The sequence below is a fragment of the Gopherus evgoodei genome, unplaced genomic scaffold (genome assembly GCF_007399415.2).
Source record: "Gopherus evgoodei ecotype Sinaloan lineage unplaced genomic scaffold, rGopEvg1_v1.p scaffold_35_arrow_ctg1, whole genome shotgun sequence".
NCBI lineage: Eukaryota > Metazoa > Chordata > Testudines > Testudinidae > Gopherus > Gopherus evgoodei.
The window spans coordinates 682,669-754,757 of NW_022060027.1; the positions used below are offsets into that span (position 1 = coordinate 682,669).

The 72,089-nt window shown below is 46.1% G+C and overlaps 1 protein-coding gene across 1 annotated transcript; it reads left to right on the forward strand.

Annotated features, from left to right (window-relative positions):
• The first annotated feature begins 33,998 nt into the window (after positions 1-33,998).
• Positions 33,999-55,390, forward strand: LOC115641512 (soluble scavenger receptor cysteine-rich domain-containing protein SSC5D-like). The gene is given in 11 exon segments (XM_030544716.1): positions 33,999-34,309; positions 37,500-37,729; positions 37,732-37,770; positions 39,161-39,433; positions 39,436-39,489; positions 41,700-42,011; positions 44,869-45,198; positions 46,355-46,548; positions 47,524-47,775; positions 49,585-49,653; positions 55,202-55,390. Coding segments are annotated over 8 exon segments (1,671 nt in total). The 3' UTR covers positions 46,477-46,548; positions 47,524-47,775; positions 49,585-49,653; positions 55,202-55,390.
• The last annotated feature ends 16,699 nt before the right edge of the window (positions 55,391-72,089 follow it).

A 72,089-nucleotide genomic window follows, 5' to 3' on the forward strand; every position in this document is an offset into this window, starting at 1 on the left:
TTGCAAAGCAGAGAACACACTGAGGGTGTGTCTAGCTGCAGACAAACACCCAAGGCAGAGCACGAGCCAACAGACTTGGGCTTGCAGGGTTCATGCTATGGTGCTAAAAATAGCCTTGTAAATATTCTGGCTTGGTTTGAAGCTCAGGTTCTGAAGCCCTGGTAGGAGGGTGGGTCTCAGACCTCCAGCCCCAGCCACAAGTTCAAAGAGCTCCCTACACATTTATTTTTAGAGCCATAGCGCAAGCCCCATGAGCCCAAGTCTGGTGACCTGGACTCAGAGACTCGCTGCTTGCAGCGTAGATGTACCCGCAGACACTTTACACAGAATTCTACCATTGCTCTTTTATACTTAAAAGGGAAAGCACATGGGAGTGCAGATCATAGAGAACACAATAAATTTCCTGACCACAATGCCCCTGGCTTGATCACCCTTCCCTGGATGCAATCGGGACTCGGGGAGGCAGACAGCGTCCAAGTTCCCCTGAGGCATTAGCTAATCAGGCTGATGTAGTTACGGCACATGAGTTTCACAGCCAGTGGAACACAAAGGAGTGATGCAGCCAGTATCACATCTGACCATCTTTGATCACCTTAACTCAATGGATCAGGTACCTATTTCACAGCTGGGTGCATTGGTAGGGGGAGATCAAGCAAGTCTCAAATCCCCAAGGGCTGTTGTCAAATACCTTAGCCACTCAGCTTTAGGATCCTGCCCACCAAATGTCTACCTTCTGGGTTGCTTCACCCTCATGGAGCCATCTTAACTAGGTGATCTTCTTCCCCTTTGGCAGTCCATGCCCTTTTTTATAAATTCTGCCCTCTTTGTCAGATGATGACCTGCTCCACTTCTTATATAATCATAGAAATGTGGGGCTGGAAGGGATCTTGGGAAGTCATCAAGTCCAGTCCCTTGTGCTAGACCATCTCTAATGGGGGTTTGTTCTAAAAAACCTCCAATGACTGGGATTCCACAACTTCCACTGCAAGCCCATTCCAGAACTTAACCACCATTATCATTAGAAAGTTTTCCTAATATCTAACCCAAACCTCCTTTGCTGCACATTAAGCTGATTGCTTCTTGCCCTACCTCAAACAGACATGGAGAACAATTGATCACTATTCTCTTTATAAGAGCCCTTACAATATTTGCAGACTGTTATCAGGTCCCCCCTAGTCTTCTTTTCTCAGCACTAAACATGCTCACTTATTTTTAACTTTTTCTCACAGGTCAGGTTTCAGAGACTCTCTTTAGAAACTCTGTTGTGTTAATCATTTGCCACCAGCCTTTGAACCTCAGCCCAACATGGAGGGAAAGGGACCATAGAGAAGGTAATAGGATGCATTGGCAAAATTGAGTTTACAGCTTCATAAAGATATAGACAGAGTGGAGTGTGTTGAATTGCTCCTTGTGAATAAAGAATCACATGGACTATTATTAGCCCTTTGCCCTGCTCATGAGCTGTTACTGCTTGTTCTGAGTCCCTTCACTGTGAGTAAGAATTGGCTGGATAATAACGCTGCCAGGAAATTTCAGCTTCTGAGCTCAGCTTCCCTGACGTAAATCTGGAGTCTAGCACTGATTGCTATGGGGTCAGGGCCAGATTCTGATCTTAGTTCCCAGGTGGTAAATCTACAGTCACCCACTGTCTGCAACGGGGTCAGGGCTAGATTCTGATCTGTTCTCCCAGAGTCTGCCCAGTGAGTGCATTGTCGTGACACCAGATTTACATCTTTGTAAATGATAACTGAATCTGGCTCCGTAGCTTTTGATGTCTCACCTTTCCTACATTCAAAATCTTTCTCCTGTTGCATTCATTTCTGCATCAAAATTTCCAAACCATGGAGATTTCAATGAATTAGAGAGCATAGGAGTAACATGGAGTGGGGTAAGAATCTTCTGGGGACAATGCTGAACTTGGGGACTCAGTATCTGGAAGAAGCAGGATAAATAGCACGCAGAGAGCCCGTGGGTGCTCTGAGGCAGGTGCCACAGGGAGTGTTTACCTGGGAGAATGGAGGGTCACATCCCGTGATTCATTGGTTATCTCAATTTCCACACTCCTCTCGAAGTAAGTCTCAAGGCTGTCTTGCATTCCAGACTGGGTGTTCATGGTGCTGGAGACTGGTACGCTGCTTCTGAGGTGCAGCTGATTCGGACGGTTTGGGCAGGAAGTCTGGAGAAGGAAACTTTGACCATTCGGTGTGTGTAAAGATAAACAAGCTTCCCAGATAGCACATGAGCAAAGTCTATCAACCTGGTATATTTGTGTATACAATTAAGACACTCTATTATGATATGAAAGAGCAAAAATGAAACTGAAAGGGCATCTCTATAGATACAAGAATTTAATTATTGCTGCAGGGAATGTTTTCATTGCAGGCTCATACCTGTTGCAATTTCATGTCACCATTCTGATGTTTATGTCTGAGATGGATGGAATCAATATGGGTCAGAAAATTATTAATCTGACACATGACCTCACCAGGCAAGAAACCTTTCTACTAGTGGCTACTACTTGCCTTCTAGTCATTGCACCTGTCTCTCTCTGAGGAAAATAAAAAGCAAAGAGTGTGCTTGATTGGCTGGTTGTCAAGAATAATATCTTATGAAGAATAATTCAGGACAAGATGCAGGAAGAATGAATAAACAACATTATAAGAACTAAACCTGCGATTGGCCAAACCTGCGGACACTGCAGGTAAACAAACCAGCCCAGCCCACCAGCGGATTTCCCTGGACAGGCCGTGTGCCAAAGGTTGCCAATCCCTGAACTAAACAAAATTTCCCCCCCTATATGGCTGTACAACTGCACTCCATGTCCCCCTATATTGGATGCCTCTCATCTGGCCAAGTGTGAAGTGCATAGGAATGTAGATTCACCCACACTTATATTACAAGAAGAAGGAGGCATTCAGTGAGTCTGAAAGGGGAGAGATTTAAAACCAATCAAAAGTTTCTATACATACACACCAAAGAATTGTCTTGTGGGACTCACTGCCAATAGATATCACTGAGGACACGCTCTGAGGAGGATTTGTAAAATAGGGACTGGAGATTTATCGGCAGAATGAGACCACCCAGAGTGACAGGAGAGATGGTAGAAGGAACATAAAATGTCTTGCTTCAAAGCATGAGTCAGCCACAAAGTGACCAATAGGGTTAGGAACAAACTTCCGCTGGGGGCAGGACTTCCCTCTGCTGCCCACTGATGGGTTTTCTGCATCGTCCTCTGAAGCAGCAGGCGTTGGCCATTGCTGAAGATAAGAGAATAAACTGATACAAGGAGTGACACTCTGTGAGCAGCCAGCAAAGGAGATGGCAGCTGGTGCAGGAATGACACATTCTCACCGCCCACTGGTATTGATTTCCTGGGGGAGATGGGGGTGCCTGACCGGTGAACTGGAGAGGCCTGGTTCTGCCCCCTGGCCTGCAGGGGGACTGGTTCTGACCCAGCCTCAGGCAGAGGGGACTGACTATTATGGGGGCTGGGGGATGTAGTAGGAAGAGGGCCTGAAACATAAGCCCATGTGTCAGAGGTCTGGTGTGAGGCTTGAGGCCTGGGATAAAGTAATCAAAACCTTGCTGATATTAAGCAAAGTTAAGTTGTCAGCAAGAGGCAGGCCCGACTCAAGAATTGGCAAGATTAGGGCTGATACTGCAAAAACACAAATTCCTAAGAGTTGCTAGGCACAAAGCACTCACACAAGCACATTTCAGAAGGACGGTACCATAACACCCCGATAAACACATCCCCCAAAGATAACAGGAACATGCTGACCCATCTTAAGGCTAAGGTCAGGCTGACAGCATGACAAAAAGAGATGTTTTGATCACACCTACAGGTACAAGGCAATGAGTGGCTCCGGAATATGTCACGGATGATAGGTAAGTTGTTTGCAGAGGTGTATAAAGATGTGTCTCAGAGGGAGTGTCTTCGTCTGGCCTAGGGGATAGTGGAAAGTCCCACCACTAACTGAGCTGGTCCATTGTGACCAGCATGCATGCATCAGTGTAGCTGTAAGCGTTGATCCGAGGCATTAGCACTCCGCTTCGTCGGCAATAAACCTGAGCAGGCGCCTTCGCTAGGAGCCAAGTCTGTGGATTTATTGGGTCGCTTCATCGGAGCCTGGGTCTCTGCTCTCCGCACAGGGCTGGGACACACGCTGAAAGAGACACGCAGCCAACACCAGAGGACAGGAGAATGGGACACGAGTCCTTTCCCCTCTAGGGGACCAGACAAGCAATAAGGCCCAACACCTCCTCTAACTGCCACAGCCCCTCTGGCCCACCCCCTCAGGTGAGTGGTACAGCCCAACACCTCCTCTAACTGCCACAGCCCCTCTGGCCCACCCCCTCAGGTGAGTGGTACAGCCCAACACCTCCTGCCACAGCCCCTCTGGACCACTCCCTCAGATGAGTGGTACAGCCCAACAGCCCCTCCAGCTGCTACAGCCCCTCTGGCCCACCCCCTCAGGTGAGTGGTACAGCCCAGCACCTCCTCTAACTGCCACAGCCCCTCTGGCCCACTCCCTCAGGTGAGTGGTACAGCCCTAAAGTCCCTCCAGCTGCTACAGCCCCTCTGGCCCACCCCCTCAGGTGAGTGGTACAGCCCTAAGGTCCCTCCAGCTGCCACAGCCCCTCTGGCCCACTCCCTCAGGTGAGTGGTACAGCCCTAAAGTCCCTCCAGCTGCTACAGCCCCTCTGGCCCACCCCCTCAGGTGAGTGGTACAGCCCTAAGGTCCCTCCAGCTGCTACAGCCCCTCTGGCCCACCCCCTCAGGTGAGTGGTACAGCCCAACAGCCCCTCCAACTGCCACAGCCCCTCTGGCCCACCCCCTCAGGTGAGTGGTACAGCCAACAGCCCCTCCAGCTGCTACAGCCCCTCTGGACCACCCCCTCGGGTGAGTGGTACAGTCCAACGGCCCCTCCAGCTGCCTCAGCCCCCCGGTGAGTGGTACAGTCCAACGGCCCCTCCAGCTGCCTCAGCCCCCCGGTGAGTGGCCCCATGTCGATAATGCTGGGCCCAGCACCGCCTGAGCTCCGGAGACGCTGCCGCAGGCCGGGGCCAGCGAGGGGTGAGAAGGGGATGGGGGCGCAGGGGCAGCGACCCATGTTCAGTTCAGCACGTTGCCATGGAAGCCAGCAGCCAACCAGTCGGGGTCCGGGGCCGTCAGGGCTCAGGGAGCTGGGGGGAATCAGCCATAGTGGGGGGAGCATGATGGGCCCCCTGCTCAGGGCCCCACAAGCCCTAGGGCCTCCAAGCCTCTCAGGGGTCGAGGGCTCCCCCGAGAGGGGCTTTCACCTCTTCACCCCCCCCCACTCCTCTTCTTCCCTGGGGCTCGGACAGCTGGAGCAAAGCCGGCAGGGCCTGCAGCTCCCACATTGCTGGGGGGGGGGTTGCTTCATGATGCCAGGGAAGGGGGAGAGCCACGGGCAGATCTGCTGGTGTAATATGGCCTAGCTTAAGTCACGGGCCATGCGCTGCTGAGATCCATTGTGGCTCTGTGTGTGTGTGTCCGTTCACAGCAGCAACATTAACAGCCACCCCTGGCAATGGTAAGTTAGGGGAGAAGAGAGAGTTGGGGGCACACAGAGCCCATGGCCTGGGGCGGGGAGGAGGAATGAGAGATGCACAGAGTACCTGGCTTGGCAACACCAGCTCTCTGAGCTAAAAGAGGAGCTGTCAGTTCCTCCCAGTGCTGGGTTTAAGGCATGCAGCTGAGACGCTCTGAGTCTCTCCACTGGAGGGAGTGGTGTGCACAGGCTAACTCATGACCCCGTAACAAGGTGACACAGCTGATAAAACTGGCTGTTCCAGGTGTTTCCTAAATTTATTTAAAATAAGTCCTGTTCACAACATGCCCTGCCACTGAACGACAGTCAGGATATTTGCTGCTAGCACAGCCCTCCTGTCATAAACAGATAGCTAAGGGTTAATGTCTCTTTCACCTGAAGCACCTGACCAGAGGACCAATCAGAAAACCGGATTTTTTCAACTTTGGGTGGAGGGAATTTTGTGTCTGAAGTCTCTGTTTTCTGGCTGCCTGCTTTCTCTGAGCTTTGGAGAAGTAGTTTCTACTTTCTAGTCTTCTGTTTCTAAGTGTCAGGACAAAGAGATCAGCTTGTAAGTTATATGGTTTCTTTTCTTTGGTATTTGCATGAATATAAGTGCTGGAGTGCTTTGATTTGTATCCTTTTTGAATAAGGCTGTTTATTCAATATTCTTTTAAGCAATCGACCCTGTGTTGTGTCACCTTAATACAGAGAGAACATTTGTATGTATTTTTTCTTTCTTTTTTATATAAAGCTTTCTTTTAAGACCTGTTGGAGTTTTTCTTTACTTCAGGGAAATTGAGTCTGTACTCACCAGGGAATTGGTGGGAGGAAGAAATCAGGGGAGATCTGTGTGTGTTGAATTGGCTAGCCTGATTTTGCATTCCCTCTGGGGGAATAGGAAAGTTCTTTTGTTTCCAGGATTGGGAACAGAGAGGGGGAGTCACTCTGTGTAGTTTCACAGAGCTTGTGTCTGGGTATCTCTCCAGGAGCACCTGGAGGGGGGAAGGGAAAAAGGATTATTTCCCTTTGTTGTGAGACTCAAGGGATTTGGGTCTTGGGGTCCCCAGGGAAGGTTTTTCAGGGGGACCAGAGTGCCCCAAAACACTCTAATTTTTTGGGTGGTGGCAGCAAGTACCAGGTCCAAGCTGGTAGCTAAGCTTGGAGGTTTTCATGCTAACCCCCATATTTTGGACGCTAAGGTCCAAATCTGGGACTAAGGTTATGATATGGTGGCAGTGGGTGGGATATAGACAGAATCCAAAAGCCAGTAGGAATATTATATTTTTCTTTTCTCTGCTAAGGGCTTTTTAGCAGAGAGAAACAGTTTGGTTTTAAAAGGGAACCAGAGAGAATTTTTTTTTCTGCTCTCTCTGGCAGTTTGTGGCTTGCATGTTAAGCAAGAAGTCGTTAAGGTGCTATCACGAGTCTTTTGTCACACAATAGCACTCCCATTGAGAGTCATTACCAGCACTATATAAATGCAAATAAAGTGGTTTTTCAGGTTTACTTAACATTGAAGATTAGCTAAAGGCACTGTTGCTAGGCAGACTTCAGGAGGCAACAGAGCCTGCAGTTCAGAAGAGAAACACCGGAGGGCACCCCAACACAAGAAAAAAGGAACCATGTCTACCAAGGCAAAAATTGAGGCCGAAGACCAATTCAAAGAAGCTGAACACCGGCGACAACTGGAGCTAAAAGAAAAGGAAGAAAGCATCAAACTGGCAGCCTACCAAAGAGAACAGGCAGCCTTAGAGGCAGCACACAAAAGAAAACTAGAAGAAGAAGAGGTGGCCTACCGAAGGAAACAAGCAGAAGAAGAGTTGGCCCACCGCCGAGACATGGAAAAACAACAAAAAGAAATGGAAAAACAACAAAAAGAAATGGAAAAACAACAAAAAGAGTATGAAGAGAAGGAAAAACAGAGAAAACATGAACTGGACTTGGCAAAAGCTGGGCTGCATGTGCCAGCCAATCCTAACAACCCATTGCCCATTATTGCTCCACAGCACAGGAAATTTCCCACCTACAAGGCAGGTGATGACACCGAGGCCTTCTTGGAAAATTTTGAAAGAGCCTGTCTTGGGTACAGCATCCCCAAAGACCAGTACATGGTAGAATTAAGGCCACAACTCAGTGGACCTTTAGCAGAGGTGGCAGCTGAAATGCCTAAGCAGCAAATGAATGACTATAAACTTTTTCAAACCAAGGCCAGATACAGAATGGGGATAACCCCAGATCATGCCCGTCGGCGCTTCAGAACCCAAAAGTGGAAACCAGAGGTGTCATTTCCCAAACACGCCTACTACATTGCAAAAAACTATGAGGCCTGGATAACAGGAAACAACATTCAAACCTTGGAAGAACTGAACCTCCTCATACAAATGGAGCAGTTCTTGGACGGTGTTCCTGAAGACATCACACGGTACATACAAGATGGAAAACCCAAAGATCTCGCTGAGGCGGGGGAGATTGGAGCCAAATGGATGAAACTGGCAGAAAGCAAGAAAGCTACTGTCAAGGGGAACGATTACCCCAGGGGGCACACAGACCATAAACCCTACAACCGAGGATAGCCAAAGACCCCACATACCACCCAAGTAAAGCCACAGACACCCTACCCTTCCACCTCACCAGTCTCCAGTAACTCACCTCGGCCCAGTGACCCATCAGATGGAAGATGCTTTAAGTGTAATGAACTGGGACATATCAAGGCCAACTGTCCCAAAAACACCATGCGAGTGCAATTCATTACACCACCATCACACCAAAGATCCCCAGGCCCGGATGCCTCTCAAATACCTTTGGAGTGAAGGGAAAATTTGAGAGTGGGCGGAAAGAAGGTTACTGCGTGGAGAGACACGGGGGCACAAGTGTCAGCTATCCACCAATCCTTCGTTGACTCCAAATTCATCAACCCAAAGGCCAAAGTTACAATTTACCCCTTCATGTCAGAAGCTGTAGACTTGCCTACAGCTCAACTGCCTGTCCAGTACAAAGGCTGGTCAGGAATGTGGACTTTTGCAGTCTATGACAATTATCCTATCCCCATGCTACTGGGGGAAGACTTGGCCAACCAGGTGAGGCGGGCCAAGAGAGTGGGAATGGTTACACGTAGCCAAACCAGGCAAGCTTCCAGACCCATTCCTGTTCCTGAGCCGTCCACAGAGGCCCCGTCTGTGTTACCAGAGACCCAGACAGAGGTAGTGGACCCGGATTCCATGCCTACCACTGAAACAGCCACAGCATCTCCAGTCCCAGGCCCGGAACTGGAACAGCAACCAGCACCAGCAAGTGCAACCACATCTTCAAACTCAACGCCAGAGGGCGCCAGCGAGCCAGAACTGGCAGAAGCAAAAGACAGCCATACCCAAAAGGCTCAGCCAGAGCCTGAAATACCCTCAGGTGCACCAGCGAAGAGCGGTTCACCAGCAACGGAAACAACCCCATCACCTACATCGCTTCCAGAGGGACCAAGCCCAAGTCCACAGTCTGAGGAAGAACTGGTGACCCCAGCCTCAAGGGAACAGTTCCAGACTGAGCAGGAAGCAGATGACAGCCTTCAGAAAGCTTGGGCGGCGGCACGGAACACCCCACCGCCTCTCAGCTCTTCTAATCGATCCCGGTTTGTTATAGACCAAGAACTTTTATACAAGGAAATTCTTTCTGGTGGACACCGGGAAGAATGGCAGCCGCAAAAACAGTTGGTGGTTCCAACTAAGTACCGGGGAAAGCTCTTAAGCTTAGCCCATGATCATCCCAGTGGCCATGCTGGGGTGAACAGAACCAAGGACCGGTTGGGGAAGTCCTTCCACTGGGAGGGGATGGGCAAGGATGTTGCCAAGTATGTCCGGTCTTGTGAGGTATGCCAAAGAGTGGGTAAGCCTCAAGACCAGGTCAAGGCCCCTCTCCAGCCACTCCCCATAATTGAGGTCCCATTTCAGCGAGTAGCTGTGGATATTCTGGGCCCTTTCCCAAAAAAGACGCCCAGAGGAAAGCAGTACGTACTGACTTTAGTGGACTTTGCTACCCGATGGCCAGAAGCAGTAGCTCTAGGCAACACCAGGGCTAACACTGTGTGCCTGGCCTTAACAGACATCTTTGCCAGGGTAGGTTGGCCCTCCGACATCCTTACAGATTCAGGGTCTAATTTCCTGGCAGGGACCATGAAAAAACTGTGGGAAACTCATGGGGTGAATCACTTGGTTGCCACCCAGTACCACCATCAAACCAATGGCCTGGTGGAAAGGTTCAATGGAACTTTGGGGGCCATGATACGAAAATTCATCAACGAATTCTCCAATAATTGGGACCTAGTGCTGCAGCAGTTGCTGTTTGCCTACAGGGCTGTACCACATCCCAGTTTAGGGTTTTCACCATTTGAACTTGTGTATGGTCACGAGGTTAAGGGGCCATTACAGTTGGTGAAGCAGCAATGGGAGGGGTTTACGCCTTCTCCAGGAACTAACATTCTGGACTTTGTAAGCAACCTACAAAGCACCCTCCGACACTCTTTAGCCCTTGCTAGAGAAAACCTAAAGAATGCTCAGAAAGAGCAAAAGGCCTGGTATGACAGACATGCCAGAGAACGTTCCTTCAAGGTAGGAGACCAGGTTATGGTCTTGAAGGCGCAACAGGCCCATAAGATGGAAGCATCATGGGAAGGGCCATTCATGGTCCAAGAGCGCCTGGGAACTGTGAATTACCTCATAGCATTTCCCAATTCCTCACTAAAGCCTAAAGTGTACCATGTTAATTCTCTCAAGCCTTTCTATTCCAGAGACTTACAGGTTTGTCAGTTCACAGTCCAGGGAGATGATGCTGAGTGGCCTGACGGTGTCTACTACGACGGGAAAAAAGACGGTGGCGTGGAAGAGGTGAACCTCTCAACCACCTTGGAACGTCTGCAGCGGCAACAAATTAAGGAGCTGTGCACTAGCTTCGCCCCATTGTTCTCAGCCACCCCAGGACGGACTGAACAGGCATACCACTCCATTGATACAGGTAATGCTCACCCAATCAGAACCCCACCCTACCGGGTGTCTCCTCATGCCCAAGCTGCTATAGAACGGGAGATCCAGAACATGCTACAGATGGGTATAATCCACTCATCTACCAGTGCATGGGCATCTCCAGTGGTTCTGGTACCCAAACCAGATGGGGAAATACGCATTTGCGTGGACTACCGTAAGCTAAATGCGGTAACTCGTCCGGACAACTATCCAATGCCACGCACCGATGAGCTATTGGAGAAGTTGGGACGTGCCCAGTTCATCTCTACAATAGACTTAACCAAGGGGTACTGGCAAGTACCGCTAGATGAACCTGCCAAGGAGAGGTCAGCATTCGTCACCCATGCGGGGGTGTATGAATTCAATGTCCTTGCTTTCGGCCTTCGAAATGCACCCGCCACATTCCAGAGGCTGGTAGATGGTCTACTAGCTGGACTGGGAGAATTTGCAGTTGCCTACCTCGATGATGTGGCACCTACTACACCTGGAAAAGGTCTTTGAGCGCATCAGGCAGGCCGGACTAACTGTTAAGGCCAAAAAGTGTCAAATAGGCCAAAACAGAGTGACTTACCTGGGGCACCAGGTGGGTCGAGGAACCATAAACCCCCTACAGGCCAAGGTGGATGCTATCCAAAAGTCGCCTGTCCCACGGTCCAAGAAGCAGGTCCAATCCTTCTTAGGCTTGGCCGGATACTATAGGCGATTTGTACCACACTACAGCCAAATCGCTGCCCCATTGACCGACCTAACCAAAAAGACCCAGCCAAATGCCGTTAAGTGGACTGATGAGTGTCAAAAAGCCTTTACCCAGCTTAAGGCAACGCTCATATCTGACCCTGTACTCAGGGCCCCGGATTTTGACAAACCATTCCTAGTAACCACAGATGCATCTGAGCGTGGTATAGGAGCAGTGCTCATGCAGGAAGCAACAAATCACAACTTCCATTGTGTCATGTTTCTCAGCAAGAAACTGTCTGAGAGGGAAAGTCACTGGTCAGTCAGTGAAAAGGAATGCTATGCCATTGTGTACGCCCTGGAAAAGCTGCGCCCATATGTTTGGGGACGGCGGTTCCAACTACAAACTGACCATGCTGCACTAAAGTGGCTTCATACTGCCAAGGGGAACAACAAGAAACTTCTTCGTTGGAGTTTAGCTCTCCAAGATTTTGATTTTGAAATTCAACACATCACAGGAGCTTCTAACAAAGTTGCTGATGCCCTCTCCCGTGAGAGTTTCCCAGAATCCAGTAGTTAAAAAGTGTTCTTAAACTGTAAAAGTCTGTTAGTTATATACTTAGTAGTATATGTAAAGGTGCATGTGTTGTATTAACCTGTCTATTTTCAAGTTCTAGAAGGAAATTGCCGCCAGTGAGCTTCCCCACTGTCTGCAATTTGGGGGGCGTGTCATAAACAGATAGCTAAGGGTTAATGTCTCTTTCACCTGAAGCACCTGACCAGAGGACCAATCAGAAAACCGGATTTTTTCAACTTTGGGTGGAGGGAATTTTGTGTCTGAAGTCTTTGTTTTCTGGCTGCCTGCTTTCTCTGAGCTTTGGAGAAGTAGTTTCTACTTTCTAGTCTTCTGTTTCTAAGTGTAAGGACAAAGAGATCAGCTAGTAAGTTATATGGTTTCTTTTCTTTGGTATTTGCATGAATATAAGTGCTGGAGTGCTTTGATTTGTATCCTTTTTGAATAAGGCTGTTTATTCAATATTCTTTTAAGCAATCGACCCTGTGTTGTGTCACCTTAATACAGAGAGAACATTTGTATGTATTTTTTCTTTCTTTTTTATATAAAGCTTTCTTTTAAGACCTGTTGGAGTTTTTCTTTACTTCAGGGAAATTGAGTCTGTACTCACCAGGGAATTGGTGGGAGGAAGAAATCAGGGGAGATCTGTGTGTGTTGAATTGGCTAGCCTGATTTTGCATTCCCTCTGGGGGAATAGGAAAGTTCTTTTGTTTCCAGGATTGGGAACAGAGAGGGGGAGTCACTCTGTGTAGTTTCACAGAGCTTGTGTCTGGGTATCTCTCCAGGAGCACCTGGAGGGGGGAAGGGAAAAAGGATTATTTCCCTTTGTTGTGAGACTCAAGGGATTTGGGTCTTGGGGTCCCCAGGGAAGGTTTTTCAGGGGGACCAGAGTGCCCCAAAACACTCTAATTTTTTGGGTGGTGGCAGCAAGTATCAGGTCCAAGCTGGTAGCTAAGCTTGGAGGTTTTCATGCTAACCCCCATATTTTGGACGCTAAGGTCCAAAACTGGGACTAAGGTTATGATACCTCCCCACCCCAAAGGATAGTCACAGCCATCCAACACGTGCCCCTCACAGGCACTAGTGCAAGAGACAGGGAGGGTGGAATGCTTGGACACTAGGAGGTGAAGCTGCCATCTCCCCAATCCAAGCCAGGCTCCCCCGCCTGTCTTGCTGGCATAATCCTAGTCAGTACATCTCTGTCTGAGGTCCGTGAGTGCCCACAAAACTTGAGACATCTGTGAATGAAACAATGTGAAAGGGAGTGATAATGGAGATTGAGAAGCAAATGGAGTTGAACCAAGGACACCATGAAATGAGTTAAATCATTACCGTGATAATCCTCCTGGCAACCCTCCTCCCATCCCCGAGGCACAGAGTCCTGCTCACAGTTTAACCACTTCCTCCGATAATTCCCACAGACATCTCAGCAGCTGCAGAGCACACTCTGCCCTATGGCACAGGGAGGCATCTGGGGAGCAGAGAAATCTCAGCTCTGAAAATACTGGACAAATCCTACAGCTACAGCAGAGACCTTGGAAGCATAATTTCTGATTCCCAGAGGCGGGACGGTTTGACAGTGGCTCTCGGAGAGTGACAGGCCAAAGCCACAAAAGTAGACCCAGGCTCAAACAGGCCAGATTTTAAGCTGTCCGGTCTCTGCTCTGGGCCAGTGGAGATTTAAGATCAGGTTTGAGATTCCAAAACTCCCTCCTCACAGCTGAACCATGCTGCAATCCAGGCATCCTGCTTCCATGTAACTGTACATCTCATGCCCCCATCACATTGCTTTGCCTGGGAAAATCAGTGAGTTCACCCATGATTTAGGTCACAAACAGTATCCTACTCTGAGGATGATTTTGGCCCATCCTTATAGCGCCATATGATTCTGTGATTTCATCATTTAGAGGCCAATTATCAGTCAGAGATAGGATTCCCCTTCTTCCCCCCAATTTCAAGGAAGTGGACCATTTTTCTGGATGCAAATAATGAAAGATGTCCAAGGTTTCTTTGTATCCTTGACTCTGGGGCATAGACTCAGACTTATGTTTTCAGGCTGACCAGAGACATTGCTGCCAGAATTACCCAGTTGAATGTCTAAGCAGAACCACCCATAAATGACAGTTACTCACTGGCGTATACAACCGACTCCTCTCCCATCGCTGGGTCCTCTCCAGGCTGTCCCTTGCTGCCATTGCCAGTTCTCAGGGGCTCAGGGAGGTTGGGGGCTCCTTTCTTCAGGATGCAGGTGATGATCGGGGCAGACACCAGCAGGAGCAGAACCAGGGCAGAGCGGAGAAGCCAGACTTCAAGGGACATAGCAGGCCCTGAGGTGTGGGAGGAAAGGCAGAGGTAGGGCTATGCCATAGGTTATAACACCAGAAGGGACCATTGTGATCACCTTGTCTGCCTTCTTACATAACTCAGGCCACAGGTTGCCCCTGAACTAATTTCTGTTTGAACAGGCAGCTGAGAGGACAGAGAATATTCTTCCCACTGACATAGATTGATGGGGAAACTAGTATTGAGAACATGTGCAATTTGGCTGCATTTGGGCCCTGAAGAGTGTTGAGCGCCCCCTGAGAAACACTGGGAACCCTCCCATCCCACTGACATCTCAACACCTTGTGGGACCTGCCCAGTGACTCTCAGCGTTAGTATTCCCTTAGACATTGGGGACTGAAGCAAAAAGAACTTGGGGCCAGGAAATGAGGAAAATTCTGTGTCCAGCTGAAAGCATGTCAGGATTTAAGGCTGAAAGAAGGCAAAATGGATTCACCCCACCTGGAATTCAGACCCAGCATTAACTCCCAGACTGCTGAGAAAGTGCCAAGAGACAGAGAATGGGCAGGGCCTCAGTTTTAGCTCTCAGCATCAATTACACAGCTCAGGCCAGTCTGGGACATCAGAGTCAGGGCTGATTCAGAGGGAAGAATGATCCCTGTTGAGTAACACATGCTGCTCTACTCCCTGCAGCACAGTACTCACCACACAGTGCCATATGTGTCATGGGTGGGAGTTACCTGAGCACACAACACTGGCATCTCCTCTGTGGTTACAGTCATGCACTCCCCAAGGACCACTCCAGCATTCCATGAGGGCAGCTTCTCTCCCTGTGCAGTTAACCTCAGCCAGCCAGATGGGGTCAGACCCTTCTCCAAACTCAGCCCCCCCAGGGGCAAACAACGCTGTCCCACAACCCAGCTGCCTGCACACAACTCCAGCATCATTTACGTCCCAGTCAACATCACACACGCTTCCCCACTGCTGGTTGTGAAGCACCTCGACTCTCCCAGCACAGTGACTCGAGCCATTCACCAGTCGGAGCTGAGCTTGCTCTGAAATGGTCAAACCTACAAGTGAACCATAGGAATAAAGACAGAGAAGAGGAGATTAGATTTGACCCATGAACATCCTTTCTAGCATCCCTTATGTTCACATGCGTTTACAGTGGGATGTTCCCTGTCTCCTGGGGACCTGGAGCTGACCTGCTCTTTGCCCTGAGCTAGGGCTTAGAATGTGCGTTTCAACAGCTGAAAATCCTAACTGTATAAAGGTAATGAGTTCTCTTCAGCTCAGACTATTTGCAACAAGGGCTTCACAAAAAATATGAAGATTTCCCAGTTGAACATATCCCTTTCAAATTGCTTAAGCTATTTGTAGAAACTCTACCCATAATTCCATCCTTCACAGGTGTGTGAGGCTGTGACCTGCACTATACATGGATTGCACTAGTGCAGTTGAAACTACTTCAGAAACCAATTTATTGAACTTGGCAAACTCCATATAGATGTTCTCATTTTGAATTTGGCAGTTTTGAGGTTAGCTTCCCCCTGCCAGAACAGGAATGAAGCAGAACCAAGAAAAGTCTAGACACGCCAGCTGACATGGTTTTCACTCAGTTTGCAAACAGCACTTTAGTTAACCCAGTGCAAACCGCACCTAAGGAACTGACTGAAGCTAAACCGCAGTGGGAACCCAGGTCAGGACTGGAAGGGAGCATCCCTCATCATATCATCCAAGTTGGAAACACGTCAAGCTCCACCTTCAAACCAGTTAAGGTGTTTGTCCCCCATTCCTCCTATTAGGAGGAAATTCCAGAACCTGCTTCCTCCTCTTTTATTTTCTGTAGCTCTTCACCCTCTCTGGTGCCCTCCCTCCCCTGCACAATGTATTTAGAGAGAGCATTCGGATCCCCTCTCAGCCTGCGTTTCACCATGCTGAACAAGTCAAGCTCTTCCAGTCCCCTCTCATAAGACTGTCCTCCAACCCCTGGTCATCCTAACAACCCTTCTCTAAACTTGGCCCAGCCTGAATTCATATTTCTAGTACATGACTGTCCAGAGTTGTGCACAGTTTTCCAGATGAGGCCTTCCCAGCGCCTTGTTCTATGGCATTAACACTTCCCTCTCTCAACTGGAAATACCTCTGCTTTGACCCCCAGCCCCACTCCTCTTCTGCAGCTGTGAAGCTCTTCACCCCTTCCCAACCCCAGGGAACAGCTTCAAGGAATCTTTACTCCTCCCCCCGCCCTCCCCCACACACAACCAACCTCCTTTCCCAGGCCTAGTTGTGCAGTTTTTTTGGTGGGGGGAGCAGAGTCATTCTGAGCTGCTGGACTACTCCTGCTCCCCCATGCATCCTTGGTCATTTCCTCCATCCCAGAACTGGAAATCAGACCCAGGAGTCCAGGCTTCCAGCCCCCCTGCTCTAATTGGTAGACCCCACTCCCCTACCAGAGCCAGTGCTAGAATCCAGGAGTCGGGCTTCCAGTCTCCCATGCTGTAACCCACTAGACCCCACTTCCCTCCAGCCCCCTCCCCACTCTAACTCACTAGACTCCACTTCCTCCTGAGAGCTGGGGACAGAATCCAGGAGTCATAGAGTCAGAGTAACAGGGTTGGAAGGGACCTCAGGAGGTCATCTAGTCCAATCCCCTGCTTAAAGCAGGACCAATTCCCAACTAAATCATCCCAACCAGGGCTTTGTCAAGCCTGACAGTAAAAACCTCAAAGGAAAGGAATCCTGACTCCCAGCACCCCTTGCTCTAATCACTAGACACCACTCCCCTCCCAACATTAGGAATAAAACCCAGGTGTCTGGATTCCCAGGGAAATCCAACACCTAAGTCTTTAGTAAAAGGTGCCAGGGAAACATTATTTATGAGGCTTTAAAAATCTCAGTGCAGCCGAACACCAGGAGAAAAGGGCACTCACCCCCAAGCCAGCCCAGCAGGGTGAGCAGCGCTGTGTTCCCAGTCCCGTAACCCCTGGTGACCATCTCCAGAGCCCTCACTGTGAGCTGTGTGGCCCCCCCCCAGTGAGGATTTCTCAGTGGGGAAGGGAGAGCCTGGTTCTGGGCTTCTCCAATCTGTGGGTTTCATTTCTCAGGCTGGCCAAAGCTGCAGCTGCTGGTTTCCTGCATGAGACGCATGATGTGCCAGACTTGCGAGTACAGGAAGGGGTGTGAGGAGGCTCCTGGGCAGAGCCCAGGGAGGTATGAAATGAACCTCCTGGCAAGACCCTGCACCCCATGGCAACTGCTATAATTCATTCCCCATGCATCTCACTGTAGGGACAGCCTCAGGCACCATCTGGAGGGGCTTAGCTTGGTAAACCTCACCCACTCCCATCTTCTCCTCTCTGCATCTGCTTTCAGCCCCCCAGCACCTGCTGCATAATCTCTCCCCTGATCTCTGCACCTGCTGGTGCCCCCTAGCCCTTCCCGCTGTCTCTGCACCAACCAAAGGGGCAGATGGTTAGTGTTTCACTCATGCTGTCATGTAAACCCTGTCCTGGCAGGGACTCGAGGAGTGAGGAAGGAGTTCCTGGCTGGCTGCTGGGTGCTGAGGGTGAAACAAGCAGATGTCTGCAGGGACTGGGAGCTGGAGAGTAGCTTCTGTCTGGCTGCCAGGGCTCAACTAAGATGAGCTGTGGGGAAGTGGCCCATGGAAATGTAGAGCAGCAATTAGTTAAGGGGAACAGCATAAGGCTGCTATACTTCAGGGGTCCCTGGTTTTGCACCCAAAGAAGTGGGTGGGACCAGGTCCCCCACTAGGCTCTGGGGGAAGTGGCTATGCCCTAAGGAAGGGAATTAGAATGCTGGCACTGCAGGGAAGGGGGCTGCCCTGGGACTGACTCAGCGGGGAGCTGTGGTCAGTGAACTGAGTCCAGGAGGGGTGGTGAAAGTGGAGGCGAGTCGCAGGGAAGAAGCCCTTGGGGCACTGCTCAATTCCAGAGTAGGAACCTTGCAACTTAGCTGGACCAAGCGAGAGTACTGTGATGGGCCCTGGTAGGTTGCTTAGAGACTGAGCCCAGGGAGGGCTGTAGGAAGATGCACCAGCTGAAAGGGCACTGAGATAGGCCACCATTGGACTAATTGGGGGTGTCAGCCCAGGAAGGGTTAGAAGTTGATACCAAATGGGGAGGTGTCAAAGTTCCTTCCCCACTCTGAACTCTAGGGTACAGATGTGGGGACCTCCATGAGAACCCCCAAGCTTCACTACCAGCTTAGATCTGGTTTTGCTGCCACCGTCCAAATTATTTATGAGTCATTTGGGAAACTCTGCCTACCTCCCCTCCCCTCAGAATATCTCCCTCCCAAGTACTATAACCCTTCCCTGGGTAGCCCTGAGAGACTTTTTCACCAATTTCCTAGTGAACACCGATACAAACCCTTGGACATTAAAATAAGGAGAAATTAACCATTCCCCCTCCTTTCCCCCCACCAGTTCCTGGTGAGTCCAGATCCAACCCCCTTGGATCTTAAAACAAGGAAAAATCAATCAGGTTCTTAAAAATAAGGCTTTTAATTAAAGAAAGAAAGGTAAAATCAGGATGGAAAATAACTTTGCATGGTAATTAGAGTCAAAGAGCCCAGAGGAACCCCCTGTAGCCTTAGGTTCAAAGTCACAGCAAACAGAGGTAAACACTCTAGCAAAAGGAACATTTACAAGTTGAGAAAACAAAGATAAACCTAACACGCCTTGCCTGGCTGTTATTTATAAGTTTGAAATATGAGAGACTTGTTCAGAAAGATTTGGAGAGCGTGGATTGATGTCCGGTTCCTCTTAGTCCCAAGAAAGAACAACCCCCTAAACAAAGAGCACAAACAAAAGCCTTCCTCCCACCAAGATTTGAAAGTATCTTGTCCCCTTATTGGTCCTTTGGGTCAGGTGTCAGCCAGGTTACCTGAGCTTCTTAACTCTTTACAGGTAAAAGGATTTTGGTGTCTCTGGCCAGGAGGGATTCATAATATGTCATAATATAATTCCCAATTCTGAACCTTAGCATCCAAAATATGGGTACTAGCATGAATTCCCCTAAGCTTAATTACCAGTTTAGATCCTGTAGTGCTGCCACCAATCAGGACTTAGAGTAGACTGCCTGATAAACTCTGGTCTCCCCCAAAACCTTCCCTGGGTCTCACAACAAAGGGGAATAAACCATTTTCCTTCCCCCTCCTCCCTTCCTTCCAGCTCCTTTCCATCCTGGGTACACTAGGAGATCACCATGATTCAAACTCCTTGAATCACCACACAGAGAGGAATGATACCTTCCCCCGCCCCCCGCCTTTTCCCCTCACCCAGAGGCAATACAGATTCAAACTCCGTGAATCTAAAACAAAGGGATTCCACCCTTCTCCTTCCCTGTTAAGTACAGACTCAATTCCCTTGAGCCTTAACAAGGGAAAAAATCAGACAGGTCTTAAAAGCAAAACTTTAATAAAAGAAAGAAAAAAAGTAAAAGGTTATCTCTGCAATTTAGATGGTAAAAAGTTACAGGGTCTGTCAGCTTATAGAAATTGGAGAAGCAGCCTCCTCCAGCAGAAATACAATTTATTTGCAAATAAAGGAAAACAAAAAGACTATACCGCCTTTCTACCTTTGTACTTACAAAATTGGAATAGAAGATTAGAGAGCCTGTAGGTACGTGTGGTCACTCTCAGAGCCCAGAGAGAACAAAGCAAAACCCAAAAAACACAAACAAAGGCTTCCCTCCACTGAGATTTGAAAGTATCTTGTTTCCTGATTGGTCCTCTGGTCAGGTGTTTGGTTCCCTGTTTGTTAACCCTTTACAGGTAAAAGAGACATTAACCCTTAACTTTCTGTTTATGACACCTTCCCTTTATTGTTATGACAAGAGGGTATCATGACGGGCCCTACTGGGCTGTTAAAGACTGAGCCCAGGAACAGCTGCAGCCCGTTTTGGACTGTGTACCCCAGAAGAGGTTTGTTTGTTTCGCACACAGACTTGGGCTGAGTCACTGAAGACCTGACTGACAAGTGCAGCAGCCAATGGGGGCACCATGAGCAGAGAAAAACTGCAGGTATGCATGCACTTAACCAGGGGGTGCTTGCAAGAGTTGGGTGCCAGCCTGTTACAGTGGTACCAGAAGTGGGGATCATTACAGAGACATTCAAGAAAGTTTTTTTTTTAAAAGCGCAGAGACAAGAGAAAAGCATTTCACACTACAGATTGTCAACAACTAAACTGCAGCACCCAGGGCCGGCTCTAGGTTTTTTGCTGCCCCAAGCACAACAAATTTTGGCTGCCCCCCACCCCAGCCCTGGGCTCTCACCCCCAACCACCAGTGCCCTCCTCCATCTTCACCCCCTGCTGCCTCAAACCTGGGCTCCCCCCCACCAGTGCTGACTCCACACGCTCCCACGTCGCCTCCAGCAGGTCCGGCACTGGCAGGGTTGGGTAAGCAGCGGGGCTCCCCGGCCATGCCTCAGCCCAGGGTCCCTCCAGCCAGGGGTCCTGCCTCCAGGACCAGCCAGGACCCGGGAGGACAGAGCCAGGGCAGGGGCTTGAGGAGCTGCAGCAGGGTAGCCCCAGAGGGAGTGGAGCCCCAGAGAGCGGGATGTGGGCCCCACACGGCAGCGCCCCGCTCTCTATGGCCCCTCTGCTGCTGCTGCTGCTTCTGACAGTCCTGCCGCAGTCTCTGGGCGGCTCAGGCTGCTTCACCCAGTTCCAGCTGTGGCGCTGGGGGGCAGCTGCCCTGCGGCACCTGCAGGCAGCTCCCTATGTCCCACAGGGTGGCCCTCAGCCCAGATGTACCCTGCTCGGAGCCTGCCTGGCTCAGACACAAGGTATGGGTGCTGCTTCCTCATGGCACGAACTGCAGCGGCCCCAGGGCACCCCCTGCGCACCACGCGCTGCTGCTGCTGCCAGGGCTGGCTCTAGGCTTTTGCCATCCAAAGCAAAAAAAGAAAGACAGCTGGAATGCCGCCCCTGAAAATGTGCCATCCCAAGCATGTGCTTGGTTTGCTGGTGCCTAGAGCCAGCTCTGGTAGCACCCCCTGCTCTGGAATCTTGCAGCAAACCACTCATCACCGGTGAGCCAATCAGAAGGGTTTCTTTAACCACATGACTTTTTGTGGCATCACATGTCACTGAACAGTAAATTGCATCACATTTTCCTAAACCAATTAGAAGGATTTGATGACTCCATGGATTTTGATGGAATTATTCAGCAGAGTATATTAAATTGTAAATTAAAGACAAAATACCAATTCCAGTGAGCATGTATGTAGGTGTCTTTATCAATTTTGTTTTTTACATTACCTACATAAACCTTATTTATTTCTTAATTTGAACCAGGAATAAAATGTCTTCTTTCTCCACAATTCTTTTAGCATTTGTCTTTAAAAACTGGTAGACTGGCCCTAAGGGAATTACATGTCTAAATTTTATTCAAATTTCTTCCTAACCTTTTATATTTTTTGGAAATTAGCACCTATTGGCTTGAGGTGTAGTAGGGGTCTCTTAAGTTTCATAATGTTTTTGACAAAAAGATACATGTAAAAAAAAGTAGGAAAACATGTAACACACACCCATCACTCCTAATCCAAATAAGTATGTTCAAACCAGCTTGTTCACTATTTATAAATAACCCTTTAAACATATAATATACATCTACTTTGAATGTTTTATAGATGTGTCTTTCTCACACACACTTGTTTTTCAGCATTGTTTCATATAAAACACAATACCACACTCAAAGGAAATCTAATTGTGAAAATTCATTAATATGCCCATTCGTGAGAGAAAATGCAGGCCTAGTTTAAGCTACCTTTTCATTCCTCTTTCCTCAAACGATTCCCTTTTTGGTAAGATCTGAAATGTGTATTAATTAAAGTTGTGTGTACTAAATAAAATAAAAACAGCAATGGAGTATTTGGGAAACCTATATTTTAGTATTTGAGAGACAATAGCTACAAACAAAATTTTATTCTTAAGATTTAGCAGTAAATATTTTGCATTAATAACTTATTTGGCACATTTAGCAACATACACAAAAGAGATTAACAATCACTGAACACATATGCACACACACACACAGGGCCGCCCAGAGGATTCAGGAGGCCTGGGGTCTTCAGAGGCGAGGGGTCCTTCCACTCCGGGACCCACCGCTGAATTGCCGCCAAAGATCCGGCACTTCGGCGGCGGGTCCCGCTTTGGCGGTAATTCAGCAGTGGGGGGTCCGTCTGCACCAGAGCAGAAGGACCCCCTGCTGCCGAATTGCTGCCGAAGACCCGGAGAGGAAGATGCTCCAGGGGCCCCAGCCCCGCGAGAGTTTTCTGGGGCCCCCAGAGCGAGTGATGGACCCTACTCCAGGTACCCCAAAAAACTTTGGGGCCTGGGGAAAATGCCCCACTTGCCCCCTCCCGGGTGGCCCTGTACTCACACAGGTACACAGAGTTATCTGATAATCAGAGCTATCTGAAAAAAAGTTAATTGAACCAGCACCAAGGTACTAATTTTCTCTCTCTTTTAAAAAAAAATTATCGTATAGTGTCATGCTGTCTGGAGTGGCTCACGACTGTGAATGCTACCTCAGGGCAGACTGCCAGAAAACAGGGCAGACACCCCAAGCTGGTGGTGTGTTCTATAATTAGATTTCACCAAACCAATAACAAATGTGAACTCCTGGATCACTATACCAGTCATGCCATAGAGTCACAGACAGTCCGCTTAGACTCTCTAGCCTATCTGGCCACCCAGACAAACTGGACTTTGTGATAAAACAGTCACTTAATCCAAAAATCACAAATATTTTAGGTTACTCCCAGTCCCAAGAGGCCAGTCACTCAGCCAGATCAAATGGTATCCTAGATCTTACACCAAAGACAATGCTGGCAGCCAATTCTATAGTAAACTAACTAAATTTTTATTAGCAAAGAAAAGGAAATGAGTTATTGAGAGGTTAAAGCAGGTAAAGTATAATAACAGGTGAATCACAGTCTATAATTCCAAATGATGGCAGAGATGTAATAACCAGCCAGTTTCCCAAAGGATCTCAGGGCTACCCAGATTAACTCTGGTTATTCCACCTGTTAGAATCCAAACAGCTCAGAGATGAAGGATCTTTCCCTAACTCTATACTTATAGCTTCTTCTCACAGCAAGCAAACTCACAGGGTCACTACTCACATGGGCTCTTCCTTTGATTACAGAGAGTGAGGAATGCACTTAGCAACTTTGACCTCTGATCACCACACAAATTATCACTTGCCTTAAAATTAGCACTTTTCTGTTAAAGTTCTTCATTTGCATTCCACAAGGCTTCTTTTCATTTGATGGGTTATTTGGTTACAGGGATATACACTGTGGATGTTTGCTATTACATTATAATGGGATACAGATAAGTGAAAACAATGCATGTAACATCCCACTAGTTTTCATGAAGTTTAAACATCACATTGTCACGGACTCACAGATCGTGCCCACTGTTGGCCCTGTGCGGTCCGTGGCGGGTGCCCCTTTCAGTGAGAGAGCCCTTCTCAGGGGTCCACTCTCTCTCAGGGTCAGGCCCCTCCACCTCCTGGAGCCGCACCTCTCTGAGCCTTAGCACGTCTGTCTCCACTGTGGGCCCCTCAGGGATTCCACGTGCTCTGGACTCCCTGGGCCTCTTCACCTCCAAAGGGGCTGATGCAACCCGGTTCTCTAGACCAGAGTGACTCTCAGCCAGCATAAAACAGGAGGGTTTATTGAGAGTTGAACACAGCACAGGAAACTCTCAGGGCCTCAGGCCTGGCCTCTCACAATAACAGCACATCCCAGTCTCCCTGCATCCAGGTGGGCTCTGCCTGCTTCCCCTCACCAGCCCCCGAGCCCCCTGCTTCCCAGCTGGGCCTCTGATATCCCCAGCCTCAAGCCCCGCCTCTGTCCATTGTCTTCTGTCCAGGTAAACAGAGTCATAAACAGGAAGGCCTGGGTCTCCTCTCCTTGCAGCTCTCCTCTGGCTAGAACCGGCTGGTCAGGTCATCATGGTCCTCTCTCTGCAGCCCTTTGTCATCCCACTGGCCAGAACCAGTTGTGTCTCCTGAGCTGGGTTCCCGAGTCCATCTCCAGTCCTCTGTAACAACAAACTCCCTCTCCCCTCACCTTGTTAAACCAATAACACCCAGGTACATTGAGTCCCAGCCACTGTGCATGCAAACCCTGGAAAAGACAGAAAACTCCAATAAACCCCCCCCACTTCGTCACACACGTACACTTTCATATATTTACCAATCACTTGGATCTGTACTAATACACAAGTGAATTGGTCTGGCTTCTAACTATGGATTTATAAACATTCAGTGAGGCCTGGGGCTTTGGCATGAGCTGGTACCTGGTCGGTCAGCATCACATATAGTGCCTTTAAAACCATAATCTCTAATGCAGTGATGAGCAACCTGCAACCCGCGGGCCGCATGCAGCCCATCAGAGTAATCTGATTGTGGGCCGCAAGACATTTTGCTGACATCCATAGGCACGGCCCCACAGCTCCCACCACTTCTCTAACACTCCCTCCCCATGCCTCCACTCCACCTCTCATAAACCTTACTGTTTTGTCCTAACCAAAGAGAAGGGGGTCTGGTGAAATAAAAAGTAAATTACAACGCTGAAAAGAGAAACTAGCTCGACCTTTTCAATAAAAGCATTTGTTTGTTTTTGAAGTGATGCCTACATGAATGACAACAACAATCTTCTTTATGGGCAGTATACAAGGATAAGACACAAGCTCATCAATTTTAAATTGTGAAGAAATTTCCAGGCTGCATAAACCTTTGATCATTTACCTACCTGTACAACAAAAATTTCAACCCTGAAAAGCCAAGCCACAGCTTTGTAACTGCATAAAGGAGAGAGATAAAGTCTGTAGCATCTGACACTGTTATCTGAAAAAACTTGTCACCCTACCCCATGCCTCTCTTTTCCTGACTTTTTTTTTTTAAATCTGAAACAGCCATCTCCTTCTGCTGCTGCTCAACTCACTGGTTTTAATAACATCAAACAATGCTTTACAAAATAAGCTATCATAAACTTTTCAAAGTTGAATATGAAAGAAACAGGGACCTAGGAACAAATGACCTGGGGGGTGGTTTGACTATGGACTGAAATCTTGTTTTGTTTAGTGTAACAGTTTTGTATCCATTCTTTGGTAGTTGCCTTGCTTTAGCCAGGGCCAACCTTTGTCATGCAGAAACATTCGCTGAGCTTCAGAAGACTTTATTGTCCCCCCTCTCCATCATTTTGCCAAATGTCTAATCATTTTGTCATGGTGCACGGGGATTGGCTGTAGGGTGGGGGATGTTTTTGCAGATAACAAGCTACAGACTTTATCTCTCTCCTATATGCAGTTACAACGCTTTTCAAATTTGATATTTTTTATCTGCAAATGACAGTGGGAATTAAACTGTACTTGGAATCTTAACACTTTCTTCACAATTTACAAACGAGGTTTATTAAGAGGTTTATATCCCATCTTTGTAATCTGCCTTTAGAGGAGTCTTTTGTTCATGGGTTTGTTTTATGTGGAGGGTTGCATGCTGGGTAATTCATTTTTAAAAACAAGTTTATGCTCTTATTTCAAAGGTTGAGATAGTCTCTCTTTTAAATATTACAATGTAATGTTTATTTCACCAGATGTCTTCTCTTTGCTTAAGACAAAACCATGTTTATCAAGGTAGGGTGGAGGCAAGAAGTTGCTAAGAGGGTACAGTTTTAAAGGCACTATGCAATGCACATTTTGATAAAATTGCAGGGAAATTAATATTTTGGGGACACTCCAATTGATGATAAAAATGGAAAAAAGTAATTGTCATACAGCTGTTTAAAATATTGCTACAAAAGTAAAGATGTTGGTGCATTTTTTGATTATATCACAAGGCTTTTTTTAGCATGTCTGAGCTCGTGGGTTTGAAGCAGTGAGCTGCACAGTGCTAACAGTGACTTTACTCCTCTACCCCTTTTAGGTTTCATGTTTTATCATTTCTGTTCTTTTAGGGTCCAATATGTGTCTTAGGATATTAATAAACAAAAAAATGTTGTTGCTTTTGAAGTACTTCTGTAAAATATCACTAAAAATGTAAAGACAAGCATTGTGATTATGGTCCAGAGTTTGTCATCCCAGTCAGAGATGACCAGCCTCTGCACGTATACCCATTCCACCTGACACCTTTGGAAGTGTTCGTTATTTACTAACTCCCCAGTGAAAAAGTGATTAGAAACACTGGAAAAACAAAAGTGGGAATATAATGCCTCATGCAGTTGAGAAGGGTTTCTGCATGACACATGCTTACCCACGTTAAACCTTGATATCTAATAAAAAATACATACATAGCTGTTTTGCTAAATAAAGATTTCAAACATTTGTTAAAATGCTCATTCAAGGTTTTTTTATCCTCATGCCCTGTGTTTTCATGTTACCTTTTAAAGTCTGTGTTCCTCTGTATGTGTGTACAGGGCCATTTCATGTTTTTTCATTTCTTTTTGATATTTTGCTAAATGTGCCTGTGGCAAGGGGATGACTCACCAAACGGCACCTCCTGCTGGTTGTCCGGGGAATTAGCTCTTTCCAGCCTCGAAGCGCCCTCTGCCCGCTGATGTCTCGCCTGCCGCTGGCCCCCATGTCCCTCCTGGACCCCAGTGCCCTTTACCCAGGGGTTCTGCTCACCGCAGCAACCTCCAATCTGGGTCTCCGCACTCAGGGGAAACCCCAACCTCCTATCCCCACCTTGCCTCAGTGGCTACTGCCAGTCGCCATCTAGCCCCACTCACTGGGGCAGATTGCAGTTTGTAAAGGCCACTCATCATTGGCAAGGGGGGTTTGGACCTGCTGCCTCTGCCTATCTCTGGGCTGCCCCTCTGCAGCCCCAGTACCCTTTGGGGGCCCTTAACTCAGCCTGCAGCTTTGCTAGGCTGGAGCTTCCCAGTTCCCTCTGCCCTTCCCCAGTACTGCTCCACCCTAGATACCCTTCTCAGCTTCCCAGATAGCTGGGTGAGAGTGCCAATGCCCAAGTACTACCCAAGATCCACAAACCCGGAAATCCTGGATGCCCCATCATCTCAGGCATTGGCACTCTCACTGAAGGACTGTCTGGATATGTGGACTCTCTACTCAGACCCTATGCCACCAGTACTCCCAGCTATCTCCGTGACACCACTGATTTCCTGAGGAAACTACAATGCATTGGTCACCTCCCAGAAAACACCATCCTAGCCACCATGGATGTGGAGGCTCTCTACACAAACATCCCACACACAGATGCAATACAAGCTGTCAGGAACAGTATCCCTGATGATGCCACAGCACAACTGGCTGCTGAGCTCTGTGCCTTTATCCTCACACACTACTATTTCAAATTTGATGACAATATATATCTCCAGATCGGTGGCACTGCTATGGGCACCCGCATGGCCCCACAATATGCCAATATTTTTATGGCCGACCTGGAACAACACTTCCTCAGCTCTCGTCCACTCACGCCCCTTCTCTACCTAGGCTATATTGATGACGTCTTCATCATCTGGACCCATGGGAAGGAGACTCTGGAAAAATTCCACCACAATTTCAACAGCTTCCACCCCACTATCAGCCTCAGCCTGGACCAATCTACACGGGAGGTCCACTTTCTAGACACCACGGTGCACATAAGTGATGGTCACATTAACACCACCCTATACCGCAAACCTACTGACCGCTATGCCTACCTTCATGCCTCCAGCTTCCATCCTGGGCACATCACACGATCCATTGTCTACAGCCAAGCACTGAGGTACAACCGCATCTGCTCTAACCCCTCAGACAGAGACCAACACCTACAAAATCTCCACCAAGCATTCTCAAAACTACAATACCCACACGAGGAAATAAGGAAATAGATCAACAGAGCTAGACGTGTACCCAGAAGCTTCCTACTGCAAGACAAACCAAAGAAAGAAACCAACAGGACTCCACTGGCCATCACATACAGTCCCCAGCTAAAACCTCTCCAATGCATCATCAGGGATCTACAACCCATCCTGGACAATGATCCCACACTTTCACAGGCCTTGGGTGGCAGGCTAGTCCTCACCCACAGACAACCTGCCAACCTGAAACATATTCTCACCAGTTACTGCACATCGCACCATAGTAACTCTAGCTCAGGAACCAATCCATGCAACAAACCTCGATGCCAACTCTGCCCACATATCTACACCAGTGACACCATCACAGGACCTAACCAGATCAGCCACACCATCACCAGTTCATTCATCTGCACATCCACCAATGTAATATACGCCATCATATGCCAGCAATGCCCCTCTGCTATGTACATCGGCCAAACTGGACAGTCTCTACAGAAAAGGATAAATGGACACAGCCTTCCAAGGGGAGTAGTGGGGGCAAAAGACATATCTGGTTTTAAGATTAAGCTTGATAAGTTTATGGAAGGGATGGTATGATGGGAGAGCCTAATTTTGGTAATTGATCTCTGATTATCGCCAGATAGGTATGCCTAGTGGTTGGTGATGGGATGTTGGCTGGGATGGGATCTGAGTTACTGCAGAGAATTCTTTTCTGAGTGGTGGCTGGTGAGTCTTGCCCACATGCTCAGGGTTTAGCTGATCGCCATATTTGGGGTCGGGAGGAAATTTTCCTCCAGGGCAGATTGGCAGAGGCCCTGGAGGTTTTTCGCCTTCCCCTGCAGTGTGGGGCATGGGTCACTTGCTGGTGGATTCTCTGCAGCTTGAGGTCTTCAAACCGCAATTTGAAGACTTCAATAACTCAGGCATAGGTTAGGGGTTTGTTATAGAAGTGGATGGGTAGGGTTCTGTGGCCTGCTTTGTGCAGGGGGTCGGACTAGATGATCACATTGGTCCCTTCTGACCCTAGAATCTATGAATCTATGACATAAATCAGATATTAGGGATGGCAATATACAAAAACCTGTAGGAGAGCACTTCAACCTCCCTGGCCACACTATAGCAGACCTTAAGGTGGCCATCCTGCAGCAAAAAAACTTCAGGACCAGACTTCAAAGAGAAACTGCTGAGCTTCAGTTCATCTGCAAATTTGACACCATCAGCTCAGGATTGAACAAAGACTGTGAATGGCTTGCCAACTACAGAACCAGTTTCTCCTCCCTTGGTTTTCACACCTCAACTGCTAGAACAGGGCCTCATCCTCTATGATTGAAATACCTCATTATCTCTAGCTTGCCTGCATATATATATACCTGCCTCTGGAAATTTCCACTACATGCATCTGACGAAGTGGGTATTCACCCACGAAAGCTCATGCTCCAAAACGTCTGTTAGTCTATAAGGTGCCACAGGATTCTTTGCTGCTTTAAAGAGAGAGCTTGTCGCCTTCACCCCAGCTGTGGGTAATCTTTGAAGAAGGGAGAGGGATGTAAATATGAGAGACAGTGACCTCCAACTCACCTCTACTCCCATTTCTTTGTTCATGTTATCAACAACTCTCAAAGAACTGAGTTAAGCAGGGAGTAGTCCCAGGCTGGAAGGAGACCTAGCCTGTGAAATTTACAACAGTGTATGGTGAGACAAAAACCTTTGTTTTTAGGCTTATTAAATTAGGTATTAGCTTGTGTATTACTCTTGTATTTTCTTTTGTAACCAAACCTAACTTCTATGCATGAATTCTCATAATCACTTAAAATGTATCTTTCTGTTCTTAATAAACTTATCTTATTTTTTTATCTTAATCAGAGTGTGTTTGGATTAGAGTGTGTGGGAAACTCCATTTGGGACAACAAGCTTGGTGCATTTTCCTTTGGTGAAATGACGGACTTTCTATGAGCTTGCATTGTTCAGTAATGTGCTGGACAGTACAAGACACACATTTCTCAGGAAAAGTCTGGGACTAAGAACTTGCGGGTGTCAAGCTGTATGTAACTCATGAGTGACTGGTCAGAGTGCTCATGTATTTAGCTGGGAGTGGATTTATACGTTGAAGTGAGCTGCATGCGCAGACAAGGAGTGGCTTTTCTGGTAAAAGGCATCCCCTGCTAGAGACTTCAGGGGACACTGCTGTCCAGATTGTACCTTGGGAAATGTCCCCGGGAGCTTGGCTTCAACTATCCCCCTAACTCTGGCTGTTTTGTGTGAGTTCATTGGCAGGACCAATCTGGTGAGCAGGTTCTGAGCACACTGACTGGATCAGGCCCTGCTGGTGAGTTAAGTGAAGGGCTGACTATCTCCCCCCCATTTCATGCATCACACTGGAGCTTAGCCATCTGCATGCCTAGAGGTAGGCAGCTGAGCAGGGGTTTTGTGAAAGCCACTGAGGCCTGATTCTGGGATTCAGGCACCCATGCCTAGATCCTCAAAGGTGTTTAGGTTCCTAACTTCCATAGCTTTCAGTGAAAGTCAGGAGCCTAAATAACTGTGAGGATCTGGGCCCTTAAGGGTGCTCCTACACTACCCATAGCAGTGAGCCTTCCAGCTCGGCTCTGCCGACTCAGGTTTGCAGGACATCCACTAGCACTGTAAACACAGCTGTGCAGAGAGCGCGCTGAAGGTGCAGCGTGGGCTCCAAAGCTTATGGAGCAGCAGCCCAAGCTGCAATACCTACACAGCTATTTTTAGCACAGGAGGCTTGGTGCCACAGGCAGTGTAAACCTACCCAAAATGGAGTTAGCTTAAGTCAATCCCTTTGTAAATCTAGCCCCTGGTTGCAGTTAACCTCTTTAGGGAAGCAAAATGAGCATTAAAACCCTCAGCATTCTTGGTGTAGACTTTATTTAGGAATGTACTAACTGCAGTAAAAGCTTATATTCCTCTAAAAATGCTTGATTCTGTACAGATATATGGATCAAGCTGTCTCCTATATTCCTCTTACTAAGACTTTGTATACTTATTTAATCCCTTTATTTAGAAATGTATTTACAGCATGAAAAAAGCATATTTCTTTCTTAAGGAAAAGGTGTGTGTGTGTGTGTGTGTGTGTGTGTGTGTGTGTGTGTGTGTGTGTGTGTGTGTGTGTGTGTCCTTTATTCCTCTGTCATTAAGAATTTGTACAATTGTTTAATTACTTTCTTTAGAAATGTACTAACTGCCCACAATATTTTCCTCTAAAATGAGGAAAATGCATCATTGTATATGTAATACTTCTCCTTTATTCCTCTGTCATTAAGAATTTGTACAATCGCTTAATGACTGTATTTTAAAATGCACTAACTGCATGAGGGGCAGCTGCAGAGGCAGAGGGGAGGGCTGGTGGACACAAGCAGGTGCAGAGAGGGGAAGATGGGAGTGGGCAAGGTTTACCAGGGCTAAGTCCCTCCAGAGGGTGCCTCGGGCTATGAATTGTAGCAGAGGCCATGCGGTGGGGGGAGCCTTGCCAGGAGGTTCATTTCATACCTCTCCCATCCACATGAGCAAGGGCCTCCTCACACTCTTCCTGTGCTCACGAGCCTGGCCCATCATGTGGCTCATGCAGGAAACCAGCAGCTGCAGCCCCTGGCCAGGCTGGGAACAAAACCAACAGACTGGCCCACAGCAAGTCACTCATTCCCTTCCCCACTGAGCTCTCCTTGCTGGGGACATGCAGCTCACAGTGAGGTCTCTGGATATGGCTCCGAGAGACTGGGGGGCCAGAAACACAGTGCTGCTTGTCCTTCTGGGCTGGCTTAGGGGTGAGTGCCCTTTTCTCCTGCCATTCAGCTGCACAGAGATTTCAAAAACTGGTTAAAGAATCTGCTCCTCTGGCACTTTTGCAGACTACAGGTAATATTGTCCTGGGAGTCAGGACTCGTGGGTTCAATCACGAACTCTGGGAGGGAAGTGTCATCTAGTAGTTAGAGCAGGGGGCAGTGATTCAGGACTCTGGGGTTTCAATCCCCAATTCTGGGATGGAGCAGGAGAGGACGGGGACACAGGAGAGAGCCCACTGGCTCGGAGTGGGTATGTCTGCACTGCAGTTGGGAGATCTGGTCGCAGCACATGCAGACATAATCTATCTAACTAGATCATAGCAAGGCCCATAACGATAGCAGTGACACTATGGCAGCCTGGGTGGTTCTGCTCCCCTCTCCCCTCAACACCAGGCCTGGGACAGGAAGGACTAGGGGGGTAAAATCCCCAGGAACTGCTCCTGCTCCCCCTGACTCCAAGTCTGCAAGGGAAGAAAAGCCTCCTCACGCAGCTGCAGAAGGATCTGATGTGGGGCTGGGTGGCAAAAGGGGTGTATGCAAAATTGTTGTGTGGCTGGGTAGGTAGAACTCCTGTGGGGCTGGGCTAGATATGGGCGGGGGCACAAAATTCATGGCTGTCGGCAAGCGGTGGCACAGAATTGTATTTCCCATGAAAAATGAGCACCAATTGTCACCCACACACATGCAGCTCATAGGCAGTTCAAAAATCAGAGCACAGCTCCCAACACGTTGTTTTTTCTCTTTGGCTTCAAAATCATGATTTTTTTTTAATCTCATGATTTTTTGTGTGTGCGATTCATGATTTGTGAATGCTTGGGAATGGCAATTCTGCAGTCAGACTCCCGCGCTGTCTTTAACATACTTCTTGGTGTCTAGAAACCTCCCCAGTGAGAGAGTCTCCCCTCAAAGGCCCTAGGAGTGGTACAGGTCATGGCATGGAGCAGGTACCTCGGCTCCCAGATTTAAGTAAGCTCTTCTCTTGAAGACAACGAAGCAGCAGGAGCTGCATCGTCACTGCACAGGAACATGAGCAAAAAGAAGCAGGGAAAAGTTTTTAAAACCTCTGCGTGACTTTGGCTCCTCATTTCCATTTTTAAAGGGGACTTAGTTAGTCCCAGATCCTCAAAGGTATTGAAGCTCCAAATTCTCACTTATTTCAGCACTAGAGGGCACTTTTCTGCAAGGGGTAGGAAGCGGGGGGGGCGGGGGCGTCAGATTTAAATGGGAGTTCGGAGCCTAGGACCCATAGGCTTTGGGCTGTAGAAGCCTAAATCCCATAAGTTTTTGAAAATTACACCCACAATCTGAATAAATAAATAGACTTTTTTCTGCCTGGTGATGGTAGAGTTCTGTAATCCCAGATCTCCTGTGGGTAAGTCTCTAGAGGATAAGGAAGGATGAGGTTGGGTTGCAATGCAGCATGGATAGGGAAGAGATCAAAATTAATCTAGGTATGGCCCAAAAACTAAATGAATACTTTGCCTCAGTTTTCAATAAGGATGATAATATGATACAAGGGCATGAAAGCAGGGACGCTGATGGAGATGAAGACATACACATGGAAATTACCACATTTAAGCTGGAAGAAAAATTTAAAGTGCTTAATGCATCCAAATTGGAAAGACCAGCTAATATCCATCCCAGAATACTGAAAGAACTGGTACATGAGATTGCTAGTCCACTAGCAATGATTTTTAATATGTCTATGTATTCAGGGACAGTACCATATGACTGGAGAATAGCTACTGTCGTAACTATATTTAAGAAAGCGGGGGAAAAGTGATCCAGGCAATTACCGACCCATTAATCTGACCTCGATAGTAGGAAGGTTTTAGAACAAATTGTGAAGGAAAGAATATTTAAATTCATTGCAGTAAATGGAAAAGGGGCTGTAATGCAATCGGGGTTTACCAAAGGTAGATTGTGCCAGACTAACCCAATTTCCTTCGTTGAGACAATATCTGATTTTTTAGATAAGGGAAGTGCAGTACATCTAATATACTTGGACTTTCAGTAAAGCTTTTGTCAAAGTACCACATGGGAAATTATTAGTTAAATTAGGGAAGATAGGGATTGGTACAAGCATTGTAAGGCGGGTGAAGAACTGGATAAAGGGAAGAAGGCAACAAGTTGTGCCAAAAGGTGAACTATCAGGCTGTGGGAGGTTACTGGTGGTGTTCCTCAAGAATCGGTCTTGGTATTCAATATTCTTATTAATGACTTGGCACAAAAAGTGGGAGTGCGCTAATGAAATTTACTGATGGCACAAATTTGGGAGATGTGATCAGTACAGAGGAGGATCGGAGTATTCTACGGAAAGATTTGTGTGACCTTGAAGACAGGAATAACAGAAATGGGATGAAAGTCAATAGTGCAAAGTGCAACGTCATCCACTTAGCATCTAATAATAGGAATTTCTACTACAAACTGGGGCCTCATCAATTGGAAGCAGTGGAGGAAGAGAAAGACCTGGGAGTGCTACTCGATCATGGGATGACTCTGAGCTATGACTGTGATGAGTCTGCAAAAAAGACAAATGCAATCCTAGAGTGTATCAGGTGAGGCATTTCCGGTAAAGAGAGAAAAGTATTAATGCGATTGTATGAGGCATTTGTAAGGCCTCATCTGGAATACGGAATGTGATTCTGGTCACCCATGTTCATGGAAATTCATTCAAACTGGAACAGGTGCAGACAAAAACTAGTAGGATGATCAGGGTTTGGAAGGGCAATCATATGAAAAGACACTGGAAGACACTGGTAAGAAATGGTGTCCCTAGCCTCTGTTTGTCAAAGGTGGAGGTGGATGGCAGGAGAAAGATCACTTGATCATTACCTGTTAAGTTCACTCCCTCTGAAGCACCTGGCATTGGCTAATGTCAGTAGACAGGATACTGAGTTGGATGGACCTTTGGTCTGACCCAGTACGGCCATTCTTATGTTCTTAAGTTCTAGTGAGCTTGGCCTTTTCGCAAAAAAAAGGCTGAGCGGGGATCTGATTGATCTCTGTAAAAACACTGCAGGGTAAATACCAGGGAGGATGAAGAACTATTGAAGATAAAGGACAATGTTGGTATAAGAGCAGATGGATATAAATTGGCCATGAATAAATTCAGGCTGGAAATTAGAAGATGGTTTTTAACCATCAGAGGGGACAGGTTCTGGAACAGCTTCGCAATAGGAGTTGTGGGGACCAAAAACTTAGTTATTGTTTTAAGAGTGAGCTGGGCTAATTTTTTAGTAGGACTGTATGACAGGATTGATTGTGGTGGTGAGGAGCAGAGCTTGGCAACTCTGGGGGCCAATTCTGTTGCAATGTTCCTAAAATCTCCAGTTTCAGAGCTTCAGCTGGTCAGTAAGGGAATTGTTTCCCCAATGTAGTTTTGGTTGGTTGGGTGGTTTGTTTGGGTGTATTTTGGAGGTGGTGGGGTTGTGGGGTTTTTTGGTCTCCTTCCTCTGAAGCATCAGGACTGGGCATGGCTGGAGATGGGACACAGGACAGGGTGGGCCAGGGTTCTGAGGTGGCACCAAGATTCTCTCTCACAGTGCTTGTCTGGCTGGTTCTCGCTCACATGCTCAGGGTCTAACTGATCACCACATGTGAGGTCAGGAAAGAATTTTCCCCAGGTCAGACTGGTAGTGACCTTATGGAGGGGGTCACCTTCCTTGGCAGTGTGGGTTGTGGGTAATATGCCGGGATCATCTGGGTATATCTCATTTAATCAACTCCCTGCCATGGCAGGGGCCTCGAGCCTTGGTGCACCTCAGTCCCTCCTAGTCTCTGTCTGTGGCACACAATAGTCTAGTCTCCTGAGGGCCGTGATACAATTTCCATTGTAGGGTTTAGTGTGCAGGTGACGGGTGGTGCTCATGGCCTGTGAGACACAGGAAGTCAGATTATCTGGTGGCCCCTTCTGGCCTTAAACCCTATGACTCTGGGCTGTGTTCAAGTCTCTGCTCTGGCACAGATTTCCTGTGCGACCTTGGGCAAGCCACTTAGTCACTCTGGATCTCCGTTACCCATCCACCCCACGGGGTTAAGAGCCCTGCCCAGCCTCACTGGGGTGTGAATTCAAACAGGCCCAGGTGCAGAGAAAGGCTGCTAGGATGGCCAGGAGAATGGAGAGCTGGTCTGACTAGAGGAGACTGGAGATCTTGGCTTGTTTAGCCTAGCAAAAGCAGGCTGACAGGGGATCTGATGGTTCTCTGCACATACCTCAGGGGTCAGGGGACAGAAGAGCTACTGAAGCTAACGGATAATGCTGACATCAGAACAAATGGGGATAAACTGGCCGGGAATAAATTGAGGCTGGAAATTAGAAGATGGGTCCTAACCAACAGAGGAAGGAGGTTCTGGAGCAGACCCCCAGTAGGAGGAGTGGGAACAAACACCCAAACTAGTTTGAAGATGGAGCTTGACGTGTTTACGAATGGGATGATATGATGGGGGATGCCTGCAATAGCAGGGGATTTAACTGGATGACCTAGGAGCTCCCTTACAGTTCTGACCTGGGTTCCCACTGTGTTTTAGCATCAGTCAGTTCCTGAGGCATAAATCGGAACTGGGCTAATTAAAGTGTTGTTTGCAAATGGAGTGAAAACCATGCCAATTGGAGCCTCTACACTTATCTTGATTCTGCTTCATCCCTATTCTGACAGCGGGAAGCTAACCCCAGAATGGCCAAATCCAAAATAACAGGATTTTGCACAGTTTAACTAAATTCAGTCAAACTGGTGCAACCCACATGTAGCAAAAGCCACACCCCCACTTGCCCATCAAGGACGGCATTATGGGTAGGGCTTCTGCCACTTACCTATGCCCTTCGAAAGGAAGCTATGTTCTCAAGAAGGAAATCTTCATATTTCATGTGCAGCCCTTGGAGTAAATAGTCTGGGCTGCAGGAATTTGTTACTTTTATATAGTTAGGGTTTTCTGCTATTGAAACTCACATCCTAAGCCCTGGCTCAGAGGCAAAGGTCTAGTTGCCTCCAGGCTCCCAGGAGACAGGGAACAGCTGCTGTAAAGAGATATAGGCATGGAGGATGCTAGGAAGGACATTCCTGGCTCAGACCTAATCTTTCCCTCTCTGAGTCTTTATTCCCACATTGCACTTGCAGGTTTGAGCATTTCAGAGCATGCTCAGCTCTGGCTGGTGAATGGCTGGAGTCATTGTTCTGGGAGAGTCGAGGTGCTTCATAATGTCAGGGACTCTAACCCCGACGGCAAAGTTCGTTGTCTGACCGCAAGAGAGACAGGCAGCACCAGCAAGGTCCGATCAAACGCTCTTTATTGACAAGTGCACGCATCAATAGAGAGCAGCTCGTCTCCAGAGAGAACCAGCCCCCTCTTTACATCTTAGTATAAGCCTATATAGACAGTTCCGTCGCGTCATAAATTATTCACTTGAGCAACCCACCCCTTCTTCTAACAACTAGAAACTAGACACCTTTAGTATACATGTATGCCTAAAGTTAGAAATGTAGGGGAGTTAAAAACAAACAACGAACAAAACCAGGGAGTGAAAACAAGGAGGCTGGGAAACTAGGGCTCTTATCAGTTCTTCGAAGGAGCTGCCCTAACACAGCACATCTGGTACTATGCCAGGAATGCAGCTTCTCGCTTATCTCACTTTTTCCCAGCGCTTGTGAGACATGCTGCTGCTTCTCAGTGTTTTCCACTCAGGAATTACCCACAAACCTCTGTTAGCCTGACTTTGGTCAGGTTGGCATACCTGGTTTTGTCTGCTATATCTTTATTCAGGCCTAACAATAACCAGAAGTGGGGAACCGTGTGTGATGAGGGCTGGGACTTACAGGATACTGTAGTCGTGTGCAGGCACTTGGGCTGTGGGACGGCGTTATCAGCCCCAGGGCTGGCTGAGTTTGGAGAATGGTCTGACCCCATCTGGCTGGCTGAGATTAACTGCACAGGGACAGAAGTTGCCCTCTCTGAATGCAGAGCTAGTCCTTGGGGAGAAAGAACTGTACCCACAGCAGAGATGCCGGTGTTGACTGTTCAGGTAATATTAACCCCTGTCTTATTGTGCAGGAGGTGGAGGCGTTCTCCTCCCCATAGTCAGTTCTCATCCCAGGGCTCCAGAGCAGTGTTGGGAGTGTTGTGCTGCTGGGAGTGGGGTGAGTGACTGTAACATGTCCAACAAAGCTGCCACACTGAGATGTCCTATGGGGCCTCAGCTTCTCTTCTGGGTGTGACCTGCGGATACTCATAAATCTCCCAACTGCTGTTTCAAATGAAGTCTCCCCTTCCAGGCTTCCCACATCCTCTCTGGTCCCTTTTCTCACCATCACAGTCCCCTCTGGGACTCTTCTCTCAGGCTAGACAGCCCCACCCCAGCCCTGCTCCCTATGCAGAGCTCCCACATGGTCACATGGTCACATGGTCCTTCCCAGCCATGTGCTGACCTGGGACATCCCCCACACCCTCCAGGGAAACCATGTTCAGGCCCCTCAAGGGGCACTCCCAATGCCCCCCAACCCCACTCTGAGGTGTCTCAACTTTGGTCCAGCGGGCCCTGTGTTCTCTGTACTCAGTGCCTCCACCTATAGGCCAGGTGCATGAAGGGCCAGACAGCCCCTATGATCTTTAGGGCATTGTACAGAGCCAAGGGCCAGCCCGTGAGAAGGGGAAACCATGATTCATCCCCGGTTAGGGTTGGAGCAGGGGAGTTGACAGGGAGGTTGGATAACAGAGTCACCCCACCATGCCACAGCAATAACCACTGCCTGTCCACAACCACGCAGGCACAACACATGCTCCCCCACAGCCCTCCATCCACCTGGGGGACAATGGCAGGAGAGGGCCCTTTGGTTGGAGGTTGACAGCTCACCCCACTGGATGCAGTGGGTCCCTGCCTGCTCCTAGCTCCTGTTGCAGAGGGGCTGTCTCATGCAGGCAAGTCTTCCCTCCATGGCAGTAGGGATGCTCCCAGCATGAGTGGGCTCTCTGGGCCCTGCAGCTGGTGATGTGGCTTGTTCGTTGGGCTCCTGGTCCCATACCCATGAGCACAGGCATCTCAAGCACAGCCAAGCTAGGCAGCCTCAGTTCTGCCCTGTGCTGCTGACTTTTGGGGGGCTGAGAGAGGCTTTTCACAAACCCTCAATCTGTCTCCATAGAATTCCCAGAATTCCTAGCTCTGTAATATGCCCACTGGGCCACACATGCATCTGAGAGACCAGCATTGTCCAAACCCCCCAGTCACTGCAGGGCAGAGATAAGGTTGATTGGTGCTTAGCTGGGACCTCCCAGATCGTAACATGCTGAGGGTTCTTTGCAGTTTCACCTTAACACTGAATTTCCTGGGTTTAGTGCACTTGGTTGGGGGAATAATTACAGCACCCCCTGGGGTGGATTTTACTGTTTAGTCTTTTTTTCTCCTGGGGCATTTGTAGGTTTGACCATTTTGGAACACACTCAGCTCCGCCTGGTGAACGGCCCAAGTCACTGTGCTGGCCGAGTCGAGGTGCTTCATGACCAGAAATGGGGAGCCATATATGATCACAGCTGGGATATTAATGATGCCAAAGTCGTGTGCAGGCAGCTGGCATGTGGGGCAGTGTTATCAGTCCCAGACAAAGCTTGGTTTGGAGAAGGGTCTCACCCCTTCTGGCTGAATGAGATTAACTGCACAGAAACAGAAGCTTCCCTCACCGAGTGCAGGACTAGACTTGGGGAGACCATAACTGTACTCATGAAGAAAATGCCGGTGTTGTGTGCTCAGGTAACCCTCACATATGTAATTTCCTGCATGGCGATAGGGGACCTGTACAGGAGTGATGGTGGTTCAGCAGGGGGCACCCTCCTCTCATAGTCAGTGCTGGTCTCAGTGACCTAGCCTGGCATTAGTGGGCCTGGTTCACAGTCAGTGCTGGACCTAGCGGGTGCTGTGCTGCAGGGAGCAGGGCTGCAGCTCAAAGTCTTTCATTACAACTTTGACATAAAATAAAAGATAATATTCTTAATCAATACTAAGTAGCAGCTGCCCCTAATGATTTTAAAAATAAAACATAGACCAGCAATAGAACATATAGTAATATAACAATAACAGAATATTATTATGTCAGATCATTACCTGTGAGTGGTGGTAGTGCATATTAGTCACTTGTACTACTGACAAGTCAAAAAAATAACATACAAATAATATGCGCATTAATATAACCTCATCAAACAGAATTTGAAATAAAAGTTTGAAATTCCAAAACAAAATAAGAAAATGAGAATGTTCTGAAACTGAATTTTTTTCAGAATTTCCAATTCATGAGAAATTCCAAAATGATTTGGTTTGGTCCTGTGAACTGAAATTTTCAAGTTTCAGCCACCTGTAGTTCTTATCCTGTCCTCATCACTAACGTGGCGGAACACCTTGCGCTAGCCAAATGGCCACACTATCCTGCGTTTGTGTTGGAGAAGGCAGGTCTGAGGTGTGCTGCTGGCACTGAGAGTGGAAGGCATTAAAGGTCTGCAATGGTTCTTAGTTCCTGAGGCAGTTTACTCTACAGCCCCTGAGCAAGTTCTGTATCCAGCTTTACCCCTATGGGAGAGAGCTCCATGTTGCAAGGGAAGCTGATCCACATTCTAGAGCAGGCCTGCACAACATACAGCCCGCGGAGCCTCACTGTGCACCCGCGGGGGGATTCTAAATCCCCCCCACATGGCACTCTGCAGGCAGCCCAGAGCCCTTTAAATCTCAGCCGCTGCCAGGAGTCAAAGGCTCTGGGCTGCCCGCAGCCCCGGGGAGCCCTGAGCCCTTTAAATCTCAGCCCCAGCCCTGAAAAGCTCTGGGTTCTCCCAGACACCAGAGCCCCGGGCCTTTAATTTGCCCCTGAGGGCTCCCAGCCACCTCTTCAGCTGGGAGCCCCTGGATGATTTAAAATCAAATATCACCTCCCCACCCCCAACCTTCTTTTTTGGCCCAAAGCTGTTTTGGTGGGGCGGCGCTGGGGAAAGAGGGTTTGTTTCTGCAGGGCTGGGCGGTGCTGGAGCGGTGTGTTTTCGTGGGGCCGGGAGGTGCTTGGGGGGAGGGGTGTTTCCACAGGGCTGGGGGCTTTAGGCCTTCCTCTGTTTTCTTTGGAGTAATGGGGCCCTTGCCGCTTTAGGAGTTGTGCATGCCTGTTTTAGAACATTAGTTTAGATTAGACCTGCTGGGCCCAGGACAAAGAGCAGGACCAAGACCCTCAACCAAGCACTATGAGGAACTGGCATAGAGAGCCGGCTATGGGTGTGATGTGCCCCTAGAGGAACTTTTAGGCTAAGAACGCTCATGTCGGAAATATGTCAGTTTCATGTTATCATCTTTATCAAGAATCATTTTAAAATATTTTTTCTAAATTAATAAAGAGACATACCGACATCCAATTGCTGTTGTCCTCATTAGCATATGTAAGAACATAAGAACTGCCATACTGGGTCAGACCAAAGGTCTATTTAACCCAGTATCCTGTCTTTCGACAGTGGCCAATGCCCACTGCTTTAGAGGGAATGAACAGACCAGGTAATCACCAAGTGATCCATGCCCTGTTGCCCATTCCCAGCTTCCGGCAAACAGAGGCTAGGGACACCATGCCTGCCCATCTTGGCTAATGTGCAGCAGTGTGGGAAGCAATTCAGAATCCAAAAGTTTTGCAAACAGGTGCCAACAAAGGCTAAAAATGGGAAACACGCCATTAACAATAATGAAAAGTGGCAATTTTTGAAGAACTGCTCTGCTATGGGTCTGACCCCGAGCTGCTGCAAACCTGCATTGACATTTCAACTACCCAGCACATTATCATTTCTAAGTTTCATTCATTGTCACTTTTTCATCCTTCCTTTAAAAAAATCATCTTCCAACACTCCCGTAAAGGTAGCAGCCACCTGTTCCTTTTAGCTCTGGCCTCGGTACAGCTCCATGGTAATGCCTGTGGTGCATTGGTGGGTTTGACTGTTTCAGAGCAGTCCCAGCTCCGGCTGTGAACAGCCAGAGTCGCTGCACAGGAAGAGTCGAAGTGCTTCATAACCAGCAATGGGGAACCGTGTGTGATCACAGCTGGGACCTACAAGATACTGGAGTCGTGTGCAGGCAGCTGGGCTGCGGGACGGCATTATCAGCCCCAGGAAGAGCGCGGTTTGGACAAGGCTCTGACCCCATCTGGCTGAATGATGTCCACTGCACAGGGACAGAGGCGGCTATCACCGAATGCAGGGCCAAGCCCTGGGGAGTCCATAACTGCACCTATGGAGAAATTGCTGGGGTTGTGTGCTCAGGTAATATTAGCCTGGGTCATCCCAAGGGGGCACTGTGCTGCAGGAATTAGTGCCAATAGCTCACCAAAGATCATTCTCCTCTTTGAGCCCACCCGAACCCTAATGCTCTGCTGTTGCAGACGGAGTTACTGTGATGATGGAGATACCGCTTGGGCTTCATTGGTGAGCAGACCCAGCCTGCGCTCATGGGAGCTTGCCATCCTCTGTCACTTTTAGTGGACTCTGGGTGCTAACCTCATTTCTTTAGCTTATTGGCAAGTTGAGAAATTAATAGGTTTTAAAGTCTAAAGGACCATTACAGCCATCCCATAGAATCCTTCCCAGTCTCTGCTACAGGGAGCCCACACCTTCTGGATGAGCTATAGCTTATGTTTCAGAATGACACCCAGGCTCAATGGAAAGTCTCCTAGTGATGGAGAATCCCCACCAATTTTTTCAAGGGTTAATTCTGCTTACTGGTAAAAATGCCCAGCTTATTCCTGCCATTCAACTCCCAACCCTTGGATCTCTTTCTGCCTTCCTATGCCAGATTTAACAGCCTTCTGCTCTCAGAAATCTCTACCCCTGGTGGTACTCAGAGACTGTGATCAAGTCACCCTTTAACCTTCTCTTGAGCAAACTAAACAGACTGAGCATCATAAGTTTTCTCACTAGAAGGCAGGTTTTCCGCACCTCGATTCATCCTCAGAGCTCTTTTCTGAGCCCTTTCATCTTATCTTTGGAAGTGTGGACATGAGAACTGGACACAGTATGTAGTTCCAGTCTCACTAACACCATGTAGAGAGCAAATACCACTTCCCTCCTCCTGTATGATATTCCTCTTACACATCCCAGGATGGCATTTGTCCTCTTAGCTGCAACATCACACTGGGACCTCATGCTCAGCTGTTCCCACCCTAGATCTTTTGCAGAGTCACTACGTTCCAGCCAACAGCCCTCCGTCCTGCAAGTGTGCCCTGCATTCTTTGTTCCTAGATCTAGCTGGCTGCGTTAACATACAAGTTGTTCAAATGATCCTCTCCATACCAAGCAATCCAGATCCGTCTGTATAACTGACCTGTTCCCATCATTATCTACCAATCCACCAATTGCTGTGTCCTCTGCAATCTTCACCAGCAGTCATTTTACATTCCCTCCAGATCAGATTATTGATGAAAAAATATTGAATATCATTGGGCCCAGAACAGGTCCCTGCAGGATCCCACTTCAGTCACCCCATTGGATGATGATTCCCTGCTACAATTATTTTTTGAAATCTCTCAGTTAGACCAGTTTTAATTTAATACGAAATGCATTGATTTAGTAGAGTGCTAGTGTTCTAAGCTAGAATGTCTTGTGGAACTAAGTCAAACCCCAAACACATTTCTACATTCCAGTTCCCAGTTCCTCCCCACCATTCCAGTGCCTTTATGCTGGGTAAAAGGGCTGGAGCAACATAAAGGGGCCTAAACCTCCAAGTGCTGGCCCAGCACAGGCATAAAGAAGACAGCCATATGGCTTTCCTCCAAGGACTCCCTCACAAGGCCTGGGGTAGGAGCATACTGGGGCTGTCAAAGGTGGGACTGCTGCTACACACAGTGCTACTGACATTCTGTCAATGCTGCAGCCCACAGGGCAGCCCCTTGGAGGCTGACATGACCCACATAAGGCCCACAACTATCCAAGTTATGCCAGGGGTCTCTTCAACCCCCAAAGTAGCCCAGAATGGGGCAGGCAGAAAGGTGATTTAAAGCCACCATAACCCCCACCCTGAGCTGTGCGTTCTATGCTGTGCTTTTCAAAGACACAGCTCAGAATGTGGCGCTGAGTATAGAATGTCAACACATCTACCCTTATCCAACAGAGTTGTGATCGCATCAGAAAACAATGGCAACCCGTCAAGATCTATTTTCCATAAAGCCTTACTGATAGCCTCCTTTACATTATTTTGCCTAGGATTGATGTCAGGATATTCCACTTATAATTTCCCAGGACATCCCTTTCATTTCATTTTTTAAAAATATTGGCACATTAATCTTTTCCAAGTTCTCTGGGACTTGCCCAGTGTTCCAGAATTTGTTAAATGTCAAAATCAATGGCTCAAAGAGTACCTCAGTCAATTATTTTAATACTCTTAGGTGTAAGTTATCTGGTTCTCCAGATCTGAAAGCATTGAACTTCAATAGTTGCTGATTAACGTATTGCCTGGTCATTGAATAGAAAGTATTTCATTATTACTCTACATCATCCTTCCAAATATAGAACATTCTAACTTTTCTGTATTATGACTGACTATTTGACCATCACTATTAAGGAATGGGCCAATATATTTGCTAGGATTTCATTTTTTCACAATATATTTAAAGATTTTTTTAATTGTTCTTAACCCTAATAGCTGTAGAGTTTTCATTAATACCTTTAGCTTCCCTTATCAATTATCTTTGTTTCATAATTGCTGATTTCTAGTCTTTACTTCCTCCTTTTTCCTTTTGTTGTGTAGGTGTGGATGTAAAATGTATTTCTTACTGCTGCCTTCACTTCCCTGCTTAACCAGGATGGATCAAAGAACCCAATCTTTGTGACTGCAGAATTGTGTTTACGTTTTAATTACCTCCTGCCTCTCTAAAACACCCCTGCAATTTTGATCAGACTTAGGATTCTCTTTACTTGTATTGAATGTCTGTGCCATGTTTCCCTGCCCTCGTAATGAGCTCCAGGGGTGGCTGCTTCTCAGTGGAGGGCGACATGGCCCTACAGATGCAGTAGCAGCAGCTATATACTGAGCCCTTTGGGACTTTGCAGAGAGGCACTGTCATCACTCAGTCATTTATAGTAAAATGAATTGAAGAGAGTCTCTATTCACATGCTGTGTTTGTAGGTTTATCTATTTCAGAGCCTGCTCAGCTCCAGCTGGTGAATAGCCCACTTCGCTGTGCAGGGAGAGTCGAGGTGTTCCTGAGCCAGCAGTGGGGAACTGTGTGTGATGATGACTGGGACTTTCTTGATGCCAGAGTTGTGTGCAAGCAGCTGGGCTGTGGGATGGCATCATTAGCACCACATGACGCTCACTTTGGACGAGGATCTCACCTTATCTGGCTGGATCGTGTTAACTGCACACGGACAGAAGCTGCCCTCTCCGAATGCAGGGCTAGGCCTTGGGGAGTGCATGACTGTTACCATGCAGAAGATACCAGTGTTGTGTGCTCAGGTAACCCTCACCCATGACACATATGGCACTGGGTGGCAGGTACTGTACTGCAGGGAGTAGAGCAGCATGTGTTACTCAACAGGGGTCATTCTCCCCTCTGAATCAGCCCTGATCCTGATGTCCCAGACTGGCCTGAGCTAGGTCTTTGATGCTGAGAACTAAAACTGAGGCCCTGTCCATTGTCTCTCTCCGCACTTTCTCAGCAGTCCGGGAGTTAATGCTGGGCTTGAATTCCAAGTGGGGTCAATCCATTTGCCTTCATTCAGCCTGAAATCCTGGCATGTGCTTTCAGCTGGACACAGGATTCTCTTCACTTCCTGGCCCAAAGTTCTTTTTTTGCTTCCGTCCCCAATGTCTAAGGGAATACTAACGCTGAGCGTCGCTGGGCAGGTCCCACACGGTGTTGAGATGTCAGTGGGATGGGAGGGCTCCCAGTGTTTCTCAGGGGTTGCTCAACAACCTTCAGGGCCCAAATGCAGCCAAATTGTACATGCTCTCAACACTGGTTTCCCTATCAATCTGTGTCACTGAACAGCATATTCCCACCCGCCCAGCCCCCCAGCTGCCTGTTCAAACTGAAATTAGTTCAGGGGAATCCTGTGGCCAGTTTTAGGTAAGAAGTCAGACAAGATGATCACAATGATCCCTTCTGGAGTTATAACTAAGCCTACGATTTAGTCACGGAGGTCACAGAAGTCACTGCTGGTTACTCCCGCAGCTCCCATATGAGGTGGGTGGTGGGGTACCCTGCAGCTCCGAGCTGCCGAGGGTGGCATGGGAACCCCGTAGGACTCGGCTACCAGGGGGATGGGGGAACCCCCAAGCTCATGGGCGGCGGAGGTGGGGGATCACCCGAGCTCCAGGCCGCCAGGGGCCCTGAGCTGCAGGTGGCAGGGGTACCCCACAGCCCGACAGCTGCTGCAGGCATCTCCTAATCCCCGCACAGTTGCCCTGCTTCAAGAAGTCTGGGGACCCGAAGATCCCCATTATGTCACAATATTTTTATTAAAAGTCACAGACAGGTCACAGTTCTGTGAATTTTTCTTTTTTCCCCTGTCCTGCCCGTGAATTTTACTAAAAATATTTGTGACAAAATCTTAGCCTTAGGTATAACCTATGGCACAGCCCTACCTCTGCCTTTCCTCCCATGCCCCAGGGCCTGCAATGTCCTTGGCGTCTGGCTTCTCTGCTCTGCCTTGGTTCTGCTCCTGCTGGGATCTGCCCCGATCATCACCTGCATCCTGGAGAAAGGAGCCCCCAACCTCCCTGAGCCCCTGAGAACTGGCAATGGCAGCCAGTGGCAGGCGGGAGAGGACCCAGCGATGGGAGACGAGTCGGTTATATATGCCAGTGAGTAACTGTCATTTATGGGTAGTTCTGCTTAGACATTCAGCTGGGTAATTCAGGCAGCAATGTCTCTGGTCAGCTCCATGGTAATGCCTGTGTTGTCAGACTCAAGGACACAAACAAACCTTGGACACCTTTCATTATTTGTATGCACTTCCTTGAAACTGGGGGGGAGGGGGAATCCCATCTCTTACTGATAATTGGCCTCTAAATGATGTAATCCCAGAATCATGTGGCGCTGCAAGGGTGGCCAAAATCATCCTCAGAGTAGGATACTCTTTGTCACCTAAATTATAGGTAGCCTTGTCTATCTGTGAGCAAGAGGAGATTTGTCATGATCTGTCACTCAAAGGCAGCTTGGGCCATTCTCTTCAGACTTTGCAAACTACAATCCTTCCTTTCCATTTGAGGTGAATCTGCCCATTGGCTGTACTCACTGATTTTCCCAGGCAAAGCAATGGGATGGAGGCATGAGATGTATGATTACATGGAAGCGGGAATCTCTGTATTGCAGCATGGTTTAGCTGTGAGGAGCGGGGTTGGAATCTAAAACCAAAGCTCAAATCTCCTCTGGCCCAGAGCAGAGACCAAACAGTGTAAAATCTGGCCTGTTTGAATCTGGGTCTACTTTTGTGGCTTTGGCCTGTCACTCTCTGAGAGCCACTGTCAAACTGTTCCGCCACTGGGAATCAGAAATGATGCTTCTGAAGGCCCTTCTGTTGCTGTAGGATTTGTCCAGTATTTTCAGAGCTGAGATTCCTTTGCCACCCAGATGCCTTCCTGTGCTCCTCAGCTGCTGAAATGTCAGGGGGAATTATCAGAGGAAGCGGTTAGAGTGTGAGCAGGATTCCTGGCCTTTGCAGGGAGTGTAGGAGGGACATGAGCGGGGGGATTGCCAGGAGGATTATAGCTGAAATGATTTAGCTCATTTTGCTTCTGTCTCTATCCTCACTCCCCTTCACATTGTTTCATTCACAGATGTCCCAAGTCTTTTGGCACCCAGAGACCTCAACGAGAGATGTACTGACTAGGAGGACACTAGCAACACAGGGCTGCGGGGAAGCCTGGCTTGGAACGGGGAGATGGCATCTTCAACTCCTAGTGTCCAAACATTCCACCCTCCATGTCTCTTGCACTAGTGCATGCAAGGGGCACGTCCCACATTGCTGCTTCTACCTCCAGCAAGGAGAGGGCCATGCTTGCAGCATATGTCCTGAGCGGCCTTTAATGGTAGGGCAAGTTCTGAACAGGACAATGAGCTCATTGTTAATAAATGCAGGAAACACCTGGAATAACGTCTTTTATGAGCTGTGTCACCACCTTGCAGTATAGTTGTGAGCTGGCCTGTATGCAGCATGGGGAGAGACTCAGGGCATCTCAGATGTGGGCCTTAAACCCAACCCTGGGAGTGCTTCTTCCTTTAGCTTAGGGAGTGGGGCTGTGATCCTAGGCCAGGCTGCTCTGACTTCTAGTCGCCCTGGCTTCATGAAGGCAGAGCAGTGCTGGGGTCCCATCGGAGGTGCCTGTTGACATACTTCTTAGCTCTCACATGAGTTTGAGCAATCAGACTGTGGCAAGGGATGGGAGCACGCCGTGGGCATCTGGAGCTGTGCGAGAACTGAAGGGTTACCTGGAACGGTTTTTAACCATAACCACCATTAAATGCTGTTGGCTCCCCATGGAGCCCACTAGATATATAAAATGATGTGGTCTAAATTAGCTCTTACCACTCAGGAAAGAGATCTTGGAGTCATTGTGGATAGTTCCCTGAAAATATCCACTCAATATGCAGTGGCAGTCAAAAAAGCGAACAGAATTTTGGGGCTCATTAAGAAAGGGATAGATAATAAGACAGAAAATATCACATTGCCTCTATATACATCCCTGGTATGCCCACATCTTAAATGCTGTATGCAAATGTGGCTGCCCCATCTCAAAAAAGATATATTGGAATTGGAAAAGGTTCTGAAAAGAACAACAAAAATGATTGGGGGTATGGAACAGCTTCCATGTGATGATAGATTAATGAGACGGGGACTTTTCAGCTTGGAAAAGAGACAACTAAGGGGGGATATGACTGAGGTCTATAAAATCATGACTTGTGTGGAGAAAGTAAATAAGGAATTTATATTTACTCCTTCTCTTAACACATAAACTAGGGGTCACCAAATGAAATTACTAGGCAGCAGGTTAAAAACAAACAAAAGGAAGTATTTCTTCACACAACACACAGTCAGTCTGAGGAACAATTTTCCAGAGGATGTTGTGAAGGCCAAAGACTGTAACAGTGTTCAAAAAGGAACTAGATAAATTCATGGAGGACAGGTCCATCAATGGCTGTTAGCCAGGATGGGCGGGGATGGTGTCCCTAGCCTCTGTTTGCCAGAAGCTGGGAATGGGTGACAGGGGATGGATCATTTGATGATTACCTGTTCTGTTCATTCCCTCTGGGGCATCTGGCATTGGCCACTGTGGGATACTGTGCTAGATGGGCCTTTGCTGTGACCCAGTATGGCTGTTCTTGTGTTCTTAGATTGAGCACCCGATTGCCACCCTTACTTCTGTGCTGTTGCTGTCAGTGGCGCTGCCTTCAGAGCTAGGCAACCAGAAAGCGGCGGTTACTGGCCAGGCACCCAGTTTTGAAGGCAGCGCCACTGCCTGCAACAGCGCAGAACTGCAGAAGTAAGGATGGCAATGCTATACCATGCTCCCTGCACATCTGCATAATGTTTGACCTTTGCCCTAGGAGGGGTGGCTATGGGGGAGGGCTAAGACAAATTTTGGGGTGGCGATAGCTCCTACCAGTGCTGCCCCACCTGTGAGTCTGACTGTTAAATTATAAATTGCTTTTGCAGGGGGTCAATCTCAATGTTCTGATTTGTCTGCAATTTAATGCAGTCTTCAGATGCTGAGTGGTCGAGCCCTCTAATGTTGTCTCAGTCCCACCTTTTCAATCTCAAAACAACAAACCTGCATGCACAATACTACAATCCCCAATTTCCTTACAGTGGTGATAATACAAATATATGTTTCATTTAGGAACAAGGATCACTGCATAATACATCTACAATACGTTTTGAGGTGAATACACTGCCTCGCGACAGAAAGGTGTGTGTAATTGTTCTAAAATGCTAGATTTAAATTATATATTTTAAAGCAGTTGCTCTCTGTTTCACCCACGTAATAACCTCACGACCCCTTCAGGAGTTGCGACGCAATTTGAGAACTGCTGGCAGAGGCACCACTAGGGGATCAGCAGACAAACCTGCTCTGCCAAAGGGATCAATTTTGGCTGGTTTGGGGGCTACAATTCACTTTTCTATTGAATGTTGAAATGTTCTTTCCTTATTCCATGAGTAAGGGGCAGTAAAGGAACTTAGTCTGCCCTGGTTAAGGGGGATCTGCTTGCACTGAACCTCACTTGCTAACCATGAGGTAGGGATGCCAAATCCCTGTAAAATGGAGGTGTCGGGGAAAAACAGAGTTTTAACTCTTTTGTTGGGTGCAGCAAAGTCAGATACTTTATTATTTGTAGCAATTGCATGGAGGGAGAGAGCTAAACAGGTCTCTCTCCGACAAACAATTCCAGCAAGCATTTATACCTTTTGTTTCAAACAATAATGTGCAACAGCTGCATTTTGTTTATACACAGGTCATTTTGATATATATATATTTTTACCAATTTAAACTATAGTCTAAATCTTATACTTCTTTAACTTCTTACACAGTTTTTTTTTACCTGCCTTACACAATTCTTGCTTTTACAAATCTTGCATTATTAGGGTTACAGCTTAGCCTGACAATTGCTCACCAAGGGGACTCTTTGCATTGAAATCCCCTTCAAATCCCTGTCAGTTCTTTCTTTACTTCTACAGAGGGGAGGGGTTGCTTTGTGTTGTCTGCAACGGAGCTGATTGGGTTCAGTGGCAAGTTCTTGTTTCTGGTTGCTAGAGCAGGAGTCACTGGTGAGTAGGTCGAGGGGTGAGGCCTGAGACCCGGTGTGGGGACAGTGCCGCAGTGAAAGACAATGAAGAGGCTCTTAGTGAAATCATTGAGAGCAGGCCTACGTGGGGGGCCCTTGGACCAAGGCCTGCAGAAGGGGTAGTAAGCAGCAGCAGTAATAGCAGCAGCAGAGCTGAGCAGTGACAGAGACAACAGCGACTGTAGCAGAGCACAGTGGCAGAGTTAGCAGCGTCCGGGAGCCAGCTGCTGACCTGCATGGCTGCAGCATGATGCTCAACGCCCCCCTTCCACACTTTCAGGGGTGGGAGGTGAACCCACGTGAACACACCTCTGAACTCTGGTCCTCCCTGACCAAGGACAGCCAACTGTGAGTGGGGTGCAGCAGAGGGCAAGGGCATGGGCATGTTAAAGGGACATTTGCTCCTCAGACACTGCAAGATGGGAAACTGAGGCAAAGCACACTGCCCAATGTACTGTTACCCGCACACTCTAGGGCACCCACCATTACCCAGTTTTCAGGGCTCGAGGCATACTCTTTTTAAAAAAACCAAGAAGTCCAGTGGCACCTTAAAGACTAACAGATTTAGTTGGACATAAGCTTTCGTGGATAAAAAACCCACTTCTTCAGATGCATGGAGTGAAAACTACAGATGCAGGCATTATATACTGATACATGAAGAGAAGGGAGTTACCTCACAAGTGGAGACATACCTGCATGTCTACTAATGTTATATATGCCATCATGTGCCAGCAATGCCCCTCTGCCATGTACATTGGCCAAACACAGTCCCTATGTAAAAGAATAAATAGACACAAATCGGACATCAGGAATGGTAACATACAAAAGCCAGTAAGTGAACACTTCAATTTCCCTGATCATTCTATAACAGATTTGAAAATAACTATTCTTGAACAAAAAAAACTTCAGAAACAAACTTCAAAGAGAAACAGCAGAACTAAAATTCATTTGCAAATTTCACACCATTAATTTGGGCTTGAACAGGGCCTGGGAGTGGCTGGCTCAATACGGAAGCAGCTTTGCCTCTCCTGGAATTGACACTTCCTCATCTATTACTGGGAGTGGACTACATCCACCCTGATTGAATTGGCCCTGTTAACACTGGTTCTCCACTTGTGAGGTAACTCCCTTCTCTCTGCGTCATTATATAATGCCTGCATCTGTAACTTTCACTCCACTCATCTGAAGAAGTGAGGTTTTTTACCCACAAAAGCTTATGCCCAAATAAATCTGTTAGTCTTTAAGGTGCCACTGAACTCCTTGTTGTTTTTGTGGATACAGACTAACATGGCTCCCCCCGATACTCTTTTACAAGACCTTTTATCAGTGAAAGAGCCTTACACAATAATATCCTTAACCTCTATTTATTAACAAGCACCAAGCAAAATACACACGCTAAGCATACAAGGCTGTCACACAGGCAGACTTTCCCTGTTGGCCATCTAGGTTCTGGTTGTTAGATACCAGGGTTGTGAGTTCTTCTTCTTCCAAGTTTTTCCTTCTTCTTCTTTGTCTTTCCCTTTCTTTTCCCCAGCTGGTCTCCTTCTTGGACCTCAGCTTTTATAGTGAAACTTTAAGTCCCGCTTAACAATTTAACTAAAATATTACAAAATAATTTTTTGGCCAATCCTGACATATTGTGAAACAATTCTTTAACCAATCATACGCCACCATCTTAGTTGATTTAAAACTTGCAAAATTAAGTATACAATAGACAGAAACAAAGAACCAGACAGAAGCCACACAGCTAAACAAGAGAGAAGTGGGGCCCACAAAGACAAAACAACAAAGTAGAGATTTCGCACCCAGAACCATTGAGACGTGTTTCCTTGTCAGGCAGATGCTGTCAAACAACGTTTTCTTTAAGCATTTTAAGATCTGTTTCATTCTCTGGTGAGGGTGGCACTATTAGGATAGGATCTCCTTTTTAAGAGCCCAATATTACATTGTTTTAATGTAATTGAGATGGAATGTGAGGATGTGACTTTCTGCTGCTTGGTTCATGGCTGCTGCTCTCCTAATATGGCTGAAGGAAAAGGCCTCAGACCTCACTGTACTGTGGGGTGGGCAGGTGTTTGTGTAACCCACAGACCTCCCGGGTGTGGTGTTCTGTCCCATTCAGTGACACTGAGACCACACAGAGAGAGAAAGAGATTTGCTTATGGCTGCATTCTTTCAAATCAGGGTTGTGTTGTTTCCCCAAATTAATGCTGGGTTCCCTTTCCCTTTTAATAAAAGTTTTCTTTTTGTTTTACACAGATTCCGTGCTTGTGAGTGGGAAACTATTGTCTCTTAGAGGCACCCGGGGCAGTAGTGAGTTTACAATGGCACCAGCAGCCAAACCGTGACCCCTCTCCCCAGCTCTACCCACACTCAACCTCTTCCCCCAGGCGCTGCCCATTGTTTACTCCTCTGCCCCCTCCTCCCCCATGTGAGCGGTGGGCAGGGCCTCAGGGCAGAAGAGGCTGAGCAGGGATGAGGCCTCAGTGCCAAACGCAGGTGGGGCTTCAGGGGGAAGAGGCTGAGTGGGCTAGAGCATGGGCGGGTGGAGAGACCACAGTCCAGGTGCCGGGACCCACAGAAGATTAATCCAGCCCTGCCCAGGAGTGGTGGTTAGTTCTCCAGGATTTCTGAGTGGGGGCTAGAGCCAGTTCAGTGCTGTGTGGTTATGAGGATTCCCTAGACACTGAACCCAGCCTTGTTATCGCTGACTCCACCTGGCAGAAAGGCTGCACAGAGTTTAACTCCAGACAGGACCATTAGATCATCTAGTCCTAGTCCTGTGTAGCAGAGGCCCTGAAATGTCACCCAGTTATCCCTGTCACAAACAGGCTATTGCGGAGTGGGAGAGGGGTCAGAAAAGAGGGAAGAGAAGGATCGAGGGACTGGAAAAACTCTTTTGTGATGAGAGATTGAACCAGATGTGGAGAAATTGGAGAGGGTCCAGAGAAGAGCAACAAGAATGATTAAAGGTTTTGAGAACATGACCTATGAAGGAAGGCTGAAGGAATTGGGTTTGTTTAGTTTGGAAAAGAGAAGACTGAGAGGGGACATGATAGCAGTTTTCAGGTATCTAAAAGGGTGTCATCAGGAGGAAGGAGAAAACTTGTTCACCTTAGCCTCCAATGATAGAACAAGAAGCAATGGGCTTAAACTGCAGCAAGGGAGATTTAGGTTGGACATTAGGAAAAAGTTCCTAACTGTCAGGGTAGTTAAACACTGGAATAAATTGCCTAGGGAAGTTGTGGAATCTCCATCTCTGGAGATATTTAAGAGTAGGTTAGATAAATGTCTATCAGGGATGGTCTAGACAGTATTTGGTCCTGCCATGAGGGCAGGGGACTGGACTCGATGACCTCTCGAGGTCCCTTCCAGTCCTAGAGTCTATGAGTCAAGGAGTCAGTCAGGAGTCTTTGCAGAGGAAACAGATGAGATGGGTCCTCATCAAAGTCTATAAACTACTGAGCTGAAAAAGGCTCTCTGGAAAAAGGCTCCTGACACTCGATGATGGGTTTGTCAGGGACCTGCTGAGGGTTAAGTGGTGGGCTCTGAAGGCTGAGCCCAGGGGTTAGGCAGGGGTATAACCTCAGAAGGGCTGAGCCCTGTTTGTTTTGAGACTGTGACTTTGGACACTGCCAGGAAAGGCTGAACTTTCCTAGCGACTTGGCTGGGGGCTGAGCTGGGAGCCACCAGGGCAGGCTGGAGACCCTGTCAGGGAAACTGAAGCAGTGATTTTATATCGTGATGCCAACTTTTCCAATCTAGTGCTAAAAATTTCCCAAATCTGGTGAAAAATTCCCAGATAAAGTTTTTTATTTCAAAATCTCAAAGGAACCTAATATGTGTGTTTTTAATAACTATATAATATATATTATATCCAAATTATTCTTATTCGTTCAAGATATTCCATATTTATTATAATTTTTATACATAGAGACATGTTTTTCAATTTTATACTTATGTTACTTATACTGTACATAAAATATTTAACACATGAGGAGTAGAATTGAAATGATAGAAAACAATGTATTTTACACAAATTTCACTCTTTTAAAAACAAATGTATTAATAACTACAACATGTGCCCTGCAGTGTACTGTACATCAAAGTTACTTCGAACAAATAAAAAGTAAACATATGTTTATAAAACAAGATAAAAAAGCAAACGGAACAAATAACACTCTTTTATATAATTTTCCTTATTATTATAATCTCTGAGTTTTATCCATTTTCTGACTCATGGTCCGAATCATCACTAGGAACATCATTACCATCATTAATATTTTTACTAGTTTTATCACTGTCATTTTTACTGAACATATTTTTACAATGCAAATACAAGTGCTTAATAGTCATTACAAAATTAGAACATTTCTCTTGCTTTGCTTTCAAAGCTGACCTTATAACTACACTAGAATTGAGTGTTTTGATTGTCATACAGTTTCTTTTTATGATTTTTATGTCAGTTACCATGGAAAAAATTCGTTCACATGCTGTATTTGAATGCGGTAATGTGAAAAACTTTGTAGCCAGTTCAGATATATTTGCAAACATGAATTGACCTGAATAATCTAAATTCATTAACTTTCAATTTTTCTACAAGTTCCTCAGTCTCAGTTTGTGCCAAAACATTGCTAATTATAGCAGTACATTTATCTTTCTTTAATGTTACAGGCTCAGCAATTTTGGAATCGAGGAAACATTTTTAAACTACTTCAGTCAAGCGTTCTACAAATTGAATACTGACGTGTTCAGCAAAGTAACAGGCCATTCTTAACTCTGCATTTTTAACTTGCTCTTCAAATGTTTTTGCTTTTTTAATTTCACAATCTTGTTTATTAAACATATCATCAATTTCCTGTGTATTAGATACTGTTTATGTTTTTTACCATTAGCCTGCTTATCTAACTCACTAGTGCCTGCCTGGATTTTTACATCAGAACATTTGCAGTAAGATAAAAAACTATTGTTTTCTACTTTCTGCAGCCAGTCTTTGTATTTACCTTCTTGAAGCCATGAGTCTTGAAAGGCTTTTTTGAAAGTAGATGGCTTCTCTTTTGGTGGAAGTTCACCCCGAGTCTTCAATACTCTGTTGGGGGTGCTATCCCATTGTTTTTATTCTGGTGTGGATGGATCTTTGTCTACTTCTGCAGTCCTCTTCCTACCAGCCTTACCAGTCTCTTTATTCATTTTTTACATTAGATAAAAAATGGAAAGAGATCTCTGAAATAATGGAATGCGATAATTAGTATAATGTATATTTCAATTTATATTTAAAGCAAAGAAGGGAACATATTATATATTATTACCTAACACAGTAGGCGAAGATATTTAATATTTGCCTGGAGGAAGGTGCTGTTACAAGTTTATGAACAGCCGAACATTCTTTGTGCAACCACAAGCACGAAATACAAAATTTTAGAGATTTAATGACAGATCAAGAAACTAATCATAATCAGTAAGTATTGCAGTATATTTAATTATTGGAAGAAACCTTATCTAGAAGATATATTTGATAACCATCTCATTACCCGCCAGCTAGCTGTTGCTGAGGTTGGTTTGTTGTGAGTGCATGTGTGCACTTGTCATTTCACTTGTGCCATCATGATATAGTACGTTGAAACACCACCAACAGGAGAGCAGCACAGCCCGATTATGAAAATCACGTGACAAATATTCACCAATCGAAGAACGCATTTTGAGGGAAATTTAAAAGAAGCGCACATATTTTACTTTTTATGAAACCTTCCCAGGATTTTTGAGATTTGGAAAGCCTTTTACTTTTTATGAAATTTCCCCAGGATTATTTAGGTTTTGAATGAAAATTCTCAGTTTCCCAAGTTGAAACATTTTACTCAAAAATTCCCAGATTTTGGGAAATTTCCCAGGATATAGAAGCACTGAACTGAAGCACAGCTGCTGCAGCACTGGGACAGCACAGCCCAATGAACACCCTTTCCTCAGCAGTCATTGGAACTACCACATACATGAAAATTAACAATGAAGAACACAGTGAGTGCTCAGAGGGGGCCGGCTGGCTTCATTTTTTACACTAATTCTCACTTAATTTTAGCTCCCTAGCTCATCCAGAACATGCTACAGTAGCCGCTCCCCACAAACAAGCCACCTTAGCGCACTTTGTATTTCTGTGGGGTAAAAGCTCATTGGTTTCCAGCCTGTGGCTGCTCTTTGTTCTCTCCAAATGTCATGCCACTGCTCCACACATTGCCCTTGGCGGTCTCTAGCCAACTCTCTGTCCTTGGGTTGGAGTGGCACTATCCCCAGCCAACCTGGCTTGGCTGCCCTGTGGCCCTATGGATTGCAGAGTGGCAGGAAAGGGAGAGAAGGGAAGGGGAGGGGTTCAACCCAGTCCCACCCCTACCAGTTAAACACACCTGTCTCCTGGTAGCAGGCACTCCCTGTCACTGGAGCCCCCTCTGCACTGCTGTATCAGTTATGTACAGGGAAACACTCTATTTGAGAACATCAGGGTTCTCTTGCCTCATTGCACTGCTACCTCCAGGGTCAGCCTTGGGTGTGTCCTCCCTGGAGCCAAGAGCAAAGAGACTATTATCACCTGTTGTTTGCTCCTCCGGTTCTCAAGGAAACCAGCCTTTGTCCATTCTTTGTAAATAAACAGGACTGCACCAAAGATACCTGATTCAATCATCAGTTTCTCCTCCCAGACCCCAAATTTTGAGTAACGTCTGAGGTCAAAAGGGGGCAACACTATCATTCTGGTTAAAAAATAAAAAAAAGATTAAACAAATGATGTATTTCAAAATAATTTTATTTTTAAGGTTTGATACATAAAAATAAGAAAGATAATTACAAAGAAAATTCAGTGAGCATAGTAAGAAAACTAACTGACCATCTGAGCTATTGAACAGATGGCTTTTGTCCAGTCCTAAGCACAAGCAATGATAGAGAAACTAGAAAAGGGTCCTTAAACCTGACCAAGCCAAATGAAACATTCTACAACAGCACCCGAAAATGTTTTGAGAAAAGTATAGCTCTGAAACAGACACAGGGCACAGATTTAAAATCCTCAGCATCAGGGATATTTGGTTATGATTTCAATTCACAAGGAAACAGCCCTGCAATAAACAGAATATGTCCTGATCAGCAGATTACTGTAAGTCTTTAGGATGATTCTCTTGAGGACAAATCAATGACATGACATTAAATTCTTCAGAAAGACAAGATGCAGAACCTGAAGAAGAGCTCTGTGTAAACTTGAAACCTTGTCTCTCACACCAAGAGAAGTTGGTCCAATAAAAGATATTCCCTCACCCACCTTGTCTTTCTAATATCCTGGGACTAACACAGGTACAACAACACTGCAAATGATATTAAGTTCTACATACATTTTTTAACATCTGTGGGAGATATTGTGGGGAACACTCAGCAGTACAGCTGTTTTCTATGTGCTAATATGCACTGTACCTAATAAAGCATGATTTTGTTGTTAAATTCTATTTTCTGTACTCTTTCAAAAAGTGTGGGGGCAGTGGTTTCTGGTTGTATTGATTTATGAAAGTCACCATACAGATGTGGGGCTGCAGCCTTTTCCATGAAGATTACATCAGTATTGGCTACCTTGGCCTGATTTCCAATTCAGGAGGAACTTTCACATTTCAGTTTCCATTTGAGGAGTTCGAGATGTTGCTGGTGGGTTAAGAAACTTCTTTACTTCTTCAAATATGCCTTTTATACTTATGCCATTTGAAACATTTTTCAGGCGATTCTGAAACTTAGATACCAGGACATTCTGCACTATTTCCTGCACATACTTTTCCTCCTTTGAAATACAGATTTGAGTTTCTTCCTCTAGTATGCGCTGGCTCTCTATCTTCTTACGTTCTTCTTTATCATTGCAGCAGAACCAGAATGGGTAAAGTGTGTATAAGCAGTAGACAAATATGATAACAAAAAGGGCAAATAGTCCAAAAACCTGAGGGGAGGAAACCAAAGCTAGTTATTTTCATGGGAATTTTTCTTTATGCATCTTTTGCCTCCCACCAAAATGGATATGTCCTATTCTATACAGTTAGCTACATAGATCTATTTACTGAACAAAAATACTCTCTTCAGCCAGATTTGGGGATGGGGAATGGTGGAATCTTTCAGTGTTATAAGACTGATGAACTAAACTCAAAAGTTTTGGAGTTTGGATTTGGGAAAGCCGCTAAAATTCTGTCTTTATCATTATTTATAATTCTACCAAGCCTTGTGTCATCTGCAAGATTTATCCGCAATGATTTTATATTTTCTACCAGATCATTGATAAAGATATTAAATAGCACTGGACCTGTTGGATGACGATTCCCAATTTATAATTTCTTTTTGAGATCTAGCAGTTAGCCAGTTTTAAATGCACTTAAGGTGAAGTACATTTTTTTTAATGTGCTATCATTTACCAGAATATCATGTGACATTAATTTAATGCCTTTCAGAAATTTAAATATATTATGTCAACACAGCTACCTATCAGTTTTTTCTACAGTATCAGTTTTTTCTGACAAGGCCTATAGTTCATAAAACCATGTTGATTATGTTATCATCCTTTAATTCTTTAGTCACTGCATCTTGTATCAGCTGCTCCATTATTTTGCCTGGGATCAGTGACAAGCTAACTTGCCTGTAGTTACCTGAGTTATCCTTTTTAAATATTGCCATAAATTAGGCTTTTTCCCCCAGTCCTCTGGAACTTCCTGAAACTTAAATGCTCAAAGAAGGAACCATAACATGGGTATAAATACTAGTTTGCTGTTAATTATTGAGAAAATTTACATTATTAAATTCAGTAAAATAATAATAAAAACAAGTATTGATGAAGAATTTTGTAAATTTGGTGAGATTCTTAAATTATATTCAGATTATTCTGATTACACTGATCCCTAGACTAGAAAAGAATGTTATAAAGTATTGGAAATAAGGGCATGCTGGTCGTTTGTAAGATTTTGGACATTAGATCTTGTATTTGGATCTAATTTTGTGCATTTTTATTTATTGCCGGAGCACCTGTGATCAAAGATGGGGACTGTCTTTACTTTTTAGAAATCTGAAGAAATAAAAAAGACACAGGTATCATTGTTGTTGTCAAGTGCTAACATTTTAAAGAAGACCCAGACTTCAAACCAATGTACTCTTTAATAATTTATAATTGTTTTGTATCCACCAGCCAGCATTTTTCCCTAACTTTTATTCAAAGTTATTTATAGAAGTCATTTTAGGAGCTAGGTGCAAAATACCAATGGAAGTATTCCAATAACTTTAGCATATGTTATATTTTCGATGGCAAAGCTTTAGTTTCATGAAGGATGAGTTTATTAATTTATATGGCTATATCTTTCTTTTTTTAAAGTAATACATACAGCACAATTACAAATATTCAAATAACATTCAAAACTACCACTTAATAAATCATTCTACAACATAAAGCCATTTCTCTAACTATATTTTTTCCATGGTTTTCACAAAGAAAACAGGGAGGAAAATAAAATATCTGAAGTAGTTCTGTCTCTTACTTCAGATAGGCTCTTACCTGCGATAGTACATACGCTTCACTGGGTGTCTGTGCTGGTGTTGTTTGTGCTGTGGGTTCTGTGCTGTTTCCCTTGAATGCCGTATTTATGCAATCACTGTATCGGCCATCAATGAGGAGAATCACACACCATAAAAGAGAAGGTCCAACAGCCTTTCCCACTATTTCACATCCCTGGTAGCGACTGCATTTTTCTGAGCAGCGAGCACGACCAATGAAATCCTCCTGAAGTATCAAGCTCAGGACAAGCAAAATAAGGGCTGGAAAAATGAAAAAGGAAAAGCCATAGCAAATTCTCAAATTCTTTCTTTGAGGACATTTGAATTCACTTTCAATTACTTCTTCAACCACTACCAAAATCAAAGAGCAAAATGACACAGATAAAATAGGAAGGCTACTTTTCCAAGCCCCAAAGAATTTCTTTCTAACTGCCATTTGATCCTGAGACCGGTTCTTTGCTAAGTCAAGGCACTAATGAACCTTGGATTTCAGCTCCACCTTCTACAAATTGCTAAGCACAAAGAGTAAAAATGAAAGTGAAAATGTTACCTTACAAAACTTGCCCCATAATTGGTTGTTCCATTGAAATACAGTGTTGGAGCCAAGGATGGTTGGTTACAAATTGCATAGTGGATGTAAGCAGAGTCAGGATGAGCTCTACCCTGACATCTGGTGGTGAATTATGTCAAGCTGTGGAAAAGAACTTAGGGGGCTGATCTTGTTTGCATAGGCACATCAACCCTGCCTAGCATGAGCCCATGGCATCCCAAAATAGTCACTTTGACAGCTGTGGGATCCCCAATCTCTTGGTTATTGGGGTAGGAGAAATAAAGTGTTGTTATCCTGATTATGTGAATGAAAGACTATGGGACTGTTTTATGACAGAGGGTCTCACCATCAAATAAATAGCACTTGCTAGACAAGGGACATGGGTTCCAAAACCCAGTGAATTGAGGTGTTTGTGTGCCTTTCCTTTTTTGGGTGTGTTGCTCCCTTGAGGGCCTAGTGCATAGATGGCACTGCTGCCTTTTCCTTCACTGTTGAAGAACAGAGCTTATTTTAGTTCTGTTAGGAATCTAGTTAGAGGCTGCTGAGTTGAATTCACTTTGAGCCAATGGTGTACCAGCACTGGGGTTCCTGTACTACAAGCTGAAATCACTAAGAACTACAACCACTAAAATTACTGAGCTGAAATCACAGAGTGCTGTGTTAACTAGTGGGGGAACCTAAAGATATATTGCTAAGAGCTAGCAGAGCAGTTTGTAGGATGGTTGGAGTAGTGAGTGGAGTTGAGCAGTTTCTGGGGACAGCTGGAGTGGTTCATGGGATGTCTGGTGTTGTGGAGCAGCTGGCAGAGCAGAGCAGCCTGTGGGATGGTTGGAGTGGCCCACAGAACAGTGAGTGGAGCAGAGCAGTTTGCAGGGACGGCTGGAGGAGTGGAGTGGAGTGGCTGGTGGAGCAGAACTGTTCATGGTGAAGACTACAGCAGACCTCCACAAAGAGGCGGTGTGGTCAGCCTTGGCCCATGTAAGGTGCTTCTTAACACCCTGTGTGCCCCCCCCCCCATTCCACCCAGGCTTGGGGGGGATAAAACTCTACATATGGACTTTTGAACTCTGGGGTGGCAAAGGCCAGGGACAGAGACTTTTGGGTTGTTGGACTTTGGGGTGATCTGGACTTAAGACCCTGAGAGGAAAAGGACATTGCCAAACTTACTTGGAGGTGGGTCTTTTGCTCATGGTTTGTGTTATGAATCCTGTTTGTGGTGTTTCCCCAACATAATGCCGCATTGTTTCCCTCCTTTATTAAAAGGATTTTGCTGCACTCAGACTCATGCTTGTGAGAGAGGAAATATTGCCTCCTAGAGGTGCCGGGGGGGTGTGTGGTATGTAATTGTCCCAGGTCACTGGGTGGGGACTTGAGCTGGTTTTGCATTGCATTATTGAAATGGCACCTCTAGATACTGAACCCAGCCCTTGTTGCTGCCAGCTCCGAGGGGCAGAAGGGTTACATGCAGATTTCAATAGTGCGAGGTTGCAGCTAGACTGGCAGACCAGCAATCTGATTCTAGCTCTTCACTACTAGCAATTTCTCCTGTGACACTAACCCTTCTGTGACATCTCCTCATGTCTTGATGGGGATTATTTTTTGTTCAACTAAAAGATAAAATTCTTCAAAAAAACTGAAATGTGAGGTTTCTGAAAATTATATCAAAGCAACCTTGTTGCTTTCATCAGGATGTGTTTAACCAAAAATGCCTGGTTCATCTCCCCGCTTAACCAGGATGTGTTTAACAAAAAATGCATTCATATGAATTCAGAATTGTAGGTTTATGGGTATTTAATACAGCAGTCTTAAACAGCTTTCAATGATCATTACATTTTTATGCTTACTATTTCCTTCCTACCCAGTTTTGTTCGTGATTTGGGAAACTGGCGATTTTTACAAAGTACTAATAATTTATATTACTGGTTGACAGGGCTGATGGCAAATGGGAAAGGAGGAACAATTATACAAGGGTCCCAGATCAGAGCCCCAACCCAAACATCTGTAACTGGGGTGAAATGGGACAAGGTGTGACACCAGCAAAAATGATGTATTAAGACTCCAGATTTCTCTTGACAGGTCTGCTGTTTGGGACTATATTCTGTTTGCACACAGCAAAAGAAATTAGTTTTTGGTCACTTTCATCTAGGTAAAGTATCAGTGTTTAACTCCTTGAGCCACTTATCTTTACCCATCTAAATGAGGCGCAATATAGAATTACTCAGGAGGGAGGGGGGAGGGATAGAGAGGTAAACTAGAAGGAGAATCATGCCATCTGTCAATGCATCACTGAACTATTATATACTTTTTTCTGAAGGTTTATGTAAATTCTAAAGTAATCTGGAATCCTAATCTTGCGCCCAGTCTCCAGCTGATAACAGTGCTGAGACGAGTGCATCATAAACCAAGTTATCCTCAGAAAAGTATTTTCTGCCCCCACAGTAGTTACAAAATTAAAGATCAAGGCCAAGATTTTAGAAATTGGCAAGCCATTCTGGGCATCTCAATTTCTAAAAGACTAATGAGACACCTTTGAGACAGACATTGCAACCGCACACAGAATCTTTGGGGGGATATCACTGTGAGCCTGGGATTGTATGAATGATAATTTTCTGTTCCTTTGGATAGGATTACCACTGCTACTTCAGGAACTAAAACTGAGGGTATGGCTACACTTGAAATTTCAAAGCGCTGCCACGGCAGTGCTGCGGGAGCACTGCCGCTGCAGCACTTTGAAGTGTGAGTGTGGTCGGAGCAACAGCGCTGGGAAAGAGCTCTCCCAGTGCTGCACGTAAACCACATCCCTTACTGGTGTAGCTGCGGCACTGGTTACACTGAGGCTTTACAGCGCTGTATCTTGCAGCGCTCAGGGGGGTGTTTTTTCACACCCCTGAGCGTGACAGTTGCAGCGCTGTAAAGTGCCAGTGTAGCCAACCCTGAATGGTGAATCACTCACATTACAAATACCTCCTGAGAGGTACCACACCCCAGGAAGATTCTCATCTACTGGTTTAAACTGGATTTCTAGAGAATTGGCAAACAAAGAAAGGGCATGTGGTTGGAAAAGGCTGTGTCTAAACTGTCTCAGGGCCTTTTCTCTGCTCCAAGAAATGGACAGAACCTTCTGGCTAAGTGGAGGTGCCCCAACACTTGTGGGGCGGTGAGAAAGCCTTTGATATACTAGGGCCTCATGAGACTGATGGGTGAACTCTGGAGAACTTTTAGCCTGCGTCATTATTTTAAATTACCCACTGAATAACATAGGCCAATAATTCTAGGCTGAGGTTCATTCGTGACACGTTTATTATGACTATTCAATATTTTAAATTAAAAGGGGTTTGACAGGATCTATAGGTCACATGGCCTGTTTCTGGCTTTATCTAAGTTACTCCAAGAATTTAGTAGAGTCCTAGATTCTAAGGCCAGAAGGGACCATTACAATCACCCGTCATGACCCAAGCCAGAGACCTCCACCCTGTGACTCCTGAAGGGAAGGAATCATTCTCCCCTAGTATATGAGTAGCACTGTCTGTTCTGAGCACCAGCTGGAGCGGGGAACCTGGCAGTCCTGGAAACACAGCTCAAGAATGTCAATTTCATTCAGCATCCCAAAAGCAAAATGTTAAGCCATGTGACAAAGCGGCCTGGATGCAAAGTAAAGGTTTTAAAGCCTCCTGTGAAAATGAGACTTTTCATTATTATCTGAAAACATGCAACAATTGAGCCATGGTTCTTCACAGAGTTTGGGGCATCTGGATAATGACGACCGTAAAGACCTGCTTTCGCCCCAACCTGAAGGCAGATATTCAACAGGATACAGAAAGAAAAGATGGTGCTAATTCCACAGACTAGCTAACATTGTGGGAGGAATTTAGTGTTGATCTAACAGAGCCAGTGCCAATCAGTAAACATAAAATTGGTGTGTGTGCGATTGTATGCGTTTCTGTGCATAGAAGCTTTGAGCACTCTCTGAGTGAACCTGTCAGAGTTGCCCCAGGCACAATGCAGCTATGACTGTGTGAGCTGGACTTGAGAGGATGTGAACCCTAAAATTGGGTGAACATTTGGGTTTTAATTTAGACACGTTTAACTAATTCATATTAATTTTTATTTTTACTAATAGTGGATTTAACAAGACTTTTACTGGATTACTTTGAATCACAAACAATTGTGGTTTCTTTATTTTAATTGGGGTACCTTTTTTGAATGCATAGTTCCTGGTCCAGGTTCTGGTGCATGTGTCCAGGAACCACAGATTCAATTTACTACAGGGTATTGGACAGTACCCCACAATAACTGTTAACATTGTTTTTGTTTTAACAAGCCCGTTCCATTGATATGGTAATTGTGGGTCGCTGGAATTTTAGGTGGCATTTTTATAGGGACCTTTTATTTTAACCCCTATTTCCCAGTGATTTGGTATTCCTGTGCTGTGAAAAGGTAAACCTTAAGTTCTACTTTTTTTTTCTAGGCATACACATTGGTATTTTTTAAGGGTTTTAAGATTTGGCTAGTGTTTTTATTACACTATTTTATGAGGATTACTGGATGATGGGTAGGAATCCCCGACTGATTGGCGGGGAGTGAATTATTCCTTAAATATTGGCTTATAAGGAGGGCTGCATCTTCTCCCATTATCTCTCTAATTATCTGGGCACTAAAAGTCCCAGAAGCAGGTAAAGCCAAACCTTACTCTGGAGTCTCGTTTTCTGTGGATTAAAATTGTGGTGGTTAAGCAGTGCCTCCAGTTCCAGGAAGTCCTTTTCTGCAGTTTAATTTATGAAACATGCACCCATTTCAATTTTCCATCTTTTTCAATGCGGTATATCAATGGGCTAAGGTGGTCCACTATGGAGTAAGGGCCTATCCGTTTTGATTTCAGTGAGTGACCCCTTTTTCCCATTCTAAGGTGCATGACTTGGTCCTGTTTCCCACAAGGCTGCCTTTGTGGGCCTTTGTTTCTGAATTTTGTTGTTCATGTGTTTGATGGCCTGATTAACGCTGTATTGGAGAGTGGTTTTATCTTCTTGTAACTGTTTGAGCCATTGAAAATAATCATGCTGGGTTATAGAAGAGCTCTCTTCTTGACCCTGTACCAGGTAACTAAGGTCAATCATTAGGTGCATTGGATGTCCAAACAGAATATGAAAAGGTTTGATTTTTGTTCTTAGTCTATTACTGGTGCAGATGGCAGCCAAAATCAGAGGCAGTTTATCCAGCCAGTCTTTTCCTGTGTAATTTACTGCCCGCTGCAACACTTCCTTAATAGTGTGGGTGTGTGCTCTACTTGGCCTGAGGATTGAGGACAGTATGGTATATGGAGCTCTTGTTTAATTTCCAAGGCTTGTATCATTGTTATAAAGATCTCTCCTACAAATGCTCCCCCATTGTCAGAATCTATTATTTCGGGGGTGCCATATCTATACACTACCTCATTAAAGAACTTTTTGGCTACCACCCTGGTGCTGTTATTTTTAGTGGGAAATGCCTCCACCCATCCTGAAAAGGGATAAGTTATCACCAATAAATACTGGTGTGATGATGTATCCCATAATGCTTTATGACATAACTGGAATATGTTTTATGCTACATGTGCCATGTAACATATCTCTGTAAAGGTTATGCTCTACTGAATATATTCATCTTATTTGTACATATATATCATTTTTGTACTTGAAGTTATGAATATCGGCTGTATACTTGCTTGATTTCTAGGTAAGCTTTGTAAGGCATTTAGTCAGCTTCTTTAGAAAGGAATTTGCAAAGTTAAGTGCCCAGTCAGGAAGCACTTAAGGAACAATGCATCTTGGAATGCTCCAATCCACATAAGAAGTCTGCTTGAGGATGTTCAAGATAGCATGTGAACAATGGCTGCTACCTATAGTTCTGAGTCATGCATGGACATGTGGTTTGCCCATGTGATTCTAAAACTCCATCTTGGAGCTGGACTTTGCATAGGAGAGAGGAGAGGGTCTACACCCATAAAAGAAAATCTATTTAAACCCATGGGAGACCCCTCCATTTTGTCTTCAGCTGGCTAAAGAGAAAGCCTCTCCACCCCCAAGGATACCTGAAAGAAACTGGAACAAAGGACAATAACCACAGGGGGTGTGAATAATTGCTGGACCCAGACTAGAAGGAGACTTGTCTGTAAAAAGGAAGCTAACTGGTAAGGTTTTTATCTGTACTCAATTGTATTACTGCATTAGACTTAGATTTGTGTGTTTTATTTTATGTTACATGGTAATTCACTTTGTTCTGTCTGTTACTACTTGGAATCACTTAAATCCTACTTTCTGTATTTAATAAAATCACTTTTTACTTATTATTTAACCCAGAGTATGTATTAATACCTGGGTGGGGGAGCAAACAGCTGTGCATATCTCTCTATCAGTGTTATAGAGGGCGGGCGAATTATGAGTTTACCCTATATAAGCTTTTTACAGGGTAAAATGGATTTCTTTGGGTTTAGACCCCACTGGGAGTCTGGCATCTGAGTGTTAATCATAGAATCATAGACTATCAGGGTTGGAAGGGACCTCAAGAGGTTATCTAGTCCAACCCCCTGGTCAAAGCAGGACCAATTCCCAACTGTCTGTTAAAGACAAGAATATTTCTGTAAGCTGCTTTCAGTCAAGCCTATAGCTGTTAGAGGACATGGTTCAGACCCTGGGTCTGGGTTTGCAGCAGGCCAGCAGGTCTGACACTAACCAGGCAAGGCACTGAAATCCTAAGCTGCCAGGGCAGGAAAGCAGGGGCAGGAGTATTCTTGGAACACCAGGTGACAACTCCCAGAGGGTTTCTGTGATCTAACATGTCACAACTGGAATCCTTTCTTACTCTTTGAACCCTGTGCCATGGCCCAAGCCTTCACTGGTGCATCATGGGTTGCCAATGCAGAGGATGAGTCTTGTCCTGAGCGCACCGCATACAATTTCTCACCCACGTTTTAGCATCATTCTCCATACGCTCCCATTCTGCTACTTGCTTTAACCTTTTTAAAGTCCCTTTCACTCCTTTATGAATAAACTCCTGGGTTACATTAAGTAACTATTGTCTCTCTATTTTTTCTGAAATTCAGTTAGGGCAGTCTGTAGTGCCATCTGTCAGCTCAGATGTGTCAGCACAGACACCCCTTTTCTGATTTTTAGTTACAACTGCTATGCCATGCTGTTGCGCTATTGTATCTACCTGATTATTCCGGGTGGCCTCGATTACCCGTTCCTTTACTGTGTGCCTTTACATGTCACACCTTTAACTGTTTAGGGTTCCATGTTACCCACTGGTAAATCCATTTCCATTCCTTAGAATATGCAATATCCTTTTCATCTGCTGCTTTTCACCCATTCCTATACCAATCATGTATCCAAAATTGTATCCCCTTTACACAAAAATTACTGTCAGCATAAATATACACGGGCCATGGGGAATTTTCATATTGCCTTAAAACCTGATAAATTGCATGGCGCTCGGCATACTGGACAGATCTAGACATCTCTGAATGACTTCCTCTTTTAAATTAATAGCAGCGTATTTTACACATCTTTTCCCTTTTACTACCATTGCACTCCCGTCAGTAAACCAGATATGATTTTATTGACCTACAGTATTTAATTCTTCCAGTGGAGGTGCCTCTACAAAGGCAATTCTTTGCTCCAGAGTGACCTCTGGACATTTGTGTCGATTTCCTTTTTAAATCAGGGAATGTGTTAGCAAGTCTGGCTTGGAAACTGTTTCTGTGGTCACCCCTCTGTTGACTAAGATAAGCGTTCATTGTGTCATTCGGGTGTTTGAGACTTTATCTCCCATCAATCTCCCTGACAAAATGTACTTGAGGGGAGTGTGGGTGCTTTGGATAGTAATAGGGGCTGTTCCTGTGAGTGGCTCAAAAGATTGTACTGCCCAGACGGCTACTAGGTGCTCACATTCGCAGGGATCAAAATTTATTTCTGCTCCTTGTAATTTCCTAGATTAATATGCTACTGGTACTAGCTTTCCCTCTTCATTATTCTGTAATAGTGTGGGAGCCGAGGCCATGTTATTGGCTGCCAAACGAATAACAAAAGGCTATGATTCATCAGGGAAATGCAGGGTTGGGGCTGTGAGAGCCTTCTGTTTTAAAAGGTTCAAAGAGGAGTCCTGCTCTTTTCCCCTTTCCCTTTCTGTCTTTCTTTTTTAGCAAGTTCCACAATGGGTGCCTTATTTCAGCATATTTATAAATGTGTGGTTTGAGAAAATTGAATCTTCCTAGCAGTATTCTTAAAGAGTGGGCGATGCTAAGGGCCGGCATTTTTATTAGTGCTATTAACTTTTGCTGATTTACTGTCTCCCTTCTTGTCCAATGACTATGCCCAGGTATGGAGCATGCTAGACCTATCCAGGGGGTCAGGACATCCCACCCTGTTGCTTCCCTCCGCCCATGGATTAGCCTATATAATCTATTGCAGGGGTAGGCAACCTACGGCATGGGTGCCGAAGGTGACACATGAGCTGGTTTTCAGTGGCACTCACACTGCCCAGGTCCTGGTCACCAGTCTGGGGGGCTTTGCATTTTAATTTAATTTTAAATGAATCTTCTTAAACATTTTAAAAACCTTCTTTACTTGACATACAACAATAGTTTAGTTATACATTATAGACATGGAAAGAGACCTTCTAAAAATGTTAAAATGTATTACTGGCACGCAAAACCTTAAATCAGGGTGAATAAATGAAGACTCGGCACACCACTTCTGAAAGGTTGCTGACCCCTGATCTATTGTAATCAATTGATTGGCAGTGTCTCTGAGCCTAATAAGCAAAGTGACACTCCGCCAGCTCTGTGTGTAATAAACTCATGTGCTTAATTCTACATGGTGTCCATTTTCGTTCCTTCAGATACAGTTTTGGGGACTCCTGGGCGCCCTGTTCTGTTGCAGAGAACAACCTGCCCAATTGTCGGACTGACATCACTGCCTTTGTTATTTCCTTCACCAGTGCCACACGTTGGCAGCAGCATTGTCTGCAAATAACCACTCCTCAGCATCCCGTAATACTGCCCAGTTAGAAGCATTAGCACAAGCCCGGGCTAAAACTTTAAAATCTGCCGGTCTCCACCCAGTTTGCGCCAACATCTTCATCATCCAGTCTGGACATGTATCTTTATCTAGGGGTCCCAATAACTGAACAGTTGCCCGCACCTGATCTGGAGTAAAATCGGAAACCTCTGTAATATTTTGCCTTGTTTCCCTTTGTTGCTGTGCATCATGTGGGTTAGGTTCTGTTTTTGTTATCACCCTCATGGGAACTGGAGCCACAGGATTCACTTGTTGCGCTTTTAATTTCAAATCCTGCAATTCCCTTTGCACAGGGGCAGAGGGCCCTTCAGGAAAGGCATAAAGGGGGTAAGACCATCCAAGATCTTTCTATTCAGGATTGATCCAACTATTCTCATTCCAAGTATCATCCCAGGTGTCTGTATCCCCAGTGCCCACACTTACTCCTCCCCTTACTGCTGCAACTATATCCCTCTGGGCTTCCAACATATTTTTCAGTCTCTCTATTTGCTGTCGGCAGGCCGCATGGTCGCTGCTTCTCTAGGCCTGATCCTGCCTTTCATAGAATCACATAAGATTCAGATTGGAAGAGACCTCAGGAGGTCATCTAGTCCAACCCCTGCTCAAAGCAGGACCAATTCCCAACTAAATCATCCCAGCCAGGGCTTCGTCAAGCCAGGCCTTAAAAACCTCTGAGGCTGGAGATTCCATGATCTCCCTAGGTAACCCATTCCAGTGCTTCACCACCCTCCTAGTGAAATAGTGTTTCCTAATATCCAACCTAAACCTCCCCCACTGCAACTTGAGACCATTGCTCCTTGTTCTGCCATCTGCCACCACTGAGAACAGCCAAGCTCCATCCTCTTGAGACCCTCCTTCAAGTAGTTGAAGGCTTCTATCAAGTCCCCCCTCACTCTTCTCTTCTGCAGACTGAACAAGCCCAGTTCCCTAATCTTCTCCTTGTAAGTCATGTGCCCCAGCCCCTTGATCATTTTCAGTGCCCTCCGCTGGACTCTCTCCAATTTGTCCACATCCTTTCTGTAGTGGGGGGCCCAAAACTGGACACAGTACTCCAGATGTGGCCCCTTAAACTAGGTTCGACGGGGACAGGTGAGCAAAGCCCACAGGTAAGTGGGGAACAAGACCTGGGAGATGGGTTGGAAACAGGAGGGAGCATAGGCTTTAATGGCAGAGAGAAAGGAGGGTCAGGGCAAAGCTGGGAGGCAGGATCAAACCAGTATCTTAGATGCCTATATACAAATGCAAGAAGTATGGGTAATAAGCAGGAAGAACTGGAAGTGCTAATAAATAAATACAACTATGACATTGTTGGCATTACTGAAACTTGGTGGGATAATACACACGACTGGAATGTTGGTGTGGATGGGTATAGTTTGCTCAGGAAGGATAGACAGGGGAAAAAGGGAGGAGGTGTTGCCTTATATATTAAAAATGTACACACTTGGACTGAGGTGGACATGGACATAGGAGATGGAAGTGTTGAGAGTCTCTGGGTTAGGCTAAAAGGGGTAAAAAACACGGGTGATGTCGTGCTGGGAGTCTACTACAGGCCACCTAATCAGGTGGAAGAGGTGGATGAGGCTTTTTTTCAAACATCTAACAAAATCATCCAAAGCCCAAGATTTGGTGGTGATGGGGGACTTCAACTATCCAGATATATGTTGGGAAAATAACACTGTGGGGCACAGACTATCCAATAAGTTCCTGGACTGCATTGCAGACAACTTTTTATTTCAGAAAGTTGAAAAAGCTACTGGGGGGAAGCTGTTCTAGACTTGATTTTAACAAATAGGGAGGAACTCGTTGAGAATTTGAAAGTAGAAGGAAGCTTGGGTGAAAGTGATCATGAAATCATAGAGTTTGCAATTCTAAGGAAGGGTAGAAGGGAGTACAGCAAAATGGAGACAATGGATTTCAGGAAGGTGGATTTTGGTAAGCTCAGGGAGCTGATAGGTAAGGTCCCATGGGAATCAAGACTGAGGGGAAAAACAACTGAGGAGAGTTGGCAGTTTTTCAAAGGGCCCAAAAGCAAGCTATTCCGATGGTTAGGAAAGATAGAAAATGTGGCAAAAGACCACCATGGCTTAACCACGAGATCTTGCACGACCTACAAAATAAAAAGGCGTTGTATACAAAATGGAAACTAGGTCAGATTACAAAGGACGAATATAGGCAAATAACACAGGAATGCAGAGGCAAGATTAGAAAGGCAAAGGCACAAAATGAGCTCAAACTAGCTATGGGAATAAAGGGAAACAAGAAGACTTTTTATCAATACATTAGAAGCAAGAGGAAGACCAAGGACAGGGTAGGCCCACTGCTCAGTGAGGAGGGGGAAACAGTAACGGGAGACTTGGAAATGGCAGAGATGCTTAATGACTTCTTTGTTTCGGTCTTCACTGAGAAGTCTGAA